The sequence below is a fragment of the Daucus carota genome, chromosome 9, assembly GCF_001625215.2.
Source record: "Daucus carota subsp. sativus chromosome 9, DH1 v3.0, whole genome shotgun sequence".
Classification (NCBI taxonomy): domain Eukaryota; kingdom Viridiplantae; phylum Streptophyta; class Magnoliopsida; order Apiales; family Apiaceae; genus Daucus; species Daucus carota.
In genome coordinates this window covers 2,030,211-2,091,158 of record NC_030389.2, presented here as the reverse complement: position 1 = coordinate 2,091,158, position 60,948 = coordinate 2,030,211, and the positions used below count along the sequence as shown (strand labels likewise).

The 60,948-nt window shown below is 33.9% G+C and overlaps 7 protein-coding genes and 1 long non-coding RNA gene across 11 annotated transcripts; 4 read left to right on the top strand and 4 right to left on the bottom strand.

Moving 5' to 3' along the window:
• Positions 1-982: 982 nt before the first annotated feature.
• Positions 983-4,291, top strand: LOC108200546 (uncharacterized). The gene is made up of 3 exons (XM_017368743.2): positions 983-1,220; positions 3,772-3,897; positions 3,993-4,291. Exons 1-3 carry the CDS (start codon positions 1,060-1,062, stop codon positions 4,123-4,125), a joined length of 420 nt encoding a protein of 139 aa, XP_017224232.2. The 5' UTR covers positions 983-1,059; the 3' UTR covers positions 4,126-4,291.
• A 1,926-nt stretch (positions 4,292-6,217) lies between these two features.
• On the top strand, positions 6,218-8,307 carry LOC108200329 (uncharacterized). Its single transcript, XM_017368440.2, has 2 exons — positions 6,218-6,461; positions 6,977-8,307. The coding sequence occupies exon 2, from the start codon at positions 6,992-6,994 to the stop codon at positions 7,976-7,978; it is 987 nt and encodes a 328-aa protein (XP_017223929.1). The 5' UTR covers positions 6,218-6,461; positions 6,977-6,991; the 3' UTR covers positions 7,979-8,307.
• Positions 8,308-9,448: 1,141 nt separating this feature from the next.
• LOC108200330 (uncharacterized) lies at positions 9,449-10,666 on the top strand. Its single transcript, XM_017368441.2, has one exon. It carries the CDS (start codon positions 9,587-9,589, stop codon positions 10,430-10,432), a length of 846 nt encoding a protein of 281 aa, XP_017223930.1. The 5' UTR covers positions 9,449-9,586; the 3' UTR covers positions 10,433-10,666.
• A 4,827-nt stretch (positions 10,667-15,493) lies between these two features.
• Positions 15,494-17,451, bottom strand: LOC108202765 (mannitol dehydrogenase). Its single transcript, XM_017371297.2, has 5 exons — positions 17,255-17,451; positions 16,988-17,101; positions 16,283-16,796; positions 16,040-16,193; positions 15,494-15,957 (listed from the first exon to the last, which is right to left on the bottom strand). Exons 1-5 carry the CDS (start codon positions 17,350-17,352, stop codon positions 15,755-15,757), a joined length of 1,083 nt encoding a protein of 360 aa, XP_017226786.1. The 5' UTR covers positions 17,353-17,451; the 3' UTR covers positions 15,494-15,754.
• A 1,887-nt stretch (positions 17,452-19,338) lies between these two features.
• Positions 19,339-22,327, bottom strand: LOC108202764 (pentatricopeptide repeat-containing protein At5g02860). Its single transcript, XM_017371296.2, has one exon. The coding sequence runs from the start codon at positions 22,171-22,173 to the stop codon at positions 19,663-19,665; it is 2,511 nt and encodes an 836-aa protein (XP_017226785.1). The 5' UTR covers positions 22,174-22,327; the 3' UTR covers positions 19,339-19,662.
• Positions 22,328-23,861: 1,534 nt separating this feature from the next.
• LOC108203137 (polyprenol reductase 2) lies at positions 23,862-31,462 on the top strand. Of its 4 annotated transcripts, none has more exons than XM_064084735.1 (12): positions 23,862-23,991; positions 24,821-25,038; positions 25,436-25,782; positions 26,416-26,650; positions 26,870-26,968; positions 27,142-27,213; positions 27,320-28,248; positions 28,479-28,570; positions 29,511-29,595; positions 29,874-29,916; positions 30,357-30,506; positions 30,778-31,462. In XM_064084735.1, the coding sequence occupies exons 2-7, from the start codon at positions 24,859-24,861 to the stop codon at positions 27,422-27,424; spliced, it is 1,038 nt and encodes a 345-aa protein (XP_063940805.1). In that variant the 5' UTR covers positions 23,862-23,991; positions 24,821-24,858; the 3' UTR covers positions 27,425-28,248; positions 28,479-28,570; positions 29,511-29,595; positions 29,874-29,916; positions 30,357-30,506; positions 30,778-31,462. The 4 variants fall into 4 exon arrangements, with proteins under 4 accessions (XP_063940805.1, XP_063940806.1, XP_017227384.1 ...); XM_064084736.1 differs by having other exon boundaries at positions 29,874-30,506; positions 30,778-30,931; positions 31,101-31,462; XM_017371895.2 differs by having other exon boundaries at positions 29,874-30,506.
• Positions 31,463-39,462: 8,000 nt separating this feature from the next.
• Positions 39,463-41,144, bottom strand: LOC108202083 (uncharacterized). The gene is made up of 2 exons (XR_010287712.1): positions 40,250-41,144; positions 39,463-40,133 (listed from the first exon to the last, which is right to left on the bottom strand). It is a non-coding gene; the product is annotated as an uncharacterized LOC108202083 (long non-coding RNA).
• Positions 41,145-51,985: 10,841 nt separating this feature from the next.
• On the bottom strand, positions 51,986-52,963 carry LOC108201027 (protein SGT1 homolog). The gene is made up of 5 exons (XM_017369313.1): positions 52,953-52,963; positions 52,734-52,797; positions 52,576-52,668; positions 52,338-52,431; positions 51,986-52,107 (listed from the first exon to the last, which is right to left on the bottom strand). The coding sequence occupies exons 1-5, from the start codon at positions 52,961-52,963 to the stop codon at positions 51,986-51,988; spliced, it is 384 nt and encodes a 127-aa protein (XP_017224802.1).
• Positions 52,964-60,948: the final 7,985 nt, after the last annotated feature.

The window sequence follows — 60,948 nt, the reverse complement described above, 5'->3', positions numbered from 1 at the left end:
TAAAGGATCCCCACGGTTGGAAGACGAAGCAGCCGGCGAATCCGGAAGACGACCTCATTGATTTCTCAACTTCGGGCGGCTCTTCTCGCATCCATTCCAAGGATGAGGCCGATGCCCAGATCAGGGCGCTCCTCGCTATGAAACGGGCGAACAAGAGGAAGCGACCCGACAGTGTGGGCTCGGATGTAGGCGATGCGAGCCCCCGTGACTCCAGTATTGATGAGTCACTGGGGAAGGCTTACTATGAGGAGGAAGCTGATGAGAGCGGCTCGGACTCTGATGACAGAGAGTGGCAAGAGGGTGACCCAGAACCCAAATACATGCAGGGCCGTCTCCAGGATGAGGCCTTAGTATTTTTGAACCAAAATCTAAAATTTGATAAATTAAAATCACATGAAAAATTTGCAGTAGTAAAAATAATTCTTAACTAAGAAACAAAGTATAAAAATAGTTCAAGTTAAAGACTTAAAGACTTAAACACCACACACATATAACTTTCGAGCCTTCGGCTTGCTTTATTATTTCATAAAAAAAATTATAATGACGTTGAAATAAAATTACAAAAATATATCATTTTGAATATTTTTTTTAACAAAAATCTTCATATAACTCTTTCGAATTCTAACATGTTCTCGTTCAATACAAACACGAATAATTACATAATTTTTTCCAACTCTAATCAGTTACACGACAAATATCTTTTTCATACATATGAAAATATACGAAATATGAAAAATATGATTTAAAATTAATTGAATAATAAATTTTCCTATATTAATAACAAAAAAATATTTTTAATAGACAATAAATTATAAAAACTAAATTTCTATGAAAAAATATAATCCGTTGATTAATATAATTTAATTAAAGTTCAATTCATCAATATTAAAATATTTATTGATGTTAAAATTTAAATTATAAAAATTAAATTACTAATTATATAACCGCCCAGACAGAGGACGTAAATTATAATAATTGAAATAAATCCGAACTTTAACATACTGATCAATCTTCGATCAAGTTTTCTGAAACTGAGATACTATTCTCCAGTCTCCACACATGGCATCGTCGTCTTCACCAACACAACCAAGCTTCAACTTCGTGTACCAACCCGACGGATCTGAATCGGGCTGGGTCGAGGCCCGCACTCACTGTGATCATCTAGGCTCCGTTTCTTCCGATCTGACCCATATTCCCATACCCAACACTCCTTGCAACAGGTACCTCTGTAATCTCTGCTATAAACAATTTATATACAGCTGATCATATGTGTATTTATATTTATTGGGGTGTGTTCGTGTTCGTAAACGTGTAAATTTTGTGTTTTGGGTTGTTGTCGTGTTTAAAAACGTGTTAATATTGTGTTTCAGGGTGTTATTGTGTTCCTAAACGGGTCAATTTTGTTTCGGTGTATAATATAAAAATGCGGGGTTGATGGAATAATTTTTTGATGAATTAGTTGTATTAAGGTTGTGTTGTAAAAATGTTGGGGTTAGGAAATTTTATTTGATTCGTGATACAGGTTATTAGTAATAAGTCAGATTGTGTGTTTTAAATTTGTAGTTAAGTTGTATTATGAAATTTCACTGCGGTGTTGTTTTTTTCCTGTGTTGTAAGATGGTATTACGATTTTGAGTAAGATGGTTTTACGATTAATACAGCAAATAGATAAGCTTTTGACATTCGACAAAGTTGGAGGAAAGTTGTATTGTGTGTTTTAAGTATTGTAGTTTTGTTGTATTATGAACGATTTTGGGTTAGATGGTTTTACTTTTCTGTGTAGTAAGATGGTTTTTTAATATTGAGTAAGATGGTTTTACAATTAATACAGCAAATAGATATAGCTTTTGACATCCGACAAAGTTCAGCAAATAGATAAGCTTTCCCAGCAACCCCAAAAAGAAAAAAAAATTAAGTGGAGACATAATACCTGCACTTCAGCAATTGCATAGAGTGCCAAGGTGGTCTACCACTACTTTCTGGTCCTTTTATCTAAACGGAAAAACAAGAAAGTTTTCTTCCACATATTAACTATCTTAACTCTTTGCCTATTGTGTTTATAAACTATCGTTCTTTTAGATTTTGGCTCAGATCAGATCAGCAGTTGTGTCTTATAATGCGTCCTATCCGTGGTTTAGACACACATACTACGTTTTTTGTCATTTCTCTATAAAAAAGCGCAGACTGGTAGTTGTCAACAATCAATTGCCAGGGATCTCCACCCTAAATAGAGACAATCCTTTGTCCATTCCAAATTGAGTATAATTGGAAGTAGCTAAAAGTTTAAGTGAATTGTGAGGCTGCAGCCAGGCCTCTTAAAATTGCACCTTCAAAATCGGGGCTGAAACCTAAGCCCACATCCTGTATTGCCATTGCCAGTTTCGTCTTCCCATCTATCATACTATTTAGTGCGCCCATCACCACGCTACATGAGTGCTTTCTATAGATACATGAATTTAGTGTCGACTATCAGATTAGAGGAAAAATGACCCTGTCTAACCTTTAAGTGATTGAACTAAATGTGGTTAAACACTGAGGAATTTAATTCTCAAAGGGAAACCGGATGAGAAAATGGGTAACAATGTTGAGGCTTCAAGATGGCATTGAAACCTTTAAGGCTGTTTCAGTCAGAGGTGTGCAGGAAACTGATTCAAATTGTTCCAGTCGGTTCTGGGTTAAAGTGTCAGGTGTGACACATGCTAAGTAAGGACAAGGAGATTCAGGTTTCTTGTTCAGGGATTTATGTAAACAAACCCTCATATATACTTGTACAGAAAATATGAATAAGCCATTAAAAAAAATGCCTTACCGAGCAATTATGTAGCACGGTGAAATATTACAAAGCTTTGTTCATATAAATGAATAGGGCCATAAAGAAATCCTACACTTTCAAGGATTTATTAAAAGCTCTTTTGCCATTGTTTGCAACCTCAGTATGGAACAATAGGGGATACTAAGTAGGCCGTTGATATTGAGAGAACAATAAGTACCAATGTTCTGGATTAAAACCCCTAGAATGAGCGTAGTTTGTCTGGCTGATGCGACATGATTATCATAAATTCATAATCAGGATTTATTGTGCTACTCTGGTTTATAAAGCACTAGAATGTGTAGAAGAGAGGTTTGCTTGAGGTGTTACAGAGTTATCAGCTTTAGAAACCTTTACTCTGTTCTAAAAGGCGTTGAGGGAAGAGGGAAACACTCTTTTTCTCATACATACAGTTCAATATTTGTGAGAAAAAATATTAATAACATTCATCCAAATAAATAAACAACAGTATCAAACTTTTGTGCTACCGAAGTATTCTATAAATAAACTTTTATAGGAGTAGAGGTCAATGGTTAACCGATATGTTATGATTTTAGACCAGGGCATAGATCGGTGTTAAGTTTTGTTCTCAGCAAAGTATAGTTGGGAACTGAATTCTATAGAAAACCAGGCAAAGTTAATATTTGTCTGGTTAAAATATTTCTTAAATTATGAGTTCATTTTTTTTATATGACACAAGTAATGTGCTCTGGCCTCTGTGTATACAATAGTTATAGTGTATGTGTGTATACAATAGTTATAGCGTATATGTGATATGTACTAAAAGGATCATACTTACATGCCTATTACACTAGACTTTTCCAAAATGTTGTTAAAAACTTTTAATTAACCGGTGGAATTAATAAATTGCAGTTAAAAGTTAATCTGCCTGATACACTAAAAGCCTAACCCTTTAGCATATACTAGAAACTCATCCTACCTGTCGAACTCTATGTTTAAAGGTGCCAACATCCAAGCGAGAATTGGTTATGCTTATGCTGCAAGGAAGTTCTTTGCAGTCGATTTGTCAATAAACATATGCTTGAGCACTTTCAACAGACCAATCATTGTCTTGCACTAAGCTACAGGTGCTTACTTTCACTTCCATTCTTTAGTCGATTTACTTATTTTCATCAATTTATATGTTATTTTCATCTGATTTGTCGCTTTGAATGAAATACAGTGATCTTTCAGTTTGGTGTTTCTCCTGTGATGCATATCTTGATGCTCAAGTGATTTCATCTCTGCGGCCAGTGTATGAAACTGCTTACATATTGAAATTTGGTGAAGCCCCACCATTGCGATCAGAAGTTTGACAATGAATCGTATGGTTGATAATTTTGTCGTGCAAATAGGAAGGGGGAACTGTTAGTTATTGACGGTTTATCTTTGAAAGTTCTACATTTTTCAAGTAATCTAGTACAACCATCTTTAGACACTTTGATAATTGATGAAAACTACTACTGATATCTATTCAGACTATATATGGTTTTGGTACCTAACATATGTCCTTTGTTATGGTCAGCTAAATTTGTCGTACTCGTGCCGACCAATGTTTTTTAGTCGGTCGACTTCGACTAAGTAGTACAAAGCAATCAACTAATTTGAACGACTAGCTTAATGTTAGTGTTTTGGGCAACTGGACACCTAGTCAGTCGACTAGTCGAGTTCATAACCTGGTCAAAAATTGACTTTTTAAATGAAAATCTTAGAATTAAAGCACATAACTCAATGGCAGAAGCATCTCTTTGAATTTTTTCTGAAGTTCGGAACTTTTTAATCATGTTAATCATAATTTCTGCCCAGATTTATTCTGCAGTCCAGTAGGCAGTAGCAGTTTCATTCTGATCTGTTTCCTGCCGGAAAATGCTATGTTTTTGCAGTTAAACTACACATTTCTCTGCAATTCTGCTATGTTTCTGCAGTTAAACTGCACTAATCTTCTGCTTGGTCTCTGCAGTCAAACTGTGCTGTTTCTGCAATATGCTATTTTCCCCCCATTGAAACTGCATTGAATTATGATCATAAATGTGCAAGTTGCAACTTCTGTAAACTTCATGTTTCATTAGAAATTAGAAATTTACCATAATCTATTTCTCATTATATGTTACATAATCACAAAATAGATTGCTGCTTATTTTTTATTTAGTTACACTCTCTTGGAGTATTCATCTGTGAGTCGTGAAAGAGAAAAAATTATTAAATATCACAAATTGGAGTTGAAATAAATTAAAACACATTATGAAAATATGATTTTAGATATCACTAGGAGTTTATAAAAATGAAACAATAAACGATGATATTTTATATGAGTTAGTGTTTTGTTTGACAATTGATGTTGGATAATGAGCGCTTAAAGATATTTTATATAAAATATTGTTTTGTTTGAGTTTCTGATTTCATATAAAATAACTTTTTTTCATAATATTATATAGTCTAGTGTTAATGTTTATAGGATTTTTAGGTGTTTTCTTATTGACTTGGACTTAAAAAAATTATAAAAACTAAACAATGTATTATTATAAACTAATATTTGAGATCATATTTTTGAGACGCTAATTATGATAGAGGGTCAACACTCTTCTACAATGTAGATACGATAGGTATCTGTTGTAATTAATTATTATATAATATATTACTTTTAGCTGACTAACATAGAGATTAATACGCGATTAATCTAACATTATAAAGCATCACCACCTTACTAACATTGCTTTGTCTATAACTAGATATGCTTTCGGGCAGCAAAGATTATTATATTTTAGAAACACCAAAATTTTTATATGTAATTTATATTAGATTATTACAATGATAAAGAAATCTGCTCCGAAACACATACATATTTTTTTTAAAATCTTTTATAATAATTTTGAACAGCTTAATTGATTTTAAACTTTCGTCTGTGTGACAGAGTCCGTCATGTATCATCTATACGACAATACATGTAAATCAATGAAAACACATCATATATTTTATAACACATCTTGACTATTTAAAATCTCTTACAATTATGTTCATCCTCCTACTCAATTTCAAAACTGTTTACCGTCAAAAACAAATTTTCAAAGAGTCTGGTTAGTGGGTGCTTATAGACACATGTCAAACGCTAAATTTGATATATTTAATTTATTTTGATTGGTGGAGTTTTTATATATGCAGGTGGCCCATTATTATTAGTAAATAGTAACCAATCAAAATGAGTTAAATGCATGAAATTTGATGTCTAAGCATGTTTCTAACACCCCATGCGTCCTATTCCCTAAATCATCAAAGCCACAGTAAACAAAAATGAATCGATAAAATCGCGCCAAGTTTTGGTAGCAAAACTAGCCATTTCTCTCCTTGCTCCTCCTAATATTTTTGGCTAATATTCGTATTTCTACTCCTTTATTTCCCAAAACAGAAACCAAGACTGACAACAAAACAACCAAACACGCCCTTAGTAACTCAAAGCTTTCTTACCTTGTAAAGATCGGACGAGAATACCAGTGTTATATTTTCTTCAAACTTGTCTTCAAATCCGAGCTTTTCTTACATAAGTTCTTGTTTAGTCTTCTTCATTAAACTCCCAAGAGTTCAATATTCAGATACTAAAATCAAGACTTCTCAACTATAATTCAAGAACTACAACGTGGGTGTTTCATCAAATTAGGTATTTTCTCAACTTGTCTGTGTTCTGTTGCTTGTTTCCTTAATTGGGATTTAAGATTGTAGTGTAGTTTGAAATGGGTTTTAGTTAGATTCAAGAATCATGGATTAATGATGTAGTTTAGCTGTATTTATTGCTTAAGTGTTAATGAAGCTATATCTGATTGTGTATGTATGTATATGTAGCTTGATGAATCTTCTGATTATGCATGTTTTTCTGTTTGGGATTGCTTTGGATTAGATCATAGAACAGTTAAATTTTCTTTTTTGAGGATAAATACTAGCTGTTGTTGTTATTTGTTCATGATTGCGAAGATCCCTGCTTAGTGAATTTTGTAAAACGTATGTTTTTTTTAGCATGGAAGTTATTCTATATTTGGAAAGATGAAAAATTTTAAATGTATTACTGAAGATTTTAATGGTTTTGTTGGATAGGATGCAGAATTGCGGAAACATGACCTTTTTTGTTTGTATTATGTCGGAGATAATGACACACATTTTCTGTTGGTCAACGTTCAGGTTTTTTGATTCGATATGGTGGCCAACCAGAAGTCTACTTCAGTTGGTGCCGTAGAGCTAAAGGCAGTGATTTATCGGAAAATTGGGCGTCAGAGAACAGAGGATTACTTTAATTTGCTCAAAAGATATTTTTCTCTTAAGCTCAAGAAATATGAGTTTGATAAATCCTGTATACAGGTAATTGGAAGGAATAATCTTCATCTTCACAACCAGCTTATTCAGACTATCCTAAAGAATTCTTATGTTGGTAAAGTTCCTCTATCGAGGGCTAAAAACGTGGTAGTGGCAGCTTCCCCTACTGTAAAAGTTGCTAATGGCCTCCCAGTACACAGTAGGGGACTGGCGAATAGAGATCGCAAGTTTAATGACCGTCCAAGTCCCCTTGGCCCACTAGGGAAGAGTCAGCAAAGTGAAACGGAACTCTTGTCTCTTGGTAGCAGACCTCCTATTGAAGTTGTATCTGTGGAAGATGGGGAAGAAGTTGAGCAGGCTGCTGGAAGCCCGTGCATTCAAAGTAGAAGCCCTGTCACTGCTCCTTTGGGAATATCGATGTACAAGGGCGCACGTAAAGCACTTTGTAGTGGAAATCAACAGAAGTATCATTCTTTGATCTGTCAGCAGACTCGAGAGCTACCTGACGCTAGATCTTTAATGATTATTTTGGAGCAGAAGTTGGAGATGGAGGGCCTTAGGATTTCTGTAGACTGCGCTAATGTGTTAAACAATGGTCTGGATTGTTACCTGAAAAGATTGATAGAACCTTGTATAGGATTGGCAGGTTCAAGATGTATGAAGGAGCGCCCTCAGCATATAACTGGTCAAAGAGTAACTGCTTTAAATGGAATGTTACCTGCAAATGGGATATATTTGTCAAAGCCATCTGACTCCATATGTGCTTCCCTTTCAGATTTTGGTGTTGTAATGGAATCAAACCCTTGCATACTTGGAGGCGACTGGGCAGTCCTGCGTGAAAAGGTTTGTGCTCAAGCATTTGAGGAATAACGTAATTTATTCAGCAGCTGTTTGAACCAGAGGATTGATATTCTTCTTCATTACTACCTGAACTTTAAGTCCGCCATGATGCAGTAGCTCGTGCAGTCAGATAAAATGCTTTAAATCCTCTTAGAATTATAGAAATATGTCATGATATTACATCACATGTTAGCAATTAGAAGTTATTGGGATGTGAGTCTGTTCATAAGGTCTATTATATTAATTACCTTTTTTACCTAGAGACTCACTCTCAAGAACTCTATCCTCATTGATAGAATGGATTTGTTATCTCTTGTGCACCAGATATTGCTATAGAAGAACCCTCATCTTGTTCCTGATTGTCATGTCACTATGATTGCTTATACTCGCTTACCATTTTGAACAAGAACAGACATTATTCTATCTCAGTTGAAAGTTATAATCTTTTATGGAGCTGTATTGTTCCTTTTGTGGCTGTACCTCAAATTTGATATTATATTCTATCACACTTTGTTTCTGAAGTGAGTAAATAGTTACCTATATGTGTCAGTAGCTGCCTATAGAGCATGTGGGAATATACTAAATTTTCTTGTCTATAAGTTTTATTGCTTTCTCCTTTTGTTCCCTTTAATTGGTGCTGTTGGTACTTGATTCAAGATGAGATTAATCTGCCTCGAGCATTTCTGTTATATATATATATGTATGTATATAAATATATATATATATATATATATGTATATGTATATATAAGAATATTGTTAATAAATACTGTTGTGGACAGCGAAATATTTTTGACTTGTAGTACCCTTTTTTTTTTGGCTTTGTAAATACCGTTGTTCTATTAGCTTTTTCCAGGGGGACAGCGAAATATTTTTGACTTTGAGTACCCTTTTTTGGCTTTGTAACTCCAGCACCGTGACACTTTAAAGACATGTTAAAACATTATTTATAATTTTAAAAAATGATATATCTCTTAATTTTTCTAGTCTAAAATATACTTACCACACTATAAATTAACCACACTCGGTGGTTTATGTTGCGTTTACTCGAACTAGGGCAAAAATAAAAGAAATTGCGGCGGCTGAGCGAGCAGAATTGGGGCGAAATTAGCCTATTTGGGGTGAGTTCCTCGATTTTTTTTATTTGTAACAATGAACAATTTGCAATAATTGACTCATTCCTCTCACCGTCTTCTTGCCTAATTCAAGTTTGTAATAGGTATGTTGTTAATTTGTATTTATTGTTTAGGTGTTGATGAGATATATCTGTGTGTGCAAGTAGATTTTACTTTTTTAGTTGAACTTTCTGATTGTGTCTGTTTTCCATCTTAAGATTACTCCAAGATTAGAATAGAGGATTACTTGAATTTCTTTTTCGAGAATTATAACTAGGTTTGATTGTTATTGTTCTTCATTTTTTAAGATTCCTGCTAAATTAAATTATGTTAAAGGTATATGCTTTGTAACATGTAATTTATATTTTTGAAATAATGATGACTTTTAGATGTACATGTACAGATGTAAATGGTTTTGTTAGATAAAATGTAGGATTGTAGAAACAGGGTTTTGTTGTTTGTATTGTGTCGGAGATGCTGATGCAGGTTTTCTATTGCTAAATGTTGAGGTTCCTTGACTCGATATGGCGGCCAACCAAAAGTCTACCCCAGTTTGTATGGTAGAGCTGAAGGCGCTTATTTATCAGAAAATTGGGAGTCACAGAGCAGTGGATTACTTTGAGCTGCTCAAAAGTTTCCTTTCTCTCAGGCTGAATAAAACCGAGTTTGACAAATACTGCACGCGGATAATTGGAAGGGATAATATTTATCTTCACAACCAGCTTATTCGAACCATCCTTGGGAGTTGTTATGCTCGTAATTATCCTACATTGAGGACTAAAAACGTGGCAGTGGCAGCTTCCCCAATTGCAAAAGTTTCTAGCGGCCTCCCAGTGCATAGCAGGTTTCTGGCAAATAGAGAGCGCAAGTTTTGTGATCCAAGTCTCCTTGGCCCACTAGGGAAGAATACTGAACTACCTTCTCTTGGTAGCAGACCTCCTGTTGAAATTGTATTAGGGGAAGATGGGAATTCATTGTTCTGTCAGAAGACTCGTGGGCTTCCTGATGCTAGATCTCTGATGAACATTTTGGAGCAGAAGTTGAATATGAAGGGACTTAATATTTCTGTAGAGGGCACTAATGTCTTAAATAACGGGTTGGATTGTTACCTGAAAAAATTAATAGAGCCTTGTATAGGATTGGCAGGTTCAAGATGTATGAAGGAGCGCCCTCAGCATATAACTGGCCAAAGAGTAACTGCTTTAAGTGGAATCTTACCTGCAAGTGGGATATTTTTGCCAGAGCCATCCCACACCATATATGCTACACTTTCAGATTTTGGTGCTGTAATGGAATCCAACCCTCGCATACTTGGAGGAAACTGGAATGCGCTGCGTGAAAAGATCATGCTCGAGCATTTGAAAAGATAATGTAATTTTTTTTCAGCAACTGTTTGAACCAGAGGATCAGTTGTCTTTTTCATAATTAGCGGAACCTTGGGCACACATGCTGCAGCAGCTTGCATAGTCAGATAATAACTCTGCTTTAATCCTTTTAGAACTATTAACTTATATCATGAGACTACATCACATGTTAGCGTTAGTAGTTATTGGGATGCGAGTCTGTTTTCATGGTTCATATATGAATTGCCTTTTTTACTTGGAGACTCACATTCAAGAACTCCATGCTCATTGATAAAATGGATTTGATATTTTTTGTGCTCCAAATTTTTGCTATTGAAAGACCTTGAGTACCAAATTGCCATCGTAGTATGGTTGCTTATACCATCTTGAATTCGTACCAGTATTTCTTGTTGCAGTTAAAATCTATGATCTTGTGTTGAGCTGTATTGTTTTTTCCTTTCGTGTTGTGCCTTGAATCCATTGTTAGTGTTTACCACATGTTTACTTTTTAAGTGTGTTAATAGTCACCTATAGAGCACGGGGGACCATACTAAAATTTCTCTTCTATATGCTATATTTCATTCTCCTTTCTTTCCCTGTTAATGATACTGTTATACTTGATGCAAGATGAGATTTACAATTTGCCTCAAGCTTGTCTGTTTTGAATAATATTTATTTATTTAAGGATATCGTCAAAAACATTGTCGTGCCATTAGCTTTTTCTCCTTTATGGTGTAGCAGTGTTTCATTTTAAATATACATATGTCTCTCAAAATTATCTCACTTGTGGTTTATGTCGAGTTGAGTCAAACCAGAAATTGGGGTGAAATTGATTGAGCTAACAGATAGCGGATGAAACATAGTAAATATGGGGAGATTGCTCTCTACTTTTCATCTGAAACAAGGGACGATTATAGGTTTAAGGTAATCATCTTGTCACCATTCTCTCTCCTTAATCTGATTTCATGGCAGGTATGTATGAGTGTAATATGTTAGGTAGTATTTATTAATTTCCTGATGCATGCTTAAGTATTAGATCATGAATTAAGGTTTTTCCTCTACCATGTCAAGTTTTTTAAATCCAGAGTTTTTCGGATTTGTAGACTGGATGATAGATAATTTTGAGATTTGATGGAGGTATAAGTGTTCTTTGTTGGATATTGAAATGGAGTTTGAAGATGAAGCTAAAAAACAGGGTTAGGACTTGGAAGTTGGAGTTTAGTTTTATGGCTTATTCTTTATGTATACAAGAGGATACACCAGAACTTAGAAACAGATTCGATCAAATGAATCCAAGTGCAAGAAGATTGCAGAGTCTAATGTGCTCAATGAGCTTGAATACGACCTCCCTTCACCAAATGACCTTGAAGATACTTCAATGAACATGTGCTAATGAGAATGCCCTATCGTGGATTCGTGGTTTAGCTTTATAGAGGTTAATTGTTAGGAGAAGCCCTAGATCTTCCCTACACTATTACTTTTACTTCACCTACTCGACCAGTGTGACTAATTTCTGTTTACCCAAAATATATGGAACTGCTGAAAGGAGAAGACCGTGTACTTGTTCACAGAAAGTGGAAATGAGTATGACGTCTGAAATTAGTACCGTATTGAAATAGGAGAATAGAAGTGCAAGAAGAATAGGAGGCCTGCCTCAGAAAGTAACGAGGGGCAACTGCTGAGCCAGTTATGATTAGATATCGAGGAGTAAGTGATCACTCAGATGAAGCAAAAACTGCAGCAAAAGGAGCACCTACAACTGAAGGTCAGCAGAAGAAGGTAACGCTAACTAAGAAGGAAAAGGCCGGAAAGGATAAAGAGCTGCTGAGTCGAGGAGTTGTTCTAGATAATAATCTGGAAAGCATCAAGTCCCAAACCATTGAGCTTATTGACTAGATTACCGACTCTGATTCGTCTAGTGATAGTGAACTTCTATGAAGCTGACAAAGCAACCTATTTTCCCCGACAATATATTGTGTTAGGCCTTCTTGCCTTCTGAATAGTCAATTAAGAACATGAGGCTTCCACTTTAGGCCATGATGATAAGAACTTGTAGTGTGAAAATTCACTAGACAAGGCAGAGTAGTAAGGGCTTTGGAACTCATCTTTCTGTTACGTTTTTTCCAGTAATTTGATGCTCTATGAATGTTATGTTTTCTTGACAAGGTGAAGCAATATTCTAGAGAACACGAGCTTCACTTTGTCAAGGCAAACAAGCCTTGCGTCTAGGATCTTCAAATTTTAGAATCATCTCTAAATAAGTTCGTAGAACATATGGAATAGATACGAATTAGGACCCCGTGAACTAATTTTGACCGGGGATGTTCAGGGTTCCGCAAGTGTTATCAGTTTCTTATTGAAGGTCCTCATAAAGTCAGATTAGTTGATTGTCATCGTTCTGGTGTCTGGTTTGGTTCTATAAAGCTCTAGATAGATATTTAGCCGTCAATCAATGAAACCTTGCAGATTGAAGTTAGCTCCTTCCTCATATTACAAATTGTTGTTCAATGGACATTGTTGTAATCGTCATTACTAATGGCAACTATCTTGCAAACACACAATCAGGATTTTTCTTGTTTGGAATCTTATTTTTCTTCGATAAGTATTTTTCTTCAATAAGTTCCCAATTTATTTGGATTTTGTTAGTCCCTCTGTGAGAATTGGTTTTGTTTTGGAGTGTTTTGATCTCCGGTGACCGAGGTTAGTGGCCGAGGTTAGCATGATTTTCATGGGTTTGATTCAGATTTGAAGGTTGTTATGGGATCACATCTATGGTCGATTGTTCAGTAAAGTGAAAACCAATCAGGTGTGAAAATAAGTACATATATTCAAACCATCTCCAAATCACTTAGTTGAATCTCCAACATGAAAGGATTGAACAAAGATTTTCTTCGGCGTCTGTCCAATTTCGATTATATTTATAAATGCCGCATGGCTTTTAATTAATGAATTGATTCTTTTTAGTAGAAAAAAAACCACATTTGCTAGAGTACTCGTGTAGCTTATAGGTATGTTCCGCGAGTTATCTCGTTAACAAGAGGTCGAGATTCGAAATCACTAGCAATTGACCCGAGGACAGAGAAAAACACAGTGGGGAGCAGAAAGAAAATGACTTTACAAAACATGTTAATTAGATGAAAAACAGGAGACCCTTTACCACATTAGCTACATGAAAAATGTTGATATATGTGCTTATGAACATAAAATGAAAGTAAAGTGAGGTATTGGAGTACACTAAATATATCATCGAATGCTCTCTTTTCTCAATTGAAGAGATTAGAATGTAGCATTAGTTGAATTTTTCATATGTTTAATTATATATATTTGGAATGATTATGACATTTAGATATACATGTACAGGTGTAAGGTAAAATCTAAGATTTTTAAAACACGGCTGTGTTGGATTGAAGTTCGACTTAAATTTTTATTATGGAATTATTTGCAAACTATATCCCTGACCCCAAATACATCTTAGTATACATATTTTCGATAATTGCAGTACACATTCTCTTACTAAAAATGTGTTGTAGTACATCATTTCTGTTAAAAATTAACGTTACCGTTAAAAAGTGAAGGACAATGAAGCCAGATTCTTCTAGCTTGCGTACCAGTTGAAACTACAGATAATGGGCTTTTAATTCTGACTTTGATTTCTGATACGAACTTATGGAACTTACCACCAGTCTCCTTCCATCTTCCAGAGGAGAATCAGAAGTGCTAGAAGAATAGGAGGCCTGGCTTGGAAAGTAACGAGGGCAACTAATGAGCGTGTTATGATTAGATTTCGATGAGAGAGTGATTACTGAAATGAAGCAAAAGTTGTAGCCAAAGGAGCACCTAGAAAGGAAGGTCAGGAAAAAAGAAGTAACATCAACTAAGAAAGGGAAGGCTGGAAAGCTTAAAGAGCTTTTGCGTCGAGGAGTTGTCTCAGATAGTAATCTATGAACTATCCAGTGACAACCCATTAGGCTTATTGACTTAACTACTGACTCTGATTTGTCTGGTGAGAGTTAAGCATGGATGAAGGACACGAGGCTTCCACTTCACGCCTTGATGATCAGAACCGGTAGTCTGAAAGTTTACTTGACAAGGCAGAGTAAAAAGGGCCATAGAACTTCAAAGTTTGGGATTACATGTATGTTCTTTATTTGCTCTCTTATATGCTCATGGTTTGTTTGAATGTTGATGATCTGTGGGTTGATTTGTTTAGATCAGCTGTGACTATGGATGTCATTGTCCTTTTAAATTTTACCCTTATTGTACCCTCTGGCATAGTTATTAAGCCATGCTGGTTGGCCAGGGATGCCCTTTAAATTCAGTCACGTTGCTTCTGCCTTGTAAATCTTTTCACATACTTCTGGTTGGTTTGTATTCATAAGTTACTAATCAAAAGTGTATTAATTTGTAGTTAGTTACTAATCAATACGACAAAGTATGAAATATGTGGAGATTATAACTGCAGTGGTAAGTATACTCCTTTAGCTTATAGGAATGTTCTGCGCTAGCAAGAGTACTCCCGGTAACAGATAGTCGAAGGTACATGGATGTTTGAGCATTCATGCAATTGACCACCAGCATCTGGGGAGCAAAAAATATGATTTTGCAGAACATGCTAGTCGGATGAAAATGGGAGATCATTTACACACTATCGACATGAAACATAGTAATATATATGCATATATTATGTTGTTTTAAATTAGAATGATAGGATGTAATCATAATTTAGAAGGGGAAATAAATGTGGTGAAGTATGGGAGAACACTAAATATTTTACGAAATTCATGACTACAAAATACAAGATCGTATAACATCTGATTTGATCAGTAGTTCTAACATATTTGAGATTTTAGTCTAACATGTGCATCAAGTGTGCAGTTATGTTTGTCTTTGTAGCGCATTCAATGAAAGAAAGAAACCCGAAGGAACCAGACATTTTTGTGTAATTTTTTCACTTAAGTTTTTGCAGATGATTACAAATGAAATTAATTAACTGAAAATGCAAAATTATTGGTGATTGGAGAATTAGTAAATACTTAAGCTGCATATGTGGAAATAGCTAAATAGAACATAAGACAACAACTTTTCCAATAGTTTAAATTTTACCAATCATTTTCAAAATAAAGTTAAATGAAAAATAACCAAAGCTGTCAATAATTTTCTTGATTTTCAATTATCATCCCTAGTAGAGAGCACGATTTTTGAGTTTATTTATACATATTAAAAGATGAAATTTTCTCAAAATACAATTTGGCAACCACAATTCAAACACACACGATGTCTGGAAACATGAAATATTTTACAAAGACAACTTATTTTGAACAACAATAAACTTCCATGAACTTCATTCGGTCAGTCGCTCTTCAATGTATTTGCAACGTCAATGACAAACCTGTATCGGACATCAGACTTCAGAAGTCTCTCCATTGCAGTATTAACATAGTCCATTGGAATAACTTCAACATCGGCTGTAATGTTGTGCTTCGCTGCAAAATCAAGCATTTCTTGCGTTTCCTTCAGTCCGCCAATATTACTCCCAGCAAGAATCTTTCTCCCTGTCAAATGTACTAGCATTGGGCATGATTTCTTCGAATAATGATGGACATTAAAAAAGAATTAGCTCGGCATAATGCTTACCGACAAGCAAAGGGAACACTGGCACCTCAAGAGGCTTTTCGGGTCCACCCACCATGACAAGCTTTCCATTAGGCTTTAATAGCCCAAGCAATGGAGCAAGAGGGTGAGTAGCAGATACAGTATCTATAATACCATCAAGTGAGCTCGTTGCGTCCTAAATGAATTGATGAATAATTATCAGTAATTAAATCTCTGAAGCAAATCATACACAAAAATGTAAAATAAACGCTTATTTCAATGGACCTGCAATTGTTCCTGGTCACGACTTATCAAAAACGAATCTGCACCGAGTTTTTCCAATGCTTCCTTCTTTTTGCTTTCAGAAGTACTTATAACCGTGACATGTGCACCAAAAGCTTTAGCCAGCTTAACAGCTAGATGGCCGAGCCCACCCAAGCCTACGACACCAACCCTCGTACCAGGCTTGTCGAGTGCAAAATATTTCAGGGGACTATAAGTTGTGATCCCAGCACATAATAGAGGAGCACCAGAATCAAGTGGCAGATTCTCTGGCCAACGAACAATGAAGCGCTCATCCGCGACCATTGACTCAGAATACCCTCCTTGAGTAATGGTTCCATCAAAATACAGAGCACTATAAGTCAGTACCTGCTTTGCACAGTGATTCTCCAAATCGTCGCAGCAACTATCACACGAACCACAAGATCCAACTAAGCACCCTACTCCGACATGATCTCCAACCTTGACTTTCTCAACTTTGCTCCCAACTTCAGTTACCACACCAACAATTTCGTGTCTGTGCCAATAATATCAGTCATTACTTATCATTTAGCATAAAGTACGATAAATCTGCATTTTTCCTTAACTAACTTCACTGCTGATCAAACATTTCAAGCCCTTTATAGTCGAAATATATAAATTCTGGTCTATTTGAATTTACATAATCAAACACAGAGAAACTCAAAACATTAAAGGACAAGTAGTTACCCTGGAACGACAGGATACCGGGTGAAGCCCCATTCATTCTTGATCATGTGAAGATCTGAATGACATATTCCGCAATACAACACTTTGAACCTTACATCATTATCACCTGTTGCCCTGCATAATCCATAACAACATTAATTAATTTTTATCAAATTACATATGGCTTATTTGTTATAGTGAAACTAGTGATTTCTAGTGATCGGTGATTTGTACTACTGTCACGTTCAATAAAATTTGATTGAAAAAATATATGCATGGCAAGTATACCTTCTTGAAAACTTAAATGGAGAAAGAACTCCAGAAGTGTCACTAGCTGCCCAGCCAAGAGCCTTTGCAGGGTGTTCAGTTTCTAATGATTTTGCCATGTGTGTTACTAAAACTAAGAAGAAGTAAACGAGATATACTGGTTATGTTTGGTTCGGTGTACTAAGACAGAGAAGAAATATGAGTGTTTTGGTGAGAAAAGAGAGTGGCTGAGTGGGTTTTTATAGTGATGAAAGTTGGACAGTGACGCAGGCCGTGATGCCTCCTAGCCTGGGACAAACAAAACCTGACTTGACCATCTCAACTAACTTTGAACATATGAGTATTGTCATAGTTTCTAAATACTCCCTCTGTACTCTAGGTTGTTTACGTTCACTGTTTGCAAGCATTTTGAGCCTCTTATAAAGTATAGTTCCATAACTTTTTCTATTTTTTTTTGAATAAAAGTTTAAACATCAAACTTTTATTCCGGAGGAAAAAATTTTAAAAATATATTATGAAACTATACTTTAAATGAGTGTTAAAAAACATGCCAAAAAGTAACGTAAAGAAATGAGAGGGACAGAGAGAGTATATAAATATTGTCATAGTTTGATCCAGTTGCATCAGGTAAGTTCCTGTAAGTTCTGTGATCTCCAAGCTTTATTCTCAATTCAATATAATCTCTTATAGGAGACCCCAGAGTATCTGTATAATCAATAATTTGTAAGTTTTGAACCATGCAAGGAGGATATATCAAAATATTTATATTTATAATTGATAAAGCAAAGTGATAACATTGTTATATTAAGTATTCTATTCCTAGTGGGCGGCTCATTCATATTTTAGCATAATCATGATTCTGCTACAGAAATCTGATTGATGAATGACCCAACTGGTTTTCGTTCTTTGCCTTCTGGGGAAGAATATTTCGAAAACTTGCGTTCATTTGGCGGGAATAGAAGGAAGACGGAATGTAATGAAAAATTATAAACGAATTAATATGAAAAAAACAAGAATGTCTATAACAAAAGTAAATGAACATGAGAGAGTTTATTAGTAGCAGTAGTATATATCTCGTCTTGTTTTCTCTTCACACAAGTCGAAAGGGAGAACAGAGCACTGCCTCATATCATCCATTCATCTCTTTACATGAAGAAAAGAGATTCTACATTCTAGCTCCGCAACTAATGATGAAGATGAATTGTCATCATTTTGTGGCAACAAGAAATTTGATGTCAGCTAAGATGATAACGGTGTTGTGAAATGCGCAAAATAAAAACAATGCAAGCTCCAATTTAACTCGTGAAGCGCGGTTACTCGCACGATTGAAGATAGCTTATCTATATAATTTTATAATTTTGAGAATGTTACTTCTAATATTAGTTTCAAACATAAATTATAGTCTCAAATAGTCAAATAGAGTGAAAATATCACATAAATATATCATAGTTGCTATCAATCAATAACATTTAGTATGTTTACAAAGCGAACATTGAATTTTTACATGTCTCTCCACATGATTCTCAAATTTCCATTCAATGTTAACACTCATCTTTAATTATGACCCAAGTGATTGGTACCTGGTACCTTTCAAGAGAGTAATTTCTAAAGGGGATTTAATCAAATACCTAACACACGTCAAAAATAGTATTTAAAATTGAGCATATATGCCAAATATTTAAGATCAGGATATCAAAGAAAAAGTATTGGCCTAGAGAGATGAAGAGAGGGGGTCGAGAAAAGTAGAGTTTTTTACTTCAGGTTCTTTTGGTCTTTTGGGAGTTTCTGCGCTTTTTAGTGCGAGTTATTGCGAGTAATCTCGAGTTAAGCATGAATTTTAGCCAATTTCATAATCGCCTTAAATCGCTCAAACGCAACTCGTAGAACATAAGCCTACAAGCAAAGCGCGATTAATCGCGATTTTAACAACACTGGATTATAAGAACAAGAAACTAAAGATGTTACAGACCAAATTAACTAATTTGAAGTTAAGATGACTTGCATGTCAACCAAGTATAATACTACAATGTAACAACTATATTAACCATTTCATATAAGCTTGTTGATTTATAACCATAAAGAAGAAAAAAAACAACATTCAGGGAAGATTCAACAACTGGCAGTGTTGTATAGTAATATATTGTGAATAGTGTAGATACCTCGAGTTTCTGACATTTACACATCTGACATCCCCACTGGTGCCTTTGTAGGTCTTTGCACTGCACACTCGAAACTTGGCATATACCTCAAAATCCTTATATACACAATCTATATGATACTACAGTATATTAAGGCCAAAATTATAGTATACAACAGCATACATCATTGATCTTGTCCTACCAGCATACAACATAATACAGTCAGCAGAAGTGGCTGGCGAGATAATAGCGATTAGAGACTTTCAGGAAATCCTGACTGAGCTACAACTTTTACGTATCTTGCAAAGATTCAAAACATGTTTTAGGTTCTTTCCTCTCTCTTGATTGTTTCACCTTCGAAGTTCTGCCTAATAATCTAGTCTCTTCTCCTTTACGAATGTGTGGATCTAGTTGGCGAAGGTTAGCAATAAATTTGATTGCCTCATCTCGACGGTTAAGCTTACAATACCAATCTACAATGGCGTTGTATGTGCTCTCATTTGGTCTACATCCTTGCTTGATCATGTACTGAACCACATCAACAGCTTCCACGAACATTGCATCAGCTGCATAACTGGCCACGAAGGTGTTGTATGTAATTGCATCTGGAGTAACTCCATATTTCTTCATTTCTGTGAACACACGTGATGCATCTTTTAATCTACCTCGTCTGCAGTAAGCATATATTACCGTGTTGAATGAAATGACATCAGGCTTGATTCCTTTCCCTAAAAGATCTCTCAGCAGTTCTTCAGATTTCTCATAATTTGCTGATCGACTATACATGTACATCAAACTATTGTATGTTGTCAAACTAGGAGTTACCCCACTCTCTAACATGAAGTTGATAATCTCATTAGCCTTGGTAACAATCTGCCGCCGACCATATATGGAAACCATGGCATTCAAAATAGTTATATCAGCGGAAAAACCTTTCCTTCTAAATTCCAAGAAAGCCCTTTCAGTTTCCATTAAAAGGTCGCATTTGCTACTAACTAAAATAAGAGACTTTAAAAGCACCACATGTGGCTCAATGTTACCAGAATAGATATCATCTGCAAGAGCACGCATCCGTTCGATTTCTTTCGCATTAGCATAAGCATGTAGCAACGAACTGTATGTTTGCTCATTGGGCTTGCACCCTCTATCTTTCATTTCAGCTAGTACTTTCTCAGAATCTTCCCAAATCCCTCCTCGTGCCAATGCTGCTAAATAGGTGTTATAGGTGGAAAGATCAGGAGTTATTTCTGCTTCTATCATCCTCTTATAAACAATCATTGCTTGGTCAAAAGCTCCACACCGGCTATATGCACTGATTAACGTATTAAAAGTGTCCCTCTCAGCAACAAAACCTGATCTCTTCATTTCTCTAAATACTCCAGATACTTCTGTATCCAAACCACTCTGCCCAAACACTGCCAGGAGCGTATTCCAAGTAACAATATCCGGAGAACAACCAGAAAGCTTAATCTCTTCAAAAACCTTCATCATTTCATTAAAATTCCCCCTGTTACCATGCATCTTAATCAGGGCATTAAAGGTACAGATATTTGGATTGCAGCCTGCACTTTTCATCTCTTCATAAACCATCATTGCAGCCTCATCTTTGCCAGCCTTTTCAAAGCCTGACAGTAACGTAGTGTAAGTGAACACATCCGGCTTTATCCCTTTTTCCACCATTTGATTTTTAAACTCCATTGCTTCATCCAACATACCGTCCCTAGCATAAGCTGAAATTAGCGAATTGTAAGTAACAATACTAGGAAATAAACCATGGAACTCCATCTCCTTCAGAACATTCATAGCTTCCTTAGGTCTCCCAGACTTCCCATACACGTCCAATAATGTATTGAAAGTAACCTTATCTGGAGTAAACCCCGCTACCTTCATCTCCTCAAAAATCCGTTTAGCTTCCTCGTACAAAGACCCCCGTCTACAAGAACTTATCAGAGTATTATAAGTATAAGCATCCGGAGCAACCCCGGAACCCTTCATACCATCAAAAACCGCCTTAATCTTATTCCAAGGCATACCCATTTTCCCATACACATTCAAAATCACATTATACGTAATCAAAGTAGGTCTACAACCCTCTTCCTCCATTTTCTTAAAAACCAATATAGCTTCTCGATACCTCCCATTACTAGCACACGCAGTTATCAAAGAAGTATAAGCATAAACATCAATACCAACAAAACCATCTTTATAAAGCTTATGAAACAAATTCGAAGCAGTCGAGACCTGCCCATCTCTCCCAAGCATACTAATCACCACAGCAACAACAGACCCATCTAACAAATTCTCCAAACCCTCTCGGTTTCGAACCCACTCAAACACCCTCAAAGCCAAATCACATTTCTTATGATACCCTAACCCCTTAATCACCCCCAAAACATCAAAAGACACAGACTTTACATCAAAACAAGACTCCACCTCATCCAAACCAACCAAATTACACATAATTCCATCAAACTCATCATTTTCGAAACCCGAATTCAATAAAGCTTGAAGGGTTTGCTCACCTACTGGAGAAAGACTAGAACTTGACCATGGCTTGCCTTTATTTGGGTCCTTGTGCTTCCCAATACGCTTTCGAGTTCTGGAAAAAGAATTGAAATTTGGGGTTTTGGGTTTATGGGTCTGGGAGAGATTGGTCTTGGGGTTTTGCTGGAGAAGATAATCTTGAAAAAGAGGGGTTAGTGAGGGAGGAGTGGAGGTTGGATGGTGGTGAGTTTCATGAAAAAATGGCTTTGTGGGTGGTGGGTTTGGAAGAACAAGAGGGACTGAAAGCTTCTCAGCCATTGAAGATTTTCAACAAGGAAATGAAAGCATAAAGAGATTTTTTGGGGGTCAAGACATGAGAGACTAGAAAGAGTGTGTGAAGCTGGGTTTTAAGTGCCTGTTTGGGGTTGTGGTTGACAACCACAACAGCAGCTTTTTGTCAATAAGCTGCTACAAGGTTGTTTGGTAACGACCAAACCAGCTTTTTCTAACAGCGCTTTTTGTCTAAAAGCTGCTTTTACAGAAAGCAGGTATACCCCTGCTTTTCATAAAAGCGGCTGTTGCGCCCCGCTATTACAGGTGCTGGCATCAAACCCTAGCACATGCAATTGTTTTTGTTCTTAAAATAAAACAACAAAAACAAGCATTACACACTTATGAAATACTTTTTTTATTCTAATCTGGATTATTATTGTCTGTTAAGCATTTAAAATTACGTAATACTAAAAATTATTTTATTTTATATTTGAATATATAAAATAAATGATAAGTTACTTTTGAAAATATTTCACCTTAATTATATAGTTTTGCAAATAGAATATAGTTTTTAATCATAAATTTTAATAGTTATTCCTACATATTTTTATAATATAAATATGATTTGTATATCATTACTTACTTTATATTTTTTTAGTTTAATGAAGAGATTGACTTTAATAACTTATAAATGAACTTATGAAATATATATTATTACAAATTATATATATATATATATATATATATATATATATATATATTAATAACATATATTCTTTTAAAAACTTGATAGATTATTAAAAAAAATTAGTTAATTTTTTTTAAAAAAAACAGTATTAATAAATTGTAAATGTTAATAAAACTTGCAGTACACGTATAAAATATTTTTATTGTAATAATGTGTAGTAAACAACAACAAATTATCTTTTCATTAAGATAAAGCAAGCATCATGCATCCTCCTTCACCATTACTCCTATAGTGTTTTAGTTGGAATTTGACTCGTAGTCGTTTTTTTGTAAAGATAATCCTGAAGTGTTTTAGTTTGACTTAATTTTTATCCTTTTTTTTGTGAAAACTTAATTTTTATCTTAATTAATTTTTTATTTTCTTATTTTATACAACTCTAATTTGTTGTTCAATATTTTTGTCTATAAAATAATGAATAAAATATCATTTTATTTATAATTATAACTCCAAACAGCAATTTAACAAAAAGTTTACCAAACAGTTTGTTTTCAGCTTTTACTCAAACAGCACATTTGAAATCAAATTTACCAAACAGTGTCAGCTTTTATAAACAGCACTTTTTTAAACAGCACTTTTACTCACAGCAACAGCAATTTTCAACAGCAATCCCAAACAGACCCTAAGTTTAACAGATTTTTTAGCGGCGGTTAAATGAAACCTTTGTCCATTTTAAGGTGAATTTATTAAGAAATAATTGTATATCGCACCTCTTAATTATCGTTCAAAAACGATATCGTATTCATGTTTTGAGAAACTCAACTCGTATCCCTTATTTTTACATTTCAAGAACGATATACACCCTCTCCGACTTTCTGTTAAAATACTCCCTCCGTCACAATTTACATGTCTCTTTTAATTTTCGAGAGGTCAAATTGACTGATTTTTAACCAAGAAAATATTTATTTATTATTTTAAAAAATAAAAAATTATATATTAAAATAGATTAAATTTATTTTTTGATGATATTTTTTAAAATTTTGTTTTAATTAATCTATCCCCAAATCAAAATGATTTAACCCTAATTTTTAACCTTAATTTCGTTTTTTCTGGGTGCTGTTGTTTCTTCCCTCCCCCGCTATATCGTGTTCTCTCCCCCGCCATTTCTACAAGCTAAGGTACGGGTTCTCAATTTTAATTTTTTTAAAAAAAAATTATGTTGCAAATTAGATTTTTTTTTTGGATTAATGTACAAGTACAAAAGGGTTTTGTAATCTATTGATAACTATAAAATTCAAATGGACAAGCTGATTTTGTTTCTATGGAATCCTTTATAAAGGCAACATAACTGTTTGATTATTTGTCTGAAAGAAGTTTTACTTGTTTGTGTTGATCTTTTTGAATTTTGTTGTTCTTAAACTGCCTTTGGTATGCTTAACTTAATCTGATTCTATGTTGCTTTGATTTGCTTCATAAACAGCACAGATAGTCGTGTACATGTGCAAAGCATTTCACATTAAAAATGGTCATTAACGAAAATGTCTTTGAGCAATGTATTGAGTTTATGACTGCTCTGAGTATAAACTTTTGATGGTAAGTATGGATTCCGACCACAGCTTAATTACAATAGTAAACAATGTTCGCATAATTAGTGTGCTGCAGCTGCAGTACATAACACAGGCCATCAGAACTTTATATCTCATAATAAAACTATTTAAATAATAATGTCATACTAGTTTCAATATAACCAACCTCGTTCGAGCCCAAGACTATTTTTTTATATAATACACAATATTACACTTAAGCCTTCGAGATAAAAGGAATACAGTACTATTTTTTCCCTTTCAACATCGCATAAATTTGTTAGACATAGGTTTCCAATTATCTAAGCTCTGTTAGTTGTTTCAACTTTCAATTTAGTCTCTATGTCGCGTCTCTGTGAGAGCTTTCTGTAACAAGGTTTGGTCACAAATCAACTTCCCTGAATGCTAATATTGTATATCATAGGTCTACAACTATACAAGTAGGTATACAAGTGTTTTGTGATGATTGATGTGGATGAGTTGATGGAGATGGGGCTGCTCTCTGGGCTGCTGAGAGTGGCCTGGACTGCTGGAATTTTCCCAATCCTCATTGCCTTGATGCCCTCGTCTCGACTCGACTCAGTTCGTGAAATTATATCCGGGTTTGCTAAGAGAGGGAAAATTATGCAATCTTCTACCACTGTAAGTATACACACATTTGTGTATTTTTATTCTTTAAGGTGTTTAATTGACTTCTGTTACATTAGTTATTTAGTTAGTTAGTTACTGCTGAAAGTGACTTGAAGTTGACTCTCTGTTGACCTTGATTAAACAAATAATTATGGCTAAAAATACAAACTCAAACACTCAAAATTAATTTACCAACTGCTTGTCGGTAACACCACTCATTTTTAAATTGAGGTTTAGATTGGGTGATGAATGAAGTGTTCTTGTTAAACGTATGATTAAGATTTTGGGTGAAAGTATTATTACAATGTGAATCAGATACGTACATACCAGGTCTTTAACAATTAGTTGCTTGTATGTAATTATCTCTTACGAAGCTAATAAATTTTGATAAGATATCCTGTTATTGTAGAGACTCACTGTTCCACAGAAATACTTCTGTCACTTCTATGTCGTTGGTGTCCTGTGGACAACACTTCTGCTCGTGGCCAACTGGTGGTATGCATATAAAATGACACCATATATGTCGGAGACAATGTTATATGCTTCTGTGATTAGTTATTTGACGGGAAGCTCGGACACATCCTCTTTTGAGTTTCATTCAGAGTCAACAAACCAGAAAAATAAGGTCTTGCAATCTGTGTTTCTTCTATTGCTAATGGAAGCTCATGTCCTTCGACGGTTATATGAGACTATGTACATTTTTAAGTATAGTCCATCAGCTCGAATGCACATATTTGGTTATCTGACTGGCCTATAGTAAGTTCTCTGATTATTCTTTGATAACATATTTTGTAATCCTTTTACTTTTTTCATACTTGTGAAGTTGCCATTAGTTGTACGATTTAGATATTAACTGGAGAAGTCTAATATCTTGTAAAATGCTGTACAATTTACTTCAGACAAGCAATTCCAATCAGGTCTGACCGTCAAAGGCACAAGACAAATTTATGCTAGGACATTATTTCTGTCGAAATAAGTATAAAAATGATACAGGAACCATTCAGTTTTTATTTGCTGTTTATGCTAACTGCAATCCTTCACCACTTCATCATAAAGTTTCATTATGTTTTCTTATACTTTCAAGAGTTTGAAGGCTGAATTCTCATATTTAGTGCAGCATTCTGGTAATCACTTCCATAAAAATTAGGTTCTTAAATCTTAATTACTGTATCCGTGAGTTGATAGACCTGACATTGATCTTAATTCATCTTGTCATGTTTTTTTATAGACAAATTGTTCTTTGATTATGACTAATCCAACTTAAGTTTTTAGGATTCATCTGCTATACTTTGAATGATTACTGCATGAATTTTTTTATCCCCTTCTAGACATGCTTAAAATAGAATCGAATTTACTTATTGCTAATAATTGTAACCTTTTTCATGTTAGCTTTTATACAGCTGCTCCTCTGTCCCTCTGCTGTACTTCTGCACCTGACGTATTCAAATTTGTGATAAACTGGATCGAGGAGTTCACTTTCAGAGGAGAGAATCAGATGACAATCAACAAATTTAATGAATGGGAAATTATAGTTCCTCTTGTTAGACAGAGATGGTATACATGGATAGGTGCAGGTCTCTTTTCTTGGGGCTGGATTCACCAACGAAGATGTCATGCAATCCTTGTAAGTTTTAGCTGCAGACGCTCCTCTTGATTAATGTTCTGTATGCATTTTTCAATACCATTAAGATATGGAAAAACAAACAAAGTTACTTGGATTGTTTATAAATACTGGAACAATTTATCATCTTGTTTGTCATGTGGTCGAATTAGGCTGCTTTTTGCACTTGACTTCACAGTATATTTCGGTAATTCATAAGATCAACCTTTTGGTTAAGTGCAGGGCATGTTGCGAAAAAACAAAACTCAAGCTGAAGCCTATGTAATTCCTGGAGGTGATTGGTTTAATCAAGTGTCATCTCCTCACTATCTGGCAGAAATTGTGAGTTTTTGTTAAACATGTACTTTTAATCAACTCTCTTTGGACTTGTATATTATGTCTGGTTCTCAGTATTATCACTTTTATGCCAATAATGTCTAATACAAGTTTTGTGGGACCTGTGTGAAATTTCATTTTCTTTTCCTACCGTTTTAAACCAAATCTATGTGATCTAGGTTATATATGGTGGTCTTCTGGTTGCTAGTGGATGTGCAGAACCCACAATCTGGTTACTTTTTTCATTTGTGGTACTTTTGTTGAATTCTTTAGTAATTTTCAATAATCAATTACATAATTCTGATATCGAACTCTGCTAAGCCTAAAATACGCATTACAAAGTAATTTTGATTGCAGGTTGCAAATCTTTTACTTGCAGCGGTGGAAACACACAGATGGTATCTTTGCAAATTTGAGAATTATCCCAGCCACCGTCGGGCTATCATACCATTTGTTTACTAATGTTAATGTAATAATATATGTCCCTTGTGCTATATGTAGATATTTACATATGGTGGTGACTGAATGAAATTTTGTTAGATATCTCTGGATGATGTACCATATCTATATAATGCTAATTGGTTCTCAGCACGTTTTTGCCATCTCTATTTACATTTCTCTATTTAGTTTCACAACGTAATGAACTGTGCCATTATGTAAGATATGAAAGTTGTCTCTAGAGTGTATTCTCCTTTCCCACTGCTGAAGTGCCAAGGGGGTGCTGAAAAAATTGTTTTTTAAAACCAGCTCAAGTGGGATCTGGTTCATTTAAATACGTTATTGATCCATGATGGGCCTGATTGCAGAAAATAGTTAGAAATTTCCTATTACCCATAGAAGTTGCATTGGTGTGTCTGTGATGCCTAAGCTGTCACTGACAGTAGCCAAGTATTGTTGTCCTATATTTTTGGATAACCTCTGTCAATAATTTGATTTGAGTTCAGTTGACTTGCATCATTTAAGACGTATTTATTCCTTTTTGCTTTCGAAGGATAAGTATCTTTAGACAGTCCACTTTTCCCGACATACTATTCCACTTCCTGAATTTATGCAGGTGGATAGTGAAGAAGTTCTGGTTAGTTTATTTTCAGAAAATAACACCAAATGCTTTTTAGTACTAGCAATGTCTATTTTCGTGACAGTTAGATGATACTGTAAGTGCTGGAAGAGCTGCTGACCAATTTGGACCCTCTTATGATGAAAGGCAGAAGGCTACTAGGCTAGCTTATGCTGGTCGTGAAATGCTGTTGCAAAATGAGAAGAGGAGCTTGCTTCTGCTGTAAATGGTGAGATATTCATCAAATAGTTTGAATGTTCGTAGGTCTCTTATGTAAATGTTGTACTCTCTATATTTGTATATACTGGCTGAATCCACAATTCCACATTACATACATACACTGTTTTTGTTTTGAACGGGATAGAGGGGAGGTGCTGTTGTGTAATAATCCTTTTGCTGGAAATGATGATAAAACAGCTTTTATATGTGCTGATGATTCGGTTCTAATGCATGTTGCAGCACATGCAGACAGTTTTGCTATAAAGAGAATGAGAAAGATTGGCCAAAGGAGAGCAGTTGATTATACAAGCACTGGTGTGTGGTATATGCAGGTAATATGCTACTCACAAATTTCATTGTCATTTATTAATGGATCACTTCTCGAAAGAGGTTCAATCATGTTATGATTCTCTTCTTCTGGCCAATTCATAGTTGTAATGCTTTATCTCGAGAATAGAAAGAAATATATTTCATTTGGAATCCCTTTTTTCTTCAAAATTTGGTTTGTTTTGAAAATGAAAACTGGATACACAGCCCCAAGTCATTACATGTGAAGTGAGAGTTAAGTTAGTATTGCATTGAATAAAAATAATATCGGAAATATGTAAAAAAATCTTAAGCTTTTGAACTACTCTTTAGACCAATATCATTGGCATCACACTATATTTCTCATCTGAGCAAAGAACCAGGACAGTTTTCTGCCCTTAATTTACTCTCGTTCAAACCTCAAGTGATCAATAGCTTTTTCTTTCTTTTTTTGGTCATAAAGTGATCAATAGCTTTGGGCTCTTAGAATTGTACTCTGAACTAAGGTTAGTAATCTAATCCAAAAGAAAATGAAATTTTGGATTATGATGATGCTGTTTGGGACCTTGCATGGCATCCGATTTGATATATATTATGCAGGTATACTTTCTTTCTGTTATGCATTGTTGTATACCTTTCTTTTATTTGTTGCATAAGTGTTTATTAAACTTTTGTTCACCTGCAACTGCAAGTGTTCATTGTCACAGGGATATATCTCACTTGGAAAATACTAGAGTTTCAAATTTATTGCAAATTATTCTAGGATAACCGTCCAACCAAAGTGAGCTATAAATGGGATTGAATGCTTTTTGGGAAAAGAATCCAAATTTCAGAATTTAATCTTTTAGAAGTTAAATGTTGTTGGGATAGCTCCCACTAGATCTTGGTTTCGTGGTTATTTCTGGTTTTAAGATAACTCTCAGTCAATTAAAATACTGATAACTGCTGTCACTGCTCTTCACACAGGACAACTCCAGGAGTCTTTCTTATTCATATTTTCATTTTCCCAAAGAAGCTTCAGCCAAAATTTGGTCTTTCGTCTTTACTTCAGGTAATGGATACTTGATATGTACCAATGTCCCTCGAATCAATATCAATAACTAGTCCCTATGTGTTTGTTGAACATACACTTTGAACTTGAGAATGTTTCTTTAAAGGTTTACACGGAAGGTATACCCAGCAAAACTCACAAGTAACCCGAGTGTAAAGATGGGGAACTAAAAATCTGGTGTTAATCGTCTACAGAATGAAATTAATTTCAAAGAGCTCATCTGAGGTTACATATCTTTGATAGTACAGATGGTTTATTAAATGTTGTGATCTTTACAGGTTCATGGTGAGCGAAACCCTACAGTTGCCAATCACGTGGCTGGTATTTTCCCTGGATCTGAGCCGCCCACAACCACTAAATCATTTGGTGGTTAGTGGGTTTCGGCAATCATGTTAATAATGCTTGTTTTAACATAATGTTACACTATATTTAGTAGTATATATTTTATTCATTTTACAATCTTTTTGGCCCCTTCCCTTGAGCATTGTTTCATTTCCATCCTTAGATTCATTGTATCCATTTCTTGCATCATGTACTCAACTTGAGGTAATATGGGAATGCATTACTTTTTAAATGCCTTTTCTAAAATCAGTAAATCACCATTAGTTATTATATTTTATTTGTTTTAATGATTATGTTTCACTTTCATATTGTTGTTAATTTTCTATCCAAACTTATTTCCTTAATATTTTCTACATTGTGTTGCTGGTTTTTAGAATTTATGCATGCATTATTTTCTAAAAAAAAATTATATGGTTCAGAAATATCTCAGGAACTGATCGGTATCATGGACATTAAATTGCACGATTTCATGATGCTATATGTAGAAAGGTTTTAAAAGGGGAGAAGTATCTAAAACTCTACAGCTATCGCTATTCGATTAACGGATTTACTTCTGGTTACCCCTGCAGGTAAAATCTAAATGTGCAGTCTGCTTTCATTTTATTCACCATTTAATTATGATGATCACTTCATTATAGTCTATATTATTGATAGATTAATGTTTCTAAAATCACCTATCATTAGTTATCATGTTCTATTTATTTTAATGATTATGTTTCGCTTTCATATTGTTGTTAATTTTCTACCTTAACTTCTTTCCTTAATATTTTCTACATTGTGTTGCTGGTATTTGGAATTTACGTATGCATTATTTTCTAAAAAAAAATTTGTTGGATTCAGAAATATCTCAGGAACTGATCGGTATCATGGACATTAAATTGCACGATTTCCATGATGCTATATATTGAGAAGGGTTTTAAAAGGGGAGAAGTATCTAAGACTCTACCGCTATCGCTATTTGATTAACGGATTTGCTTCTGGTTACCCCCTGCAGGTGAAATCTAAATGTGCAGTCTGCTTTCATTTTATTCACCATTAAATTATGATGATCACTTCATGATAGTCTATATTATTGATAGATTAATGTTTCTACTTTTTTCTATTAAATTCTTGTCATACTTGCATTATATGTATCTTGCAATTCTGGGGAAATGTGAATGTAGCTAAGCTGTCAAAGAGGAAAGAAGTGGCAAATGTCATATTGGATTTCTCAGTTAGGACTGAAACAACACACACTCGACAATTTTTGGGGCTACCAAAGGGGCGTGGCCCCAGGAGGGTGGATTTGATACTGCTGGAGAAGGAATAGTAATCGGGTTTATTGACACCGGAATTGATCCCACACACCTAAGCTTCTCTGATGATGTTGTCAAGAATGCATATTGGTTACTAGGGACTTCCCATCTGGTTCATGCAAAAGAAAGCTTTTTGGTGCTCGGCATTTTGCTGCATCTGCTATAACACGAGGAATATTCAATGCTACTCAGGATTATGTGTCACCTTTTGATGGTGATGGCCATGCAAGGTGAGTAATTTCATTTCCTGGAAAAAATATTATAAATTAAGCTGGTTTTGCTATATGATTCTCATTCTGTTTTCTGGTTAGTGTTTTTATAGTTAATTTATCTTTCTTGTTTGTTTCCTTGACTAGGATTACATTTGATAACATAATTATAACCTAAATAATGCAAATAAAGTCTCAAAAAATAAACCAAGAATATTATATCACGAACTAGAAATGATCAGATCTGGTGGAACCTGTGAATCAACTTTGCATATGAAATTTTGTCTCACCAGATGACAAATTGATGTATTTTTTTACGCCACATGGGGCATGGTATCTTAGTATTGTTATTTAGTGTGTGTTTGAATTTCATTTATCAATTTATTGACACCCATTAGCTGTCTTTGGGTCCGTGCCCTCAGTATAGTTCCTGGCATATGATCATAGAAATGTTAAGTTGTTGCCTGTATGCTTGTTTGAATATGCAGAAGTCCGGAGTCTGTTGTGTAATTTTGTTTTGTGTTCGGTGGTACTAGATTCCGGTACATATTTCAAACTTATATTCATTACAGTAAGTGAATATTGATCAAAGTATAAGAGGCTTTAAGCTGTCTCGGTATGCCAACTACTCAAGAAAAACATAACGCTGTCTTTATCTTATTGGTCTAAAATTATGCAGAAAAATTGACATCTGCTGTATTCATATATAAAAACATTTAGAGGATGATGAAGTTTGTTATTTAGACAGGTCGCCTCTGGATAAAAATGGTGCTCGCTATTGGACCTGGTATGTTTTTCATGGTCACATACTCCTCTTAGCATAATCGCTTCTTTTTTTTTTTTTTTGCTTTGCTTGATGAATTAGTTTTAGCTTCTAATTGCTGATCTTTATGTTGGCAAAGTCCACGAGTATTGATTAAAAATTGGTTTTGGGAACTTATTGATGTCACTGGATATAAAATCAGGCATATTAAGTAATTAACTAGACCAAGAGTGTACTCCCCCCCCCCCCCCCCCCCTGCCCCTTCCCCTTCTCTATACTGTGGGGGATGAGGTATTTCGTTATGTTGAGAAATACACGACATGCGAGATACTGTGACAAAAAAACACCAGCAAAAGAAAAACAGATTATCTTCTGATAGTCTGATACATATTACAAAAGCAACATAAAATGTAATCCTGGGTGAAATAACTTTCCTGCAAAGTGCTTGAACTAAGGCTGGTCAGGTATATCGACTTATACTTTTATTCCCTTATTTTTTTTTTGTAAGTTACGCATTAGAGTGTTTATTGATGTTGAACTAAGAAGAATTGGACTGCCAGTTCTGGTGGCAAGTGGGGAAAGATATATGTTTCACAAAGCTATTAATCTGCACGTCTATGTCTCAATTCCAAAAACTTTAATATTTTCTCACAGAAAATGTGATTTTGGTTTTATGTTGAGGTAGTATCTATAGTTTTTATGATTCACTTGTTTCTTAACATAAACTCATTTGGATGATTAGACCATATGGAAGCGTAAAGTTGCTTTTTAAGTGAGGAAAAGATGCAGTTTTGTAAAAGAAAATTAATCTTTAAAGCTAAACTATCCATATATTTTTGTAATTTAGATCGCAGAGAAAACTAAGATTGCTTTTGTAAGTAGAGGAATATACTGACATTGGCCAAATTGAGTTTATTTTTTTTAACTTTCGAATTATGACTCGTCTACATATATGTCATCAGCCTTAGTTTTATTTCTCGATAAAACAGCAATTAACCGGCTCGCCTACAGAGGCCTAGCCCTAAGCCTTGAAGGCCTGTCTGGTGTCCTAAAAAGTAATATATATAAAAAACTCTGATCACATTTAGAGGATGATGAAGTTTGTTATTTGGACAGGTTGCCTCTGGATAAAAACATTGCTCGCTATTGGACCAGGTATGTTTTTCATGGTCCTCTACTTCCTCTTAGCATACATTGTTCCTCTTCTTCTTTTTTGCTTTGCTTGATGAATTAGTTCTACCTTCTAGTTGCTGATCTTTATGTTGGCAAAGTCCATGACTATTGATTAAAAATTGGTTTTGGGAACTTATTGATGCCACTGAAAATAAAATCACACACATATTAAGTAATTAACTAGACCAAGAGTGTACCTTTTTTTGCCTTTTCTTTATATTGTATCGCATTTGCTGAAAATGGAGTCTATATTTTGAAATTATATAATAGATGAGTGGTCACATGCACTTGCAAGAATTCTGGATATGGTTAATAATTTTTTTAAATCTTTGATTGCATTAGTGTTGAGAGGGATGAGGTATTTCATAGTCGTGAGAAATACACGACATGTGAGCTAGGTACTGTGACAACAAAACATGTGGTGAAGAAAAAGTATGTGAAGAACAAGAGAGTAATAATGTGAGGAAAATAAGATCAGTGTTTAAAGTCAAAAAATGTTAGGCAAAAACAAAATTGTTAAAATCATGTCGAAGATCAGAGTTATTTGTTTGCGGGTAAAAATAATAAGAAGCAGAACTGATATAATTAAAAAGTGTTTAGGATAAGTAAGGCGCGCGCGCGCGCACACACATCATTATCTCTAGTGTGAGTTGAATTAAATGGATGACTGCGTAATCTGTAGAAGAATTAGGCAAAGATAATTTCTGCAAGACGCGAAGAACTATTTAACTATTATATCACTTGACATTGGTTTTTTTGAAATTATAATGTGCATCAACAATTTAGTTGAACATGATTTGAACATTTTTTGCAGGTTGAGCTATGTTGCTATTATACTAATCAAAAGTAGTATGATAGTGATTCCTTGCTGCTTCAGATGGTCTAGGTCATCCTTAGATTAGTCGTGTATCTGCTACAACTTTTTTACTGTGCACTCTACTATATGTTTGTGTTCTCCACTGACTGGATTGTGGATTGAATGTGTAAATATAGTGATCAAGCATTGCTAGGAATGTGATTATGGCGATCAAGCATTGCTAGGAATGTGATTATGGCATATTATTGCAGTGGAGGGATATCACAGGCTATCAACAGGATTCTGAATTTACAAAACTTGTTGCTGCATGCAACAGGGTTCTGCCTGCTATTTTACTTTCCCTTGTTATATATTCACCAGAACCCTTCAAGTTCCGGGTAAGAAGCCGGACCAAAACTTGCACAATGACACATTTGAAATTGTACTTGGAAAACTCAAAGCTTTTATTAGAGATCTCATTAGCTTCAAGGTAAAGATGACAGGAAACAATAAAAGCACACTCAGGGAATGGCATCAACGCTACTGCACCAGAGCCTCAGAATATCTGATTACATATGCTTATACTCATCATTTCTCATAAAATTTCTGAAAGCACTGCTATGGGTAACCACTACCCAGCGACAAAATTCGGGACCATGTATGCTGAGAGATGATTCTCTTAGTGAGTTGTTGCTCAATTTTAGAAATTAATATATTTGTCACACTTATTTTTTAATATATAAAAATATTTTAACAATTAGGTTATATAATATTTTACATTTCAAAAATGACAAGATTGATATTTTATTATTTACCACCATATTATTTAAAAACAATGTCTAGATAAAAAAATAATAAAACCATAGAGCTTTATTCTATTATTTATATACATATTATATTAAAATGATATCAAAAAGAAATAAGACAACTGAACTATATCGAAAATATGGCTATAAAGCTAGTTATATATATATTGTCTAAAAATGTCTTTAATTATCTATTGAGGTCTTTTGGACTACAATTAATTAATAACATGAGAAAAGGAACCGAGAACTATTTGCAATGTTTCTTATTCCAAAATCAATCATGTCAATAAAACCTCTGAAAAACTTTGAAGATATAGAACAATTGGTACAATCGATAATGAATAATAATTGGGGAAATGGAATGTAAATTACAAAGACTTTAAAAGGATTCAAGAACTCATCACTCAAACAGTACATGACCATATCATAAAATTATGAGAAATTTTGTGCTGAAATCAGTTCAGGTCTCTGCGAAGATACAAGAACTTCAGGTCTCTGCGAAGATACAAGAACCAAACAACCAGTGGCGGACGCAGACTAGAAGTACAAGGGGGGCCAAGTGTATATAAACAAAGATGGAGGGGGGCCATTTTCAGATTTTACAACTGATTATATAGAGACTATATAGTACTAATACTATGCTGCTGGAAGGATGGGGGGGGCCACGGCCACCCATGGTCGTACACTCGGTCCGCCCCTGCAAACAACCCTGAGATTTAAATCTGCAATTGTGAATTAGCAGATTGAATCTGAGGGCAGTTATGTTAGTATGGATTAGCAGAGCTGTTATGTTAATGTGGATTAGCAAAGCTCTCACACAAAGAGAAACAACCAAAAAGAGAAACATGGAGCGTGCTCAGGTACATTTTACAGCTACATAAGAAAATCGAAAAAATTAAAGTGAAAATAGAGCGGGAGTTTACCAGGTAGCTGTTACTGATTATCCAGGCAAATAAAGGTTCCTGCATATGTATATGTTTGAAAATAGAGATCCTATACAAAGTGATTAACATTTACATGAATAGCGAATTTCGAGTTTTAATTACTATTTTTCTGGCAATATTTCCTTATATAAAAGTCTAGCAGCAAACTAATTAAGAATCTGCAAGATTTTTGCAACAAACCTCTCCTTGTAATAAAAAAGTTCATTCTTCATAATCAAAATAAATGAGTTAACAAGAAATAACTGCTACCAATACCATATTTAGAAATCGACGATATTTAAATCTTCTTCATTTCTGTCCCTCCTTATCCTTGCATTCCATTCTGTCCCTTCTGCAATAAATTCTTCTTCCTCTTCTTCTTCTTCGGCCGTCTTTTCTTGCACAATACAAACGTCGTTTCAGTACATGTTGCCTCCGAATCCACAAGAGGATATAAAGTTTGTTCATTAAGCAAAACAAGATTCCCCACAAGATTATCTATTGCCCACAGATCTTGAGGCAGGCTGCATTTCTTTAACTCTGATTTTCGCAAGTCACACAAGTAAAAATCATCGTCCCAGACTCTAAAATTAGTTGGTCTAAAAAAACCTGCTCGAACAAACCTTACTATGTATTCACTATTATATGTGAGCCCTATCGCACCAATATTGTAAGGATCTGCTTTCAATGCAATTGTGCATTCCTTCTCCCATGAGGATTCAGCGCCTCCATGATTCTCCGCATTCCTCCAGAGTAAACGAATAATAAGTCCGTGGACGCCAGACAGGACTAAACTTTTCTGGAAATTTGATTTCTCTGATCAACTCATCATCCAAATCGAAACATACAATTCCAGCTGTGTACTTCACAAAATACGCTACGCCATTAACACATTTAGACAACGGATAACCATACAAACTATCAAAACTAGATTCGTTACTATCACAACTCAAAATCTTCCATCCATTAGTACTCAAGCTATAAACTCCAACGCGATAACTACCACAACCACGAACAATCTTAATCACTTTATAATCACCATCATAATACCCGAGGCACAAATCAGCACCTCCAATAGGCTCATTGGTATAAAGAACTTCCATAGGTATCTTTCCAATATTTTTCGCTCTTCGGATCATCGGGTTCAACAAGTACACGATACTATCGACGCCTAAATTAACATGTGACACACATAACAACCCATTACAAGTTCCATAAACCTTCACTCCGTGATTACGCTCACGAACATTTATCCCGAATTGCTCTGCCGTGTAGTAGTATTTCTTATTATCACCTGATCCCATCCTTCCGACCAAAGAGTAAGAACGATCGTGGGTAAAGAATGTATATGATAATTTGTTTGTGTTCTGAAAAAAATTTGATTTGATAAAAGAACTGCTGCTAACAATTCGATACCATGATTTACAAACGCACATGATCCGCATGAGAGAATATACTTCCAGTCGTAAGAATATATTTACCAACATGTCTTCCGGCATGCACGCTTGTAAGCCCTCCATGTATTCTCAACACTACAACAAAAACACCATTAGACAACACTGATCAGACAACAGTTTGCTTAACGTAAACCATCGTGTTCAGCATTGTGGTGCGCACCGTTGTCTGATACACATATCAGATGGCGTCTCGATAGACCACGGTTTTCCGTGGTCTCAGACGACGAGCAAAAACCGTTGTGTGATGCTGAATCTGTTGTAGTGCAAGTGAACAATGCGGATTGAAAATAAAGTTCGCCGCATGCATAAACAGAGCTTTACCTTTAAACTCAGATCCGATGTAGAATAGGATTGTTGTGTGCCCTACTATTTAAAATATATAATCGGAAATAAGTATATATCTAAGAGATATTATTATTACTCAAGAAGCAAAACACATAAAAGATTACAATGGAAAAGCATACTACTACCTATCTAGAGTTGACACTCCTGGTTTTATTCAACTACTTCCACTACACTGATCTAATCCCTGCAAAATAGAAAACAGAAAACAGCAAAGACTTGCTCAAACTTTCTTCTCAACGGCTAGTGATTTGCACTAATTTGTAACATAATCTATACTATACTATACTATATTATAATAAGTAAACATAGGTATAATTTGTCGTCTAAGATTTTAGTTATATTTTTTGTTTTGGTACTCTCCGGCCTCTTAGACTACAAGTTTACTAAGATATGGACGTCTATTAGTCTTACATTAGACTACAAGTTTAATGGACGTCTATTAGTCTTACATTATTAAATAGTTTTAAATGCTAAAAACACTCGTGACAATACATTATCATATAATATTTTACAAAAAATTATAATGATGTTAAAAATAAAATTATAAATATATAATTTTGAATATCTTTTTTTAACAAAAACCTTCATATAACTCTTTTTTACTCTAACATATTCTATTTTAATATAAACATGAACCATTGTGTAAACCTTTCTAACTCTAATAAGTTACACGACAAATATCTTTTTTCATACATTCGAAGATATGCAGAATATAATAAATCTGATTTAAAATTAATTGAATAATAAATTATCACATATTAATATATAATAGGAAATATTCATAAATAGATAATAAATTATAAAAGCTAAATTTGCATGAGAAAATATAACAAGTTGGTGAATATAATTTAATTTAAATTCAATTCATTAATACTAAAATACTAATAAAATGATGTGAAAATTTAAATAATAAATAATGAACTCTATACCCGCCCGTGCTTCGCACGGGTAAAAGGCTAGCAATAATAATAATAATAATAATAATAATAATAATAATAATAATAATAATAATAATAATAATAATAATATTATAAAATTATTCAAAAAAAATTATTAATTATATTATCAAAACAGAAAATTCAAAATAATATGTTATATATTATATTATCAAAATATATTATTATATTATAATAATATATAATATTATATAATATTATATATAATGAACAAAGTTAATATAATAATTTGAGGTTTCAATCATATGAACCATTGGAGCAGTTTTTCCGGTAATATAATATATATATACTCAAAAAATATATTACGAAACAGAAGGAGTATATAATATATAATATATACGATATGATTTTGATAATATAATATATAAAAATAATAATATAATAACTTTTTTGATATTATAATATAATATTATAAAATAATATGCATATTCCGTTTTTAGATTGAGAGTTTGAATTGAAGAATTCAGTATAAACCAAACCAAACAAAACATACTTAGTATATCCCGTTTAGAGCAGAGTCGAGGGTGGATAAGATTTACGCAGCCATGGAGACTGTTTCCATGAAGACCCCCGATTTAATGCACAATAAACAAAACAAACAAAACATACTATATGATAAGAATATAACAGATAACAGTAAAGGATGGAGGGAGTATTTTACATCCAAGTTTAGCATCTCATTGAAGTTGAAGTTGAGTTTTTTGCTTGAGTGTCATATTATAGCAATAGCCCCTATTTTAACACGCACCACCATTGAACTTGCTCTTAGAATTAAATGTGAGGGAGCCTGAGATACACAAAGTGCACAAGTCTCAGACTAGCTAGAGGTATACTCATTTATTAATGAGATTACAAAAAAAGAACAATTTTGAAGAGTTATAACACAATACCAAAACCTAATACAAGAACTCCAATCACTCCCTTTTCTTTGTTTTAAAATATAGGTCATTTTGACTTTTTTAACACATGTTTTTTTTTTTAAAGTCTAATCATCTATTTCAAAACACATATTTAAACATTCCGGAGCAATCCCCACAAAATATGGTTTTGCATGGTGCACATTCAAGGACAGGCCTGCCAATATTACCCTGGTGACATTTTCCGCAACGACGAAACTTCTTGTTGAATACAAATGTGAGGCTGTGCCGATGGAGTCGGTCTTTAATAATATGAGTAGCACCAAACTTGACATGTGACAAGTCGAGATAACATGATTTATCATAACATCTGAGATGAAACAAAAGACGACCAATATATCTTTCTTATCGTTTAACTCATCAACTGTGTAACAAGCTGCAGGTGATGTTTACCATGAGCCCAATCTTTAATTTAAGACGACCTCTTGTGCTACATCCTTGCTCGTTCTTTGGACTACTCATCCGCTTGATAAATTGCTCACACAATAAATTTACAGATGATTCAGTAGCTTCTGGGAGGTGCACAAGATCGGGATATTCTTCGTTTTCAGAGGAGCTGAGAATACAGGAAAATATAACAACATATAAGCTAGCTAGAATGCCAAATGTAAAGAAAGAAAAAAGCATGCGTCAAATAAATATGTAAATATTGATGCAAAAGTAAAGCAGCACCTCAACATCTGCCTTGATCTAGCACATTGAAAATGGGCGAAATATCTGCATTTGGAACAATAGTAAAGCCAATTTAATTCACCCAGCTTTCCATTGCAGAGTCTGCAATGCTGTGCAAATTTATGATAAACTTGTGGCAAAGAAAATGAGAGCATAAGAGGGTGTTTTTGGTGAAAATGAAATACGAAAGAGGTAGGAGCATCAGCACAGCTCTTGTGCATCCAAAACGGACAATCCACACATTTATATGACATGTCTTTAGTACTATCCTCCATGTTGCAAGCATCACATTTGAATGAAGATGGACGTTGGATTAAGGCTAGTTGGTGTTGAGTGTGAGATTGATGCATAAATTTAAGGCATCTGAAAGAATCAACTTGGAACATGGCACATTTAAGGCAAACACAGAATACAAAACCAGGACTGTGGTAAATCCATGGCATTTGTTTCATACACATGTTACAGGGATAAATATCACCTGGACGGTTCAAAAAGTAATCTAACTGTGTTTGGTGATGGGGATTGATATGGAGGTCAAGGAACTCTTCTCGGTTTCTTAGGCTTTCAATTCTAAGGGGCGACTCTGCACACGTTTTGTGGAGTAAGAATTTAATACATTCTTCATCAACATCCTTGTTATCAGTACCTGGGATGCCCGTGATGCTGCTGCAACTGAAAACAAATGACTTACATGAGACGATCTCTTCGTTGCAGGCATTACACATATCACCCCCTCTAGCAATGTAATCTTCATTCAGGATCAGTGGATGCTCGTGGCTGAAATGATCCATTCCTATTTCTCTTTTTTCGGTTTTGATTTCTGTATAATGAAATAACAGATCGATCTGTTTCCTATATACAGATCTATGACAAGTACTTACTTCTAGTCATATATGTTTTGCTTTCATAGAAAAAGAAAAGAATTATTACAAATGGAGAACTTTTAGTTATATCTGTTTTGCTTTTTCTTTTCTTTTTCAGTTTGGAATAACTTGGGTTACTCGCAAGCAAGCACTTTGGAATATAGTCCTTTGAGTACACATGAGTTTATTTGTTAGAATATGATCCTGGTATGCCCTCTTCCTAACACCTCGAGGTTTTAAGAGAATTGGTCACTTAACATGGTATCAGAGCTTATACGACCCCAAAAATAGGCGTCCGTGATCCACTCTCGACCCATAAATGGGCTTTCGAGTGACGGGGAATGTTAGAATATGATCCTGGTAAGCCCTCTTCCTAACACCTTGAGGTTTTAGGAGAATTGATCACTTAACATTATTAATCATGCAAGCGAATTAAGATACTTTGATGTTTCTTAAATCAATCATAACCAGAAGCTTAGCAGATAAAAATGCCGATGTGTAATACAATTAAAGCAAGAATCTAATACAGGAACTAGATCGAGATGACAGAGAACTGATGTGAATCTGTTGTGCAAATTTCTTTTGCTAAGAGATATCAACAATTTGTCGCAGCACAATTTGTCGCAGCACCCTCTTTACACCAGTGGGAATCACATATTTTAAAGTCTATTATTTATAATCTGATTTTGTTATTTGTAAATACTATATTCCATAGGATATCATAATTTTTTAGCGGACAATTATGTGATAATAAATTGAAATTTGGTTAAATCATATTAACCGTTTGATTATATTTTCTCTTAAAATTTTGTTTTACAATAGTTTTCATATAGTAATTCGGTAATATAAATTATAAATATTGTTATGATCATCTATAAATATTTTTCTAACATCAATAGTGATAATATATTTTCTGAATAAATTTAATTCATATTTTTTATATTTTATATTTCTTCGTTTGTAAGGAAAATTAATTTTTTGTATAGATCGACTTCATCTTTGACTTGAAATAGATAAACTTTGAGCTAAAAAGCGTTAGATGATTTGTTTGTATTGTATTAAATATGTAAGAGTTAGAGTTAAGAAGAGTTACGTCTAGAATACATTATAACTAACTACGAAATATTTTGTTTATATAATTTTTTATCTTTATTTTTCTATAATTTATTTTTTTAATATTATTTTATTATTTGTTTAGTATTGTTGGATGTCATTATTTTTTAATGAGCAATTCTATAATAATTAATTTATATCAATGCACGGGAGCTTTTTAATAATTTTAATAATTTTTATTTATAATAAATTTGAAATGTTGAAAAAAATTATTTATCAATTATAAACCACAATTTTTAATTAAATAAAAATAAAATATGAAAGTATATTTATTTTAAGTCAGAACTACTTGTGATCTAAACTCTTGTTTGCTCCTTTGGCCACGTCTTATTTTTCAACTTAGAGTCTTCTTTGTTTTTTTAGTAGTATTGTTATATTTTTCGTATTAACATTCATAATAGTCAGTTATTTGTTCATCTTCTTGTGCATCTTTGATATATTCTTCATGAAATGAAATCGTAATAATTTTTATACAAAATTAAGAAATCCATTAGCTGTCACAGTGGCAACTGTGTCCCTTTTTTGGTTTTTAATTCAAGATATTTGTCTAGTGACTATTAATATCACACATACGCTAATGATTGCGTCCCTTGTTTGATAATAAAATTAAGTTCGATGACTATTAATACATGCTGAAGTTATTCGTCATATTACCGAAGACTCATCTAACTCGATCTCTAATACTACTTGCGCTTAAGAACGGGACAAGATTGGAGTATTTTAGTACCTTTCAAGATATATATTTTTAAAACATGCTTAAGACATGACAATTGTGAACTTGTATTATAAATCATTGCGTTCTTATATATTACGAATTCTAAATCTATTTTTTGGAGAGCTGAAACTAATTTTTTGGAGAGTCGAACCTGGAATCACAAACACAAACATCGTATTACAGCTTTATAACTCTGTTCTTTAATCAGGTTAAAAAGAGAGTAATTTGACAATTACATACTACTAGAGTGTCAACAAAGCATCAACAGAACTTCTGACAGTTATCATAATGTAGACTGGTCATTGCAGAGCAAGTTAAGCAATGCTATGTTCAGGAAACAGGATTTGTACAAAGAAAATCATTTCTTCGGATCACAGAGATTATTATCACTTACCAGACACTAAACAACAGTCATGCCCTTTGAATTGTACTATCAGAAATGCAAATCAAGTAGGTTGCTTTTCCACCATTCTTACCATTTTTAAATTGAATTTTAGTTGCATGATCAAAGAAACTGATTTACCTTGTATACAGGACCAAATCCTCCTTGTCCGAGCTTGTTTTCTACAGAAAAGTTTTCTGTTGCACAGCCGGGGCAATTTGAAAGTAAACAGGTTCAGCTCATCACCTCTCTTTCCATTATCAATTTATTTTTGTTTCTTTTCTCATCAGTTAAATGCTTCCTAATCAATAGATCCAATGTTCTATTTACACTAAGAAATTGAGTAAATGAGTATTATGACTGTGATCCTTTGCAACCTGGGTACTCTTGTTATACTTCCTCCTCAGCCTGGTCATGTAGATTTTAGCTTTCAACACTTTGTTGAGGTGTTATTCTATATCATATTATATCACGAGCCGTTTTTTTCGTCTCATTCATTTTGTACTCAGCCTTTTACTTTGTTTGTCCCAGGACTAGGGCCTGCGTTTAATTAATATGATAAATTATGTATTAATTAGGTTAAATTATATAAAAAGATATAGTTTACTTATTATATGGATTTCTAATTCCGGACAAAATGAATGAAACAGACATGGAATCATATTCAGAAGGGCGAACCATGGATCTAATAAGACGTGAAATTGTTTGATCATCATTTGGCTCTCAACGGCAATGCACATTGTGTAGTTTAACATGATTGAACAAAGCAGGCAAAATTGAATGAAATTGAGTTTGGACATTATTTAGTTATGAAACAAGTGATTCAAGATCCAATCATCTGGAAGCAGCATAATGGAAAAAGAAATGACCTCATATAGAATGCAAAAGTTCAGTTCACATTCAAAACTCAGTCTTTCCATGCAAGGAAGATAGTTAAAGAAAATCCAAAATGTAATCGAGCAGGATGATAAGTTGACAGATTTTTCTCTAATAGGGAGCTTATTCCTTATTGTATCCGGCAATACAACGATATACTTCTATTTTTCGTAAACTCAATTATGTCAATTTAAACTTGTTTATCATTAGAGTTGTTTTGTATAGAGTTTAATTGATAAATCTCAATAACAAACATATCAGCAAAAAAACAACCTTTTAGAATTTAGATTTCAAAATAATCCATAGAAATTGTTTGTCACTCAGATAACATCATATGAAAATAAAAAAATTGACTCAGGTGCAAGCCAAGCTGGTAACAAGCACAGTCAAAACCACTGAGTCCATGGCAAGCAAATGGAAAGGCCTCACCCCAAGGACACTTCCATTCAACCGAGTTATTGTAGTCGTAAAATAGGCATAACCTGGCTCTGCAGGATTCACCCGGCCTGCAATAGAAACCAGGTTGAGTGGCTCAAAAAGTATTACCGGATGTGGCGACGACGGGTGTCTATAAGCCACCCGTGAAAGCATTCCACAGCCGCTGAGCACATTCACAGACGCGTTATTCGTCTGCGCGAAATGTTTGACACATGCAACGATGTCCATCCCTGGCGGGATTTCAAGAACCATAAATGTTGCTTGCGGAGCCGTGTTTTGGGGAGTATTGTTACTGTCACCAGCCGCGCTCGACATTGATAGTTTAGTGTCTGAGAATGAACACAACTGAGTTTGTTATTTTCTGAATGCTATGGAGTTGTGGGATACTGGGATTGGAGCCCCTTTTTATAGTTGGAGTCGGATAATCTTACATGCATTTGCAAAAAGCATTCAATTTGTTGCATTCAATTTCAGAAGATTTCCTTTGAAATTAAGAGATTATAAATTTATTATATGAATATCGAATTTTGGATAGAATTATAGAATTAGATTCGAAAACTTAAAAAGATAACTTCATATGTGTACCTTTTTTTTTCTTAGAAATCTAAAGATATCAAGGTAGAATTAGATTCGAAAACTTAAAAAGATAACTTCATATGTGTATTTTTTTTTCTTGGAAATCTAAAGATATCAAATGTAATATATTTAGGCTGAGATATTTGTTTTCTATTGGTTTAAACCATACAAGAAGATATCAAAGATTTAATGCTTTCTTAAAAATCTTAAATATCTGCTGTACAAAGCTACAATATAAATGCAATATCAGACACGACCCAAATCCGACATGAATTCGTAATCCGATTTACTGAGACAAAACCCGAAAGTCGCCCAAAAATCACTCGATTGACACGAAATGGACCCGGAATGACATGAAATTAGAGTTTCATTTCTAATAATTTAAATTTTCAGTTTTATTCAATTTTAAGTAATTTTAGCTTGACCCGAAATCGACCCGATTCTTGACACGAACACGACCCGTTACCCGAAATTACAACCCGTAAATATAATTCACCTACAAATATCTTTAATGAATTCCTAATTCTAATTATATTTAACAAAAATTACTTCTCATCCCTGCTTAACCTTTCGCTTCATAATAAGATTATATATGTTTATGGGTCTGGTGTGTATCATGCTAATTTTGAGTCAATATGAACCTTATAACAATTCCTCGAAATGGAACTAAAATAATTATAGACTAACATTACGTGTCTATATGGGTCTAAATACTTGGGCTTTTCTGTTTTTAAGGTCATGTGCCTTTAATAAATTATCATGTTTGATTAAACTTGGAATTTTGACTTATAGACATGAATTAATATGAATTGAGAATTTAAAATATATAGTTACGTAATTTTGATTTATTAATGATTTATGAATTATTAAAAATATAATAATAAAAATAAAAATAATTTATAGATAACTTATGATTTATGTGGGTAATTTTTATAAAAAGAAAGTTCAAAAACATTAAGTCTACTGGAAAATAATACCTTAAACTGACTTCTACTTTTAAGTTATTCATAACTTTAAACTGACTTATGTCTTATTATACAAACAATCAGTTCAAAATTAAAAATGATTTAAGAGTCGAGATTTAATTCCAGACAAATAAACTAGGAGTCTGATCTGCCGAAATATATTATTTTAGTTTTGTCCATTCTTTCAATTTAATAATATATTATATTAGTTTTGTCCATTTTTTCAAGTTAAAAAGAAGGCGAGTCTTTCTAATATTGAAATACACTAAATTGGTTTTGTTTAGTTTTTCAAGTTAAAAAAATGTAATATACATAGAGAAAACTATATGAAATGATTTCGCCATTAGGTTTTATACGAAATGATTTCACCAGTTCACCTTATTAAAAAAATATAACAATTTACGTCAAGAAAATTTTGCAATAGGCATGTTTGGCAAATTCTACTTTCAAAAAATAAGCATTCATTTTTTTCAAAAAAAATACATATTTTTATAATTTTTTATGATATAAATGCTTTAGAGTTTTTCATATTCGTTATTTGCCAAAGAATAAGACTTACTCCCTCCATCCCAAATTAGATGATCTAGTTGACTTTGGACACGTAACTTAAGATGCATTGACCGACTAGCTCCGAAATTTATTTTTAAAATTTTTCTTTTGTAAACAAGAATTTCATATTTGAATTTTTATTTGCAAAAATAAAATTTTAAAAATAAGTAATGTAGTTATGCGGTCAATGGACTTTAAAGTGCGTGCCCGAAGTCAATGAGCTCATCTAATTTGGGATGGAAGGAGTATTTCATAAAAACAATATGATTTTATATACTTTTCTGCCGAAATAAGTATTTTTATGAAAAAATAATAATTCAATCATGAAAAGTCATACAACGTCTAAAAAACATACATGAGCGATTTGTTGAAGTTGATAAATATACATGTATGTCACTAAATCTTTACTTTTGAATTAAATCTCGAATGAATCACGTCAAAACACATAAAAAAACACAGAATTGATGTCATGACGGGAAAATAAAGTTAGTCACGGCCCGACTGGACTGCGTCTGTTTCGTGAAATATGAAATTGGGTAAATGATTATTATAACTGTGATTCTTTGCAACCTGGGTACTCTTGTTATACTACTTCATGGCCTGGTCACGTAGATTTCAGTTTTCAACACTTTGTTGAGCTGCTAATCCTATATTTATTATATTATATTCGGAGCCGTTAGTTTCACGTCTCATTCATTTTGTACTCAACTTTTTATTTTGTTTGTCCAAGTACTAGTGTCTCCGTTTGATTCATATGATAAATTATATATTAATTAGGCATTCGAAAGTACCGCCTAAAGTCATAGCATATTCCATGAAGGAGAAATCGGACAAAGGAGCATGAGAAGTCAAATATAAATATATTAAGAGGTCCAAGAGCAAGAAGGGAATTTCACAGTGATGGTTAGGGTATGTAGAGAGAAGGAAAGTTAGGAGAGGGTTTTATCTGATTATTGTGGTTTGTTTTAGGAGAGGCGGACCTCTCGAATGTTCTGTTTGTAATCTCAGTTTATCGTTTCGTTCCATAAACTCTGTTGCTTTTGAATTCAGCATTGAACTCCTTTCCTACTTAATGCGTAAGTTTGTGCATTACAGTAACTTACTCTATAAAGTAGGAAATTAGTTGTACACTATTCTATGAATATCATGGCACTCGGTATTAACTTAGGGTTGACGATAAAATACTATAAAAAAGACCATAAACCAGACTGAACCGCACCTTGAAGACACCACCATTCAAGTGTATTAAAGACCAAATATAATTCATAAATATATAAATAAAAAATTACTGAACAACAAATGATAAGGACATCAGCAGTTGTACACTGCCAATAAAGTACAATTCAGAAAGTAATAACGCTACTAAAACCAAACTGAATATTGTGTACCTTCTGGAGCTGATCTTTGCTAAAATCTGATGTCAATCAAGATTCAACTGACTCATTTTTCTGTATCAATTCTCTTATCTTCAAAAGTATAATGTGACACTAATCCTTGAATTCGCAATTCACCCACTGATTAACAAAGAAAACAATGATTTATATAATCACCAACAAAGCCTAGTCCACCTTCTCCTTCTCTCCACTGGAATTGAAGTGTGGCTGCTGAATGAGTTCCTCCAAAAGTAAGCAGCAGGTGGTGGTGGTATTGTATGTACCCTAATCCCTCATTGCTTAGAGAATTATAGGCCAAGGACTAAGGTATTGGGGCGGTACCTCAAAATTGGGCCATTCATTATTTGGACACTTGGACGTCTAAATGGGACCCATGTGTCTGTATTACAAAATGGTGAGCATGTGTTCGGAGCATTAATTGGACATGTGGGGGCCATACCTTATTTGGACACTTCAACGTCTAGATGGGACCCATGTGTCTGTATCACAGAATGGTGATCATGTGTTCAGATCAATTGGAAGTGTGGGGTATCGCTGATATGGTGTTGCAAAGGGACACGACATTAATTCTATTTCTTTTTTTTAAGGGAATGATATAATTCATTTTTTTTGCTCTATGGGTTGATCTATACAATCCAAGTCTTTTCCCCTTTGTTTTTGGGGGAATAATTTATTTCGTTCTCTTAATTTGTTCGAAGAAATAACGTATTCAATTCTCCTTTTTTCTTTTTTATTTCAATGGAATAGTTCATTCAATTATTATTCTTTCCTTTTCTTTTTTGTGGAGTCGATTTTTCATTTTTTTTCTCTAAAGTATTAATTATTTGATTCTATTGTCAGCTTTTCATGGGGAATAATCCATTTCAATTCTTTTTCTAGAAAAATTTATTTAATTCTTTCTTTTCTTCATTTTGTGAACGAATGATTTATCAGATCAACTGTTGTATACTGATCTATGATATTTACGTATATTTAATTAATTTTCTTTATATTAATTCCAATACATGTGCAATCATTCTACTCATGAATCACAAATGTGGATAGATCACAAATATTGCAAAAATTTCAACTATTCGATACATATATGCATAGATTTTTAGGGTAGACATGTATTGCACATGTATTGGAATTAATATAAAGAAAATTAATTAAATATACGTAAATATCATATGCGAAATGGAATAATTCAGGAATGTAAACTTTATGGATTTAGGGTAGACATTCCAACTATTTATATATATGTAACTTGTCTTTAAATACATCTCTTAACTTGTAGTCAAAATTTTATTTTCATCAAGTTAAATTTATCTAGATAAATAACGAACTGATTTTGACCCTTAATTTATAAGTTTACATTCCTGAATTATTCCTAGTTCGGTATAACACATTTACTAATTGTTTTATTCCGGTCAACATGAATGAGTTGGAAATAAAAATACGCTACACATATTAAATAGCAACTTTAAAAATAAAATGTATTATGAAAACAGAGATATAACCCAGTTTTTTTGATTTATCGAAGTGTAAAAATTAATATGGATATACCTTCCAATCACCACTCACATGGCGTTTACTAGATATGATATGGTATGGAGTTTTATAAAATATTTATGAAGATAGAGATAGTATGTGTAGAGTTGCAACACCAATTTTTAACATAAGTTCACATTACAAATGGATTAAATTTTAAATGAACAAAATTGGCTCATAAGCAATTTTTAAGGTCAAATTAATTCATTTTCATGACATTATTATAAAACATACCACACATACAGTTATACTCAATTGGATGAAGTTGTATAAGATAATGATATATTAATTTTTCTTATCACGCTATATAAAAATAGAGTTGGGATCCTTGGAGACTAAATATTTTGGAGACTTTGGAGACCACATCCAACACCATTGTATCAAAACATAAATGAGAAATACAGATGAATATGTATGTTCATTTTTGAAAATGTAAAAGTAACTACCTGTATGCGATAAACAAGGACCGTATTTTGAATCTTATACTGCCACATATCAATATCCCACTTTCTACTCCAATCTGTAGACAATATTACAAATTAATTGTTCTTCAATTTCTCCTCTTAATCAAATCAAAGGGATTGCGGGATAATTTGGGTATCAAACAACAAGTGCAGAACGGTGATATGGGCATTCGAGCATTGTCCCCTAGATCATTGTTGCAGGTCAACAAAAAGATAAACAGGATTACGACGACAACCCTAATTGCTTCTCATATACCACCATTTGCAGAACTTTCACTAACTACAGGTCAGAAATATGCAAAACAAAACAAGATGTGCAGAACAATTGAACCGAACATACAGATAGACAATATGAAGAACAGGGGAACAATTAGCGTGTATGGATAATAATTGGGTTGAGATTAGCGGAGAAATGGACATCCAGGAAGATCGCAACTATATGTGTACTATACGGAGGGATTAAGCTGTATGGAAAGAAAGGTGTAGTTATGTAGATATTATTTTAATTATAAATTAAATTTATAACAGTCGTTGGATTATAACTGAATTAATGGTCTGGATGCTGGTCTCCAATTCTCCAAAGTTATGTGGTCTCCACAGAACTTAAGCCTATAAGAATGAGTATATACATAAACCTAATCTGCATGAGTGATAAAAGTTAGACATATATGAGAGCATCTCCGATGTGGTTGGCTATAACGGTCGGCTAAATTGAACCTGTAGGATATTATGTAAAATTTGTGGAGCCTGTAAGACATTGTGCTTCGATGGTATTGGCTATTTTGGTTGGCTATAATTCTAAAAAAATAGTATAATTATTTCAGTTTGGTTCGGTTTTCGGTAGCGAAAATTTTGAAATTCAATTTTTCGGTTATTCGGTTTTTAACCGCGGTTAACCGAAAAACTGAACGGTTAACCGAATTTTCAATATTTAATAATATATTATTAGTATTAATATATATACATATCAGTTATTTAGAGGCAGTTTTTATAGTTATGTGTATTTGTATTATAGTATCATGAAGTGTCAATCCAGTAGCAGCTCCAGGCCAGTAACTTCATTAGCAATTCAGTCTTCAGTAACAAGGCACGGGAAACTTACAGCACTCCTCTGGCTGATTCGTGTGTTCATTGTAACTGCATAATACATCGCTTAGTATTAATTTGCTTAGATTTAGACAAATTTAGTAAGTCTGGATGTAACTTGAATATATGCTATTCATATCAAATATCAGCTGCAAATATAGCAGGTAAATGGGTTTAAATTTCGATTTTCAGTAATAACCGAAATAATAATTTCGGTTTCGGTTACAAACTGACAAAAATTCGGTTCGGTTTTCGGTAGCCAATTTCTGCTTATTTCGGTTTTGGTTAACCGGAAAAAAAATCAGTTTCGGTTTCGGTTAACCGAATGCTCACCTCTAGAAATATTTTCATACTTGTAAATTGATACTGATAAATTTCAAACTATTTAAAGAATATCTCGTTGGTTTGTACATAACCTGTATAGTTGACAAAACAAAAAATATAATTAAAAACCATGAGATATATAAGAATTCAGATGTAGTGGACAATTTACCTCCTGAAATTGACATTTTCAATCTGGTATTCAATTTATTAAAAAAAATAGGAAAAAACGCGCTTCGTGCAAGTGAGAAAAATACAAAATATCAAATATTTTAAAGATTTGTATGACCTAATATTTATTTTAGTCCTTTTATTTTGTGTATACTGTGTTATTGAATATTGATTCCCAACATACTGTAAGAATATAAAATGATATTATTAGTTCCTAAGCCTATTACTTCAGGGGGTAATATAAAGGGAGTAATCAGAGTCTCTGGGAGAGGGGTGGTGAAATCCGATACTTCTTATTCAGGGCCATCAGGCATTACTTCATCATCTTTTTCAGCTCCAGTAGGTGCAATGGATTCATCTTCACCTGCAAGTATTGATTTGTCTGGATCTGCTGTACCTCTTAGAACAGATGCATCTGCATTGGGATGTTAAACTCCACCTATAGCTGCTGGGAGCAGTAAGAGGAGATTCTCCGAAATGCCAGTGCAACAGCATTTTCACAAAAGGAACAGAGTCAGACCACCTACAGGGATCGTGCTCTGCACAAAAGGAACAGAGGAGGATGGGAAATCTAATTGACTCGAGATCACTTGGCCAATAATACTTTAGCATGCTCAACCTATAAGCTTTTAAATATGACATTACCTGCAATTTTGTCATTACATTCATTGATAAGATTTATGAATCTTGAATCTCCCGATGCCAAAGAAGCATCCGTTTCCAAAGCAGCCTTAACAATCTAATATTCTTCAAGTTATATACAAGTAGTACCACGAGCAAGAAAATAATGAACAAAAAGTACTCAGATTTCTAATCACTACCACACTTGACCTCGTTCTTGGACACTTAGGGGAGGTAATTCACTATACATATACAAGATTACGTTAAGAAGATTCTTACCCTTTACGTAGATATGCCTTGGGCCCTTGGCCATTGCTGGATCCAGTTCAATAGCTCTGTTTGCATCAGCAACAGCCTATGCCCATATAATTACATCAATATTTACAAAGTTTATATATAGACTGGATACCAGACTGAAACCACACTTTCTGAACTCCCATTTTCTTCCCTGACTATTCCTAAAATCATTTCTAATTTCACCAAACTGAGAACAAAACAATTAAGGTCACAACTACTCCGAAAGAAGAGGCTAATCTGCAAATCACATACTTTGCACAACTATGTATATCCTTGGTCCAATTGCAAGATTGCCAGATATTTCATACAGAAACGAAAAGGAGACTACAAGACAACACTAACCTTGTAGACATCCCCGGGCTTGATCAAAACATTGCAGCACCATTTGCATCACAGAAAGAACCAAAAGCAGACCTGTTCACTTAAAAAATAATGTAATATCCAAACCATAGGATCGGGAAAAATCATCCAGCCATACTGCATGTGAAGAAGTTCTGTTCAGAAAGATAACACATAAATACTTAATGAATTTGCCTAATATTAGGAGTTGAACCCCTTTTCACGTGAATCCTGATTGATAGGTTAACAAAAAATCAATTTATAAATTTTTAACCGATTACAACTATAAACAAAATAAATAAGTCAGGAAGAACACAACCTCACAATTATAAACATAGTTCAACATGAATCGTCATGTCCAACATGGCTCAAATAGTATCTTCACCTCACGGCGCTAGAAGCTTCCTTAAAGCCTGTGGCTCAAATAGTATCTTCACCTCACGGCGCTAGAAGCTTCCTTAAAGCCTGTGCACTGCTTATAGGATTATATCCATCTTCTTTTATTTAGTATCCTAAGAGTTAGTGTTGAATCTTGAGATCAAAACTATATTTAAACCGCTGATCCACGAGTTCGCAACTCATCACAATTCAGTGACGGAGGCCTTTTATTTTGTGTTTGTTGTGAGAATTTAAAAAAATATTGTTAATTATAAAAAGTGTAAGAGCGAATCAAACATTTAGCTATGTTGTAATTTAAAATATGCATAGATGTTCGAGAGAACCCTTCCTAAATCAAAATTAAACGAACACTTCTTTTGGAACAAACTCCAAAAGAAAGCAAACAGACATAATTTAAACTGCGTCTAAAAACTAAGAAAATACAACTCCACTTTGACTAAAACAAACCTGTTGTTGGATGTTTGTTCAGGTTTATTGAGTCTGGTGGCTCTCCATTTTTAATGCTAGTATCTGCACTAAAATGATTTGATAATCGATTATCATTTCAGAAATATATGATTGCATCTTGCAGGTACACTTTGATAAAGCCATCATCATTCAAATAATCAACCAACATATTATCTATTAATAAACCCCTAAAGTTATCCTATTCATAACACGACTAATTGTAAGGTATGCGCACATCTTACCATCCACATATGTTGCTCTAAGAGCACTATAAACTTTTTAATATCGATGACACAGAGGTAAATGATCATAAGTACCTGAGCATGTAGGTCTTTGTTGAGAGACTTGAGAGAATCAATTTCAGTGTTAAGAGCATAAAACTGAGACTTTAGCTAATCATAATCCTTCTCCAATTGCGTGATCTTCCATCTGGCTCTCCTATTTTGAAACCAAATCGCGATTTGTCTAGGTTGGAGTCCAAGAGCCCTGGGCAGCTCCAATTTTCTTTTGGGTTCAAGCTTGTTTTCCAACTCAAAACTCTTCTCAAGAGTCTTGAGCTGTATTATGTTAAGCCTCTCTTTTCCGAACCTCCTTATCCTAGAGCTCCTGATCCATCATCATCGTCTGCATCAGACAAATCATCCACATGGTCTCCATTGACATTGCTTTCTTCATGCAGGTGCTGATCAACTCTCGAAAAAGGCACGGAGCTTTTACCCAAAAATGACCACATTGTACCTGCACACAACATTTCTATTAGATATATCAACAATAAATTCATGATTCAACCGCTTTGTTGATGATATAATCTAGCTTACTCGCAACTAAAAATCTCCTCGATTTTGTGTATAAAAACACACACAACGCAAAAAATTATCACTTCATTATCATACAACTTGAATGGCATGCTTTTGACTATCGATTTATCAGTAAAAAACCTTCTAGAAAATTTTTGAAGTGAACATTTTACAAATGAAAAAAATACTAACACGTAGATAAAAATCAGTAAAAACCTAACAATACATATATCCAGAAAAATTCAACCTAAGAACACAGAATATTATTCTAACAAAATCATATAAATAACAGAATTCACAATCACATGCATATACAACACTATTCAAGCAAAATGCATTCAGATTTCATATACCTGCTTTTTCGTCATTCTAACGCCCCTACAGATGATCGACAACATCTTATTAACCTTATCGGGCATGATCCGAGTGAAACGCTCGGGCTGCTCGAGCTTGGACTTATCGGTGAGAGCTTCGAAGCGGATCGTATCCAACGCAACGCATCAGACGAATTGCCTATAGTTCATGTAAAAAATTATCCTTGTTGCACAATTGCATGTTCTTCAGGAGTCCACTCCATAGAAATCCCAGAACTATGATGCAACACTGGAGTATCAATTTACAATCACGATTACTAAACCAAAAACTAAGGTTGTGTTCACTTGGAGTGAATGGAATAGAGGGAGAATGGAATGAATTTTGTACTCAAAAATGGTGTTGATTAAAGAAAATGTATACAATTTTCGTTCCTTCAATCTTTACATTCCTACTATTTTGACTATAATTCTAACCCACATGTTTTGTAAGAAATGTTCATTCCTTTTCTACATCATATTTTCTTACAATCCTTCTCACAAGAAATTTGAATGCATTCATATATTTTGTCATTATTATCTCATACTTTCTTCCTTCTCCTTAAAACTTCTATATAATTTGTATATAATTTTCGTTCCTTCAATCCAAGTGAACACAGCCTAGAAGTCTAAAACCAACCCACTTCTAAACAATCAAAACCCACATACAAAATTACAAAATCTATTCTACATCAGGTCTGTGGCATCCTCTATATATATATTATTATGATAGGGAAAACAAAAGATCTGTAACGGATAACAATTAATAAGCTGAGAAAAATTAAAAACTAATTTTAATTACTAACAAAAATCAATAAAACATAGAATCTTCAGAAAAATAGAAAAGCGAACGGAGGATTTTAAGAGATGCCACATCATCTTCTCAAGAACCTCCTTTATGTATAGATATATAGATATAGATATAGCAGCAAACTAATTAAGAATATGCAAGATTTTTGCAACAAACCTCTCTTTGTAATAAAAAGTTTTATTCTCCATAATCAAAATAATTGAGTTAACAAGAAAATAACTACTACCAAAACCAAATTTTGAAATTGACGATCTTTATATCTTCTTCATTTCTATCCCTCTAGTTTCCTTTTTGTCCTTCCTTGCATTCCATTATATCCCTTCCGCAATATTTTCTTCTTCTTCTCTGGCGGGTCTTCTCTTGCACAATACAAGCGTCGTTTCAGTACATGTTGCCTCCGAATCCACAAGAGGATATAAAGTCTGTTCATTAAGCAAAACAAGATTCCCCACAAGATAATCTATTGCCTGCACATCTTGAGGCAGGCTGCATTTCTTTAACTCTGATTTTCGCAAGTCACACAAGTAACAGCCTCTAAAATTAGTAGGTGGAAAAAGACCAGCTCGAGCAAGCCTTAGTATGTATTCGCCATTATATTTGAGCCCTATCAGATGAATCTGGCGAGGATCTGCTTCCAATGCAATGGTGCATTCCTTCTCCCATAAGGATTCAGCGCCTCCACAGCTCCTTAATCCCCACTTCACCAAATGCCCATCGCCTCTAATTTCCATTAGAGCTACTGATTCTCCGCATTCCTCCAGAGTAAACGAATCACAAGTCCATGGCCACCAGGCAGGACTAAACTTCTCCGGAAACCTGATTTCTCTGATCATCTCATCATTCAAATCAAAACATACAATTCCATCTCTGTTCTTCACAAAATATGCTACTCCATTAACACATTTAGACGACACATAACCACAAAAACTATTAGAACTAAAATTATTACTGTCACAACTCAAAATCTTCCAACCATTAGTACTCAAGCTATAAACTCCAACACGATAATTACCACAACCACGAACAATTATAATCACTTTATAATCACCATCATAATACCCCAGGCACAAATTTCCCTTCCGCTCTTGAACTTCAATAGGTATCTTTCCAATATTTTTCGCTCTTCGGATCACCGGGTTCAACAAATACACGATACTATCGACACCTAAATTGACATGTGACACACATAACAACCCGTTACAAGTTCCAAAAACCTTTAATCCGTAATCATGCTTACGAACATTTATTCCGAATTGCTCTGGCGTGTAGTAGTATTTCTTATTATCACCTGATCCCATTCTTCCGACCAAAGAGTAGGAATCATTGTGCGTAAAGAATGTATATAACAATTTGTTTGTGTTACAAGAAATATTTGATTTGATAAAAGAACTGCTGCTAACAATTCGATACCATGATTTACAAACGCACATGATCCGCATGAGAGAATTTACTTCGAGTCGTAAGAATATATTTACCAACATCTCTTCGGGTATGTATGCTTGTAAGCCCTCCATGTTTTCTCAAGTGATCAATGCGGAGTGAAAACAAAGTGCGCAGCATCCTTAAATAGGGGTTTACCTTTATACTCAGATCCGATGCAAAATAGGATTGTTGTACGCCGTGATATGAGGACCCCATATGTTGCTCTTTTTTTGTTTTTTAATCAGCTTGTAATCGACCGTTCGAGGGTTTGTTTTGGCTTCAGTTATTTATTAAATTTTTCGCTTTTCGTCAAAAAGAATATAGAGAATTTATCAAAAATTTCATATATTTTTTCCTAAGTTTTTTTTGTGATTTTACTAGTTTTTGAAAAAATTGTAAAAATATTAATTTGTTTAAAAATATTTTCAAAAATACTATCTGCAACCATATGCAACTTCAGTTAATTGGCCCCACAGATATTGCAAATATGGTTGCATGTGATTGCAACGGGTTGCATACAATAAATTTGTAAATATTTTCAAAATTTTGATATTTTTGCAAAGTATTTAAAAAAGATGTAGTATTTTTGCAAAAACAATTTTGGACTTAGGTATTTATGAGAAAACCTATAAAATATATGATATCGCACACAGAAAATAATAGACTTGTCTAAATTTTCTCTTATTGAAAATATATATGATTATTTATATTTTTCAGTTTTTTTGCCTAATAAAAAATAAAACATATAATATGTATGGAATTTGTTTATAGCATGAATTCATGAATTATGTTTCCATCATAAATTATTCATATTTGAAGAAGGCAAAAAGATAATATCTAGAACAAAGATTATAAAGTACACAAAAATAGAAATTCAACATAAAATCAACCAAAATGCAACCTCTATTAACCAACCATCATCAGAAAAATGCTTAGAGTCTGTTGTAATTTGATAAAAATAATAATAAGGATATAGACTCAGCAGTTTTATATGTATAAAGGGAGAAGATACATGAAGACTACATTGTATTCTCTTCTGCATAATAAAAAGATTACAAGAGTTTAAATAGAACTAATCAAACAAGGTGGTAGCGTGAAAACAGCAACCACTTCCTATTGTTTCTCCACTACTACACCTAACTGACTACTACTCCACGTACTAATGCTACTGTTACTAATATGCTGTGAACCAGGCTGACTTATTCAAATAAACAAAACATAACGTAAACATAAAATTTAGATTAAAATCCCAACAGAGTCATGAAATAAGCTGCAAATACAAGTACACTGCTAAATTCAAATGGAACAATTCTAAGATAGGAAAACAGGGATTGAAAATGAATGAAAGACAAAGTGAACGAGGAGCTGTTGCAAGACTTCATGCAAAAAATAATGGGACTAATGACTTTATGATTTTAAAATGAATAAACATAGAAAAATAGAATGCGGCTATTATATATAAGGGTTTGTCTAGTGTGTGCCCATGGGCACATGCTAAGCATCAAATTTTATAAATTTGGTGGATTTTAATTGGTGTGGTGGGTGAATTTGCCGGGGGTCCACCATTATAAAGAAGTAGTAGCCAATCAAAATCAACCAAACTTATGAATTTTGGTGCTTAACATGTGCCCATGGACACATACTAGAAAAACCGTATATATAATATGACTACTAGTTTTATTTTTTGCTCGAAGATTTGGCATAGACTGGTGTGTTACCAACCTGTAATTCTGCAAATAGAAGGGTGTATAACAAAATCAGAGGGTTGTGATACATTTGATATACTCCTTCCGTCCCACGATACAAGTCTCTTTTAAAAAAATTACGTTATTAAGGAAACATTAATTAGATGATATTTTCTCACTTGTACCCTTAACAAATGCATGAATGTAGATTATATTTCAACCTTCATTAATTATTATACAATTTTCAAGAAGAGTAATTTTGGAATAATGTCAATATATTTACATCGGAAACTAAAAGTGGACAAGTATTATGGAAAAAAAAATTCTTTCAAAAGAGACTTGTACCGTGGAACGGAAGAAGTATATAGACTATAGTTTGCAATCAAGTCATTAATTCAACTCACATCACCGTTACTTGCAATAGTCAAAATAGTACCTGATACATCTAAACTAACCGAATTATTGTGGCCGGACTCTTCGGCGTAAGTTCTTGACTTAGACAGGGCATTTACTACATGTGGCTACTTCTCAGGTTGACATCTGATTTGGTGTAAATTATGCAGGTATATCGTATATATGCTTTCTTTCTCTTATACATTGTTGTTTACCTTTCCTTTGCTGGAGAAAGATATCTGTTCCATAAGTGCTTATTAAACTTTTTTACACCTGCAAGTGTTCATTGTCACTGGAATATATCTCACTTAGAAAATGCTAGATTTTCCAGAGTTATTGCAAATTATTCTAGGATAACCGTCTAATTAACCGAAGTGATCAGGTATGAATGGGATAGAATGGTTTTCTAGAAAAGAATCCAAAATTTCAGAATTTAATCTTTTAGAAGTTAAAAGCTGTTTGGATAGCTCCCTATATCTTGGTTTCGTGGTTATTTGTGGTTTTAAGATAAATCTCAGTCAATTAAAACACTGATAACTGCCCACAACCACTGGATCATTTGGTGGTGAGAATGAGGGAACTATTCCAGGAATCGGATTGCAATACCGTTGTGGCGTTGTCCATACCAAAAAGGAGACCAGAAGCCACATACATCAGCTTCAATCCCATCAGGAGCCCCTCCTCTCCCACCTGGTCCACATCCATCTCTCTTTGGTCTTTGCAGCCAACCAACAAAAGCCATATCAGCAAAATGCTCAGCAGCTCCAGTACCAGTTGCACCAACAACAAACGACGTCTTTACCTCTTGCCCCTCCTAACATGTCGCAGCTACAACATCTATCCCATTTAACTATGTTACAATATCCTCAGTTACCTAGCATTCCATCTCAGCTTACTTCCCATAATATGCCTTCGATGCTACACGACCAGTGGTACTTGTCACATGCCTTCGGCTCTTCTATTGTATCCCTGCTGTTTTCCTATTTACTAAATTGCCTTGTTCAAAGAAATTTGCAAGGGGTTAATTGTTGAAATATATGATTACACATGTCACTGTGGTGGCCTTTTCATTATATATCTATCATTATATGTTTATTGCCAAAGAATGCCCCTAATTATCTTTTGAGTTCTTTTGGACTACAATAAACAACATGAGAAAAGGAACTGATAACCATTTGCAATGCTTCTTATGCCAAAGTCAATCATGTCGATAAAAACTTTGAAGAGATAGAACAGCTGGTACGATCAACAATGAATAATAATTAGAGAAATGGAATGTAAATTACACCGACTTCAAACGGATTCAAGAACTCATCACTCAAATACAACATGTCACTATCAGAAATTTGGTGCTGGAATCAGTTCAAGTCTCAGCGAAGATACATGAACCAAACAGCCCTCAGCTTCAATCTGCAACTGTGAACTAGCAAATTGAATACGGGGTTGAGACGTTAATCAAACACAATATAAAACCAAACTTGAATTTAGAATTATAATAATTTTATAAGTATAAAAAGTTACTTCATATTTCCCACGTGGTTCTTTACACGAGTAATAGAGGGTTTGACAGGTATTTTTAGACTCATATAGTTTCATAAATAATTTTAATTTTTTCCAATGGAAGTTCAATGTTTAAATTTTTTAAAAAAATAAAATAAAATATAAAATTATTGTTTATATAAGTGCACCTTAAAA

Coding starts and splice junctions, on each gene's coding strand:
- LOC108201027 (XM_017369313.1), bottom strand. Junction 52,432..52,575: donor AGGGTAAGAATCTTCTTAAC/GTAATCTTGTAT, acceptor GAAGAATATTAG/ATTGTTAAGGCTGCTTTGGA. Junction 52,108..52,337: donor ATGTAATGACAAAATTGCAG/GTAATGTCATAT, acceptor ATCCCAATGCAG/ATGCATCTGTTCTAAGAGGT.
- LOC108203137 (XM_064084735.1), top strand. CDS start 24,859: ATGATTGATGTGGATGAGTTGATGGAGATGGGGCTGCTCTCTGGGCTG. Junction 26,969..27,141: donor CTCACTATCTGGCAGAAATT/GTGAGTTTTTGT, acceptor TATGTGATCTAG/GTTATATATGGTGGTCTTCT. Junction 27,214..27,319: donor GGTTACTTTTTTCATTTGTG/GTACTTTTGTTG, acceptor TTTTGATTGCAG/GTTGCAAATCTTTTACTTGC.
- LOC108202764 (XM_017371296.2), bottom strand. CDS start 22,173: ATGGCTGAGAAGCTTTCAGTCCCTCTTGTTCTTCCAAACCCACCACCC.
- LOC108200546 (XM_017368743.2), top strand. CDS start 1,060: ATGGCATCGTCGTCTTCACCAACACAACCAAGCTTCAACTTCGTGTAC. Junction 1,221..3,771: donor CCCAACACTCCTTGCAACAG/GTACCTCTGTAA, acceptor CTATGTTTAAAG/GTGCCAACATCCAAGCGAGA. Junction 3,898..3,992: donor TGTCTTGCACTAAGCTACAG/GTGCTTACTTTC, acceptor AATGAAATACAG/TGATCTTTCAGTTTGGTGTT.
- LOC108200329 (XM_017368440.2), top strand. CDS start 6,992: ATGGTGGCCAACCAGAAGTCTACTTCAGTTGGTGCCGTAGAGCTAAAG.
- LOC108202765 (XM_017371297.2), bottom strand. CDS start 17,352: ATGGCAAAATCATTAGAAACTGAACACCCTGCAAAGGCTCTTGGCTGG. Junction 16,797..16,987: donor CGGTATCCTGTCGTTCCAGG/GTAACTACTTGT, acceptor TTATTGGCACAG/ACACGAAATTGTTGGTGTGG. Junction 16,194..16,282: donor GTGACCAGGAACAATTGCAG/GTCCATTGAAAT, acceptor CAATTCATTTAG/GACGCAACGAGCTCACTTGA.
- LOC108200330 (XM_017368441.2), top strand. CDS start 9,587: ATGGCGGCCAACCAAAAGTCTACCCCAGTTTGTATGGTAGAGCTGAAG.